This window comes from Oryza sativa, chromosome 7 (assembly GCF_034140825.1).
Source record: "Oryza sativa Japonica Group chromosome 7, ASM3414082v1".
Lineage (NCBI taxonomy): Eukaryota > Viridiplantae > Streptophyta > Magnoliopsida > Poales > Poaceae > Oryza > Oryza sativa.
In genome coordinates this window covers 16,730,423-16,791,370 of record NC_089041.1, presented here as the reverse complement: position 1 = coordinate 16,791,370, position 60,948 = coordinate 16,730,423, and the positions used below count along the sequence as shown (strand labels likewise).

The following is a 60,948-nucleotide window of genomic DNA, read 5'->3' as shown; positions in this document are numbered from 1 at the left end:
TTCTGTCTGGAATGTGGTGATAGAGTTTTGGACGCATGAATCCATACCAAGTTGTACATTTTTGGTTGGTGTAGACTGTAGACAGCAAAATTTACACTACCATTATAAAAGGAATAAGTTCAATTCAAAATCAAGTTACTGGCTACGACTAAACTTTTGCAATAATTTACCCTACTGTTCTTGTTTTGTGACGGGTGCTTTAAACATGGAGTACAAAATCTCAAAACTGAACTTCGGATCAATGAAGCAATCATCAAGCGCCATTGGCCTTGATTTCAAGTGTCATCTCAATGTTTTAAAGGTGAAGGAAGTCAATAGATATGGAGTTCGCAATGACTATAACATCCTTGGCTTCTAAAAAAAAAAAACCTTTGGCCGGATACAATTTCTATGTAGAGCATTGTTTTTTTTAAAAGAAAATGTAGAGGCTTTATTTGATTTCCATTATCAAGAAACAATTGATTATAACACTTAAATACATAGCCATCTTACTCAATCCTGGCCGTTGTTTTTCTTCAAAAATCCAAACAGATTGGACGTCAGTTCCCTGACAAAATTCATCCATTCTAGGCAGCTTATTAGCGTCCTATGTGTGGATCAGTTATTATTATTATTTGAAATCAGGCACCATTAACCTCCAAGAAAACAAGTACCAGGTACAGAAATAAATCTCCCTTGCTTCCATTGATTCTGTAGTACCTCTCCAAACAAAGCAAATTACAGGTTTCACTTTGGCAGCCACAGTGGTAAATGATGCTGCAAAAGCACCAGACTTCCTCTGCCAAATTAACTGACTTGTCTGCAAACAATCTACTATTCAAGAGTGACCTTAGAATCCCATGCAACCAAAAGCATTGAACTCGATTCCAGTACAGAACTAACAAAATAAATGCTCAATGGAGACATTTGTGTTTGTTGTATGAGCAAATGCATCCAAGAGGATCCAATCATGGGGAGTGAAATCCAAATGATTCGACCTTAATTGGTTTGATTTTCAGAATTTCATCCAGTAACCATGATGGATCTCACACACCAATCAATCATATCATATATGGAGATCAAACACTGGAAATATCATACCTGAAACTGTTGAAGCACTACTCATCTAAGAATGAGATCAACATAAAGTGAAATCACACCTCAGAAGCTGGAATCTAAAACCCTTTCACATTGAATCTCAGGTTGCTTTTAAGTTACAATAACCAATAACATGTCGAAGCTCAGACATTCAGGAAGGTAATTGAATCTCCATAGTGCATAAAATTATGGATCTTCCACATGTTATGCAACTGACAAAATCACACAATTGTGCAGGCCATATAAAATGATACACAACAAATAGCTTCGTATCTAGTCTCGCAGATCCTTCCATCGGCTTCTTGAGTCACAATGCGATATTGTCAGTCAGAGAGGATTTATCCAATAATGCCGCTCATCTGCCTGAAGGCAGAGGGCACGGCAAAGCTAAATCAAACTATACACCTAAACTGAAAATTTCAGTGACAGCTAAATGAAAGTTTTTGTGGCTTCTTTCCACAGACACTTTTCTTGCTTGATGAGGTTATAGCTAGACCAGACTACAGTCTTTTCAGGATTACAATAAGAAGCGAACTCTAATTGCCAGCACAGTTATGCTCTTTATGCAGCTCCTAAATGCTGCATCAATCATGTAGACTCCACAGCAGCTGGTGCTGCCACTGCAAGCTTCTTGCTACTTGAGCTCTTGTCATCAGTCTTCTTGCCACCTTCGGTGGCCTTGCCAGATGCTGGTTTCGACCCTGAGGTAGAATCAGGCTCGTCATCCTCGACAACAAGCTGTACAGGACGCTTGCGGCCACGGTGCATATGGCGTTCGCAATATTTCTCATTTGCAATTGCATTTCTCCAGCACCGCCACTTCTTTCCATCAGTTCGCCGGCACCTCCCAGGTTCTGGTTCTGGGTTCTTTCCAAAGTCCAAGCAGAGTGTTGCCAACCCCATCACTGCTCAATTCAGCATTGTAAATCAATTAGAAATGCCTCAAATAACTCTAAACAGCACATGGAAGAATTTGAATCTTATATGCATCTAACATGACGTTGTAAAGGTCTGCTTCAATAAGTTCTTTAATACCTTAATATTACTGCATGTATAAAATTAAATTTCTGCTGTAAAATCACGGGCTTGAAATTACATTAAAAACTCGCCCTAAAAACTGCACATAGCTAGCATATTTACTGAGAAATGCATGGTTGAACATACAAAAAAAAATGTATCTGAGTTTTTGCAAAAGGAACATAGATTATTGTACAAGTTAGAAGAGCCTACATGTCGGGTACTTCTGGGCGCCTTCAGAAGATGCACCAGTAACACTCTTCCATATTGGGAAGACGAGATGAGTAGGCACAGGCACACGGGCAGCCATATACTGGTAGACACGAGATTGCTGCTCAAGCTCCTGTAGTTGCATCGCGGTGAATGCCGCCCCAGCACCAACTGGGACGGATTCAACGAGCGCTTTCATTTCTTCCTGAAGTGCTGCAGTTGCTGCGGCTGTGAACCAAACAAACACAAACTTTTTTCAGCTAAGAACTTTGCACAGTCAATCAAGCATAAGCCCTGAAATAAGTAGATGCAGGCATGAGTACTTAATTCTAATGAATAGTAAAGCAGCTTGACATTGCAAGTACTGACAAAATTAAGATAGAAAAAAAAACAAAGTCCAAATCTACTCCTTTTTGCATGGCAAGTATTAATAAAAATTAGCAAAACAACAAAAGGTAAAGGCAGAAAAAAGAGAGAGGAGACATTTGGTTTCAATTTGGTGTCTTCCAGGATTACAAGTCAACCACAGTTAACAAAGGAGAAAAAGTTCAAAAAAGACTTGCTCCAAAACTGATATGTGGACTGACAGGATCCCCAAATCTTTTATTTTGGATAGACAGTATCCACAATCTTTGAATGACTCGTTAGCATTTAGCAGCAGGGAAAAAAAAGCTAGTATTAACGAACAAAAAAAGAATCACTAAATGCCTAAATCCCCCCATACTAGTGGACTCCGAAGTACACTTATAAATCTGTAGCTAACAAAACAGCACTCGCACTGCAGAACAGACAGTTTTTTCTTCAGCCTCGCGAGAGGGAAAAAAAAACGCATTCGCACAATTAATTCGCAAGAACAAAAGCTAGCACCAACCCTAGCATCAACCAAACCAAACCCTCCCCCCTCCTCCTGCTTCTGCTGCTATTCTGCTTGTACTGCAACTATTTCCTGCTCCACGACGTCACACAAGATGAAAGACCAATACTAGTTCACTCGATTTTCCGCGAGATTTTCCCGACCGCGACCAAGAAATCCCGCAAAGAGGAGAGCAGAAGCGCAAGGCGCGGGTACCTTCCTCCGGATCCTCGACGGGGACGGCGTCCTCGACGAGCACCAGATCCTTACACACGCCGCCCTCCTCCACATCCTCCTTCCCCTCCTCCTCCTCTCGATCCGCCTTCTCCCCTCCTCCTCCTCCTCCACCAGCCTCGCCCACCCCGACCGCCGCCTCCCCGACAGCCAGGCTGCTATCCTCCTCCTCCTCCCCTCCACCTCCGCCGCCTCCTCCCCCGGGAGGGTTGCTGGCGCTGTCCTTCTTGGCCTCCCCCTCCGCCGCCATGCTCAGCGAGCGCCGCGAGGAGGAGAAGGGGGGATTGGATCGGAGGGGAAGGGAAGGGAAAGAGGCCGGTGATACGGAGCTCTCGCTTTGACGGGGGTGGGGGAGGGAGGGAGGAGGCGAAGAGCGTGGTGGTTTTTTTTGGGGGCGAAAAGAGGAAGAAAAAAAAAAAGATGGGGGGAGTGGTGGTGTGGTATCAGGTGTGGGTGCAGGCGAAATTGGTATGTGCACAACCCCCCCCCCCCTGGGGTGGGGGGTGTGTGTATATAGGAGGTGCTGGATTTGGGGGTTGATGGGGGGTTGTGCTTTGGTTGACACTTGACACCAGGGTTTAGAAGTTGCTACTTTTGGGAGAGGGGATGGAGGAATATTTTTGTGGGATTATATTGAATGTCCTCTTTTAATGGTTGGTGTGAGCCGGTCTAATTGGTAGTATGTGTGTTTTGAATATGGTAGGTTTTAGGCATGGTTTATATGTAATAATGTGTTTCAGGATAAAATAGATCGGCGCGGTATCGTGTTTAGTAGTACTTAAAACACTTTTTTTATTATTATATCCGGAGTGTGAGAGTAAAAATAAGATAGTATTGATGACACATATATGGCGTGAAGCTCCATAAAATCAATCATGTGTTTTGCTTAAGGACCCGTGTAAATTTTAATATTCTTTTCATGTGATTTAGAAAATTGTTTTGATATTGTGTTGTATAATTATGTAAGATTTTTTTATAGTAAGTTTTGTTTAATTTTTTATATTTCACTCACAAGTGATATAAGAGTATTACTTAGCTAAAATTGTATTATATATGGTGAAGGATTCTCATTTCTATTTAGTACTCAATATTTTTGCTTCAGATCAGATAGTGCTAATAAAACTAACAAACATCATCAATTTTAATTGTTACATTTTCTTAGTTCTTTCAAGATTTACGTATGTAGATAAATTTTTTTGCAAAACTAGCTCTATTTGACACCTTAGAGAAGACAAAACGTAGCATTGCACCACGCGTACACTCATGCAAGTGGTTGCGTTACATATCAAAACATGCAACGTCTGCCACCTACCATGACATCAATATGGGAGACTACCGCTTAACTGATTATGTTGCTTTATAGTAGTCTCAAGCTTTTTAGAATGCTTTTCGAATATTTGTCTGATTATCAGAACGATGCGTTGCTATTATATCTAATGTTTGCATACTGAGAATCTGGTGATTAAAAAACATATATAAATCATTTGTTCAATATGGTATGTTGATGTAAGCTAGAACTGGATTACTTTATTGGGGGAGGGGTGGGGGTGTTAAATTATACCCCCTTCATTTCATATTATAGTTCATTTTGACTTTTTCTTAAGTAAAACTTCTATAAGTTTTGACTAAGTTTATAAATAAACGTAGCAATATTTCGACACTACAAATATACTATTATACTATTAAAAGTATAGCCAATATTAGATTTACTGAAACTAATTTGGTATTGTAATTGTTGCTATATTTTTCTATAGACTTAGTCAAACTTGAAAAAGTTTGACTTAAAGAAAAATTAAAACAACTTATAATATAAAACGAAGGAAGTATCATATACTCCCTCCGTCCTAAAAAAACTCAAATCCTAGCTATATGAACCTAGACAAGTATTTATCCAGGTTCATAGCCAGAATTTGATTCTTTTTAGGACAGAGGGAGTAATATGTAATTTCTCAAACGAACCCTATAGGGGGTCATATATAAAAAAATAAAGATAATAAGAAAAATCATACCTACAACATAATGATAAAGAACAAAGTAATACAGTAGCTCACGTCGAATTCTAGGGAGATGTTAATTATGTTATAATTTTTAAAAGAATTAGTATTGTCGATAAATATCATGAAAATATTACACCTTAGGGCAGACAAGTAGACAATCTTAATACTGGCATCGTGTACGTCATGCATGCGATGGTTTGTATTACATATATCATCTCGCACCTACTGTGACGTTAATAATGGAGACTACTGCTTGATTCATTATGCTGCTTTATTGTAAGTTCAAGCCTTTCATAATGCTTTTTGGCTAGATTCAGTGGCGAAGCTACCGGGGGTGCCGGAGGGGGTCAGCACCCCCCCTATCCCGAACACCCCCCCCCCCCCTCGGTGGCTGCTAGTAGTATATTACATGGTTAGGCAATTAGGCAGCATCCACTGTTAGGCCATTAGCACGTTAGATTATAGTCATACTCTTAGTACTTAGTCTTATAATTTTCATCTTTTCAAAGTAAAACAGAAAATGCTTATTTATGAGACTATTTGGTAGTTTACATTGAAAGAATTTAGCAACACGGACTAGTTCTAAACTTTCAATAATATTATTAAAGAACTGAATTCAAGTTTTTTAGGCATAACATATGATGCCTTGTTATATTGAACATTTGAACCTTTTTTTAAAAAAACATAACATATGATGGTTTTGTAATCTAGCTACAACGAAGCTATATTTATATACACATTGATTATTGTCGGTAGTGACTATTTGGCTCATTTAGTATCCATATTGGTTAATCGGTCTTATGGCTTCCTCCACCACACCCCCCTAACCTCAAATCCTAGCTTCGCCACTGGCTAGATTGTCAATGGTTCGGCCGATGCACCGCTATTCTATCTAATGTTTGTGTGTGGGGAATCTGTAGATCAAATCAAACCATGAAAGATACATACATAAACCATCCTTTTGTCAATATGGTATGCTGACATAAGCAATTTCTACTTTGCATCTTTTTGGTAATCTATATAGTACATAAATTATCAAAGAAAACCTTATAGGACTTTTAGAGTGATGATGCCTACACCTACAAGACAGTTGCAGAACAAAACTACAATCCATGTTGAATTTTAGAGTGACTTCAGATTTTTCAAAGAAAGAAAAAAAAAGAAACTACTACAGTTCTAGTTCTATATAGCTAGGATCAGTCAAACCATCTAAAAAGAAGTACTTTTAGTGAATGTTCTGTTATCATAAACTGAAAACATCCGTGATCAGAAGCTACCAAAGTTAGGTCTTTTTTTTAGGACAAGCAAAGTTAGGTTTGATTTCACAAGAGTGACATCCCTTTCCCCTCCTAGCTACTCGGTGTGAGCGTAGTCAAACTCGAACTGTTTTTATAGAGCTTTGGTTGGGTCTCTGCGAATTTTGGCCTCACATGTCAGCCTTAGCAACACACATTCATGGCCAGCCCCGAACCCGATAAAGAAAAGGAGAGAAAGCAACAACCGGTGCCCGGTGCCCCGCCCTACCTTTCAGAGATTGTACTAGTTCCTGTTCTTTTTCTAGTTACACAATTGTTTCTAAATTCTACACTGAGCTCAACAAAATTAATTAGGGCCTGCATTAGCCCTGGTGTATATTTTTTTACTACATGTCATGCAATATTTTAAATATTTTATTACAAACAAATATGACTTCCATCTCAAAATATAAATTAATCCAAATCCTTTGTATTTTAGAAGGGAGGTAGTATTTGGTAAGATGGCAGGTGCATAGCCGGATGGCTACTGGCTAGGTATGCCATTCCAAGAGTAAAGGCTGCACATAGGTATGCCATTTTAGGCCGTATTCATTCTTCTTAGTTAGGACTAACGTGCAGTGCATATAAAACGGGGTGACCTATTAGCACATAATTAATTAAGTATTAACTTTTTTTTAAAAAAAATGGATTAGTATGATTTTTTTAAAAGCAACTTTCATGTACAGAATTTTTAAAAAACACATTGTTTAACAATTTGGAAAGTGTGCGTGCGGGAAACGAGGGAGAGTGAGTTGGGAACATGAAGGAACGAACACAGCCTTAAGAGGCTACACGTGTTCATTTTCTGTTTGACTAGTTAAGCTACGGTTGATAAGCGGTAAAAACATGAATGAATAACAAAAATATTTTATGTTAAAACTTTTGTATACGGTTATGCATTATTTAAAAGCTAATACGGAAAAATAGAATATGATGAAAAAAAGACCCAAAACAACTCTGCCATTAAGCTTTAAAATTTAATTTATTTTTGCGGTTAATAATCAACAAACACGATGAGTTACGAGTGTGTGTACCAACCTCCTTAATATACTTCCTCTGTCCCATAATATAAGGGATTTTGAGTTTTTCTTGCAACGTTTGACCACTCGTCTTACTCGATTTTTTTTGAAATTATTATTTATTTTATTTGTGACTTACTTTATTATCTATAGTACTTTAAGCACAACTTTTCATTTTTTATATTTACAAAAAGAATTTGAATAAGACGAGTGGTCAAACGTTGCAAACAAAAACTCAAAATCTCTTACATTGTGGGACGGAGGGAGTACCTCTCATGGGATAAAGTTGTGTAGTAGGCGTTGTGTCCCAAGTTACTCTCTTATTATAAACATTTAGCATACTGTTATGCTCAAGTTAGCGATCAAATGGTGAGTATTATCTTCCCGCCATTTTTTAAACTATCATCTGATAATATCCATATAGTTGGATAGTTGATGTCTAAACCAGTCACTACTATAGATCCCTTTATCTGTAACGGATCAATAAAACTTGTTACATATTACTTAACTAATCTGCAACGGATGCATATACTGAATGCTGAAGATAATGGTAGGCGCTAATACTCATTAGTGATGACCACACATCTGTGATGGCTCTTAATGTGTGGAGCTGTTACAAATATGGAGCTATTCATCTATAACAGCTCATAACGAAGAGTCACTGTATATAGAAGGTTATTTGCAACAGTTCTTTGTTATGAGTTGTTATAGATATCTGGTTCCATATCTTTTACTTTTAATCGTTATAAATAATATCCACATAGTATTACTACCTCTTCATCTCATTTGATGTCCCCCAACTCCTTTTACCTCTGTCTCTCCCATAGCCCTAGTCTTCTTGATCCTCAGAGACCAGCATTGAGCGTCACCATCCCTTTCTCCTCCCCCTCCCACGCTTGCCACAATGAAGATACACGCAGAGGTGATGAACGGGCGCCGAGGCAGCGGATCGGGTGGCCATGTCCGCCTCTTTCTTCTCTCAATTGTTTCTGCCTTCATCATCATCATCCATGCAGCAAAGCAGCTGAAGCATATGGCATCCCCAAGGCCCAAGCCATCCTGCCACATTGTCTTGCCTCACCTTCCTTCTCCGAAGAACTGTTGGTGCTGAGTTTGGGCCTGTCGGATCCGTCTGCTATGAGCTCGAGCCAGCATGAAGAAGGGGAGGGGCAACAGGAAAAGCTACGTGACAATCACAACATGGAGCGGCCACAAAAGCGATGGCTGCTTAGATATCAAGCTGCCGTGATGAGAGGGAGGTACGACGTGAAAGCGACATGAGGAAAGTGGCATGAGCAGCCACAATGGTGATGGTTGCTCCGAGGTTAAGCTGGCATGAAGAGGGGGAGAGGCAATGGGGCTCCACATCATTGACCAAAAATCTATAAAGGTTGGCTTGCGTTGGTAGATCCGGAGACCTCCAGCTGGTTGATATGTGCAAAAGGGCCTCTAGCTACTCCATTGTGACAACCAGGCACCGCTAGGACAAAGATCATGGATGACAACCACTACTTTGATCTGCACAAGAATTGGGATTAACAAAGATGGTGAGGAACATCGGGATTAACCCGACCATGGGACCAACACGGCTGCTTTTTCAACCCTCCTTCCCCATCGACAACTAGAGACAACGGAAATGAAGGAGAAAGGAGATTCTTCGGCTAATGTCGTATCCCCCTCTTTACACACGTCAATTAGTTGCCATGCCATTTCCCCTCATCAGCTGCCACATCATCCCTCTTCCCTATTTTGACCATCATTGTCACACACTCTCTCTACCATTGTTTCTCGCACCCCATTTATCATCACCACCTTTTTCTCCTTCACTATTGGTTTATGGTGATGTTCATTTTAGCATATTCAGATTGGCAACATTTCTCTTCCCTTGCTAGTATCTTATGTCATTTCACAGAATCTCTCTCACTCTCTGTCCTTCACCTTACCTTGCCATAGATCGGTACATGGGCAAGCCTTTGCCTTTTGTGTGCCTAGACGCTCATACAAGCTTACTTCCTTTTCTCTCATCTCTGTTATTCATATAGGGTTAAGTAATCATCAACCGAGCTAGGCTTATCATATACTATACTCTAAGAATATTTTGCAATGCAGGGTCATGATCTTGGCTGTGTTCAATTAGGGGATTGGGCCGATCTTTCCGATGGCATGCAAAACTAGAAGAAACTTTAAGAGTCATTAACATATATTAATTGAGTAATAACAGTTACAAACTTAAAAAATTATTTAATTTTTAAACTAATTTTATATGTAAAAAGTTTTTGTAAAAGGCGTATCGTTTCATGGTTCGAAAAACATGCTTACGGATAATGAGATAGTAGTCAAATCGAAAAACTGATTCAAACTCAGCCACGTGTGATTACAATATCGATGCGATACTATTTAGACACCCGGTTACATTTAAATGTGCAATTATATGTGTGTTTTGACAAGTAGTTTACCATAAACATTGTGACTGACGTACTAACATCAAAATGTATGATGACTGCAACGAAATATTTGGTTTTGGTTGTGGTAGCATATCCAGGTTAGTTGGGTTGCAGTGAAAAGCCTATAACAGTTGGCCAGTCAGTCGTCTATAATGGTTTAAGACCATATAACGGTTCAGAAATTATGAATTGTTAGACATTTTTTTAGATAATGTAATATAATATCCCGGCCTTTACTTAAAAAGAGCTACAACCAATTATTATAAAGTAACACTCCAGAAAAAAGCGTAGTTCAGATAAAATAGAACACACCAAACAAAAAGCAGAGGAAACCAAGCCAAAATAAGGAGAACACATTTATTCAAGTCTATTTGTGAACCTCCATCCATAATTGACAAAAAGTTACATGACCATCGTCTCTAACTTGCGACATACAACTTTTAGAATCTCCCCATCATCATCACACCTTTGTAGTTGTGCCTAAAACCAAAGCCAGTGTGTTGCCCTGAAAATTACCTGCATATAGGAAATAGATGGTGATTTGTCAAAAACCATATCATTTCTACTCAACCATAGAGCCCAATAAATGGCAGAAGCTCCAACAAGTATCAGTTTACTCTTTTTCTTGTCAACCCGCAAAAGTCACCCATAAAAAAATATGAGATATACTAGTTGGAAGGTTAAAACCAAAAGAAAACTGAACTGCTCTCCATATGAACTTTGCATAATGACAATCCATAAAGAGATGTTGGATAGACTCATTTTTCAAACAAAAATAACACCTCAAGCTACCATTCCAATTCCGTCTCGCCAAATTATTCTTAATTAACACAACCCCTTAAGCAAGTACCACATAAAGATTTTAATCTTAAGCGGCACCTTAAGCTTCCAAATACACTTATTCTTCTCAACATAACCATTATTAATTAAAGCTAGATACATTGACACTTTACTGAGAACCTACCATTCTAATGATAATTCCATCTAAAACAATCAGAAGAAAGATTCAATTGAATATGTACAATAGAAGTACACAATTCATGCCAGTATACAAGATTCTGACCAACTAAACCTCTTCTAAAAGAAACATTAAGCGGAACAGATCCCATGATAGTGGCAATAGAGGATGATTTCCTTCGGAATATAGCATATAAAGATGGATATTTATCCTTGAAAGCCAAGTTATCTAGCCATTTATCTTCCAAAAATCTTATTTGTCCCCCATCATTCACAATCCAAGAACCCATATTTAAGAAAGTACTTTTGACTTTGATGAGCCCCGATAAAAAATGGAAATCACCTTGTTTCTTATCAACTTGGGTTATAGACTTATTATAAAGATACTTCCTCTTCAATAAGTCCTGCCAAACCCCTTCCTCATTTATTAACTTATACAACCACTTACTCAAAAGACATTTATTTTGTATTTCCAAATTATGAATCCCAAGGCCCCCCTGATTCTTGGGTTGTTAGACATGGATTGTAATAGCCCGCAATTCAGTACCACACAGTCCAACCCATCTAACATTTAGATCCACTGACACATAACAACATACTTATACTTTTGTTTTCGCTTTGTGTAAGAAGGTTAACAAAAAAAATGATATGATTGGAGGGATAAGACATTATATAAGTTGGTTTACTCTTACTCAACTAGTAATGTGGTACTAATAAAATGCACACATCACTTATAGGTCACACCCTAATTAGGTCATGATGTCACATAATCCTATCAAAGAACCTAACGTCTCTGCCGGTCAAACTTACCTGCATAGGCATATAGACATATAAGCAAATGTTCAGGAACATGCCTCCTCTTAGCGCACGTTCATATTTCCAATACCGGCGCTATATGCCATGCCATGCTTCACACATACATAACCCATATATGGTATACGCCATATGCTCACATACTGAATTGTACGTGGGTTTGATATCATTTTGCCATAAAAAAAACAAAATAGGTTAGATTTTGTAGTTGTCGGTTCGAACCATCAAATTATGACATTCGTCATGAAGGATGCTACCCGAGCCGTTACAGATGATCAATTACAAATATAGGATTATGCAGTAGTAATTGTGCTCGGTAGAAGATGACGCTATAATCGTAGGATTTGGTCCAATCTGTACTCTGTGCTTGTTTCTTAACGCATTCATCAATCATCATTGGAAAAAAAAGATCTGAATTACACCCAAACTATTAAGTGAATATGAATTACCTTCCTAAACCCAAAAACCAGATATCTTTCACCCTCAACTATTAATACTGAACGAATTACCCCCCCTAACTCAATCCGGAGTGGTTTTGGTACTACGTAGCAGTCCAGTCATCAATTCTTTTTTAATCAGCGGGCCCCACCTATCCGTCTCTCACCCTCCCTCTTTCCCCTCACCTCTCTATCTCTTTCTTCCAAAATCCTCTCTCTCTCTCTCTCTCCTCTCCCTCCTTCACCTCCATCTCTCTGTCAAGGACGGTGGCCGGCAGAGGGGATGGGCGGCAGGCGGAGCTCGAGACAAGCAGCGGCACATCCATCTCTCTGTCACCGAGAAGCAGCGGCGGAGGGGGAGTCGAGGATGGCGGTGGGCGGAGCTCGGGGCGGCGAAGGGGATGGGCGGAAGGCGGAGCTCGGGACAAGCAGCGGCACCTCCATCTCATGGCAAGCAACGGAGGCGGAGGCGCCCCCTCTCTTTTCCGTCCCCTTCTGTCAATCGGTTCGGACGGCGAGCGACGGAGGTGGTGCCGCATAGTGGGGACGGCGAGCGGCGGAGACAGCTCCTCCTCGGCCTCTGCCGGTGCACGCCCCTCCTCCACAGCCGCTCGACGACGCTTGTAGCTGTCGATGCACGGCTTGTCCTTGGCTTCCACCGACGCACGGCTTGTCCTCGGCTTTCGCCGGTGCGTGGCGCACGACTCATCCTCGGCATCTGACGCATGAGGGGGGAGGGTGAGAGAGGAAAGAGATAGAGAGAAGAGAGATCTGACATGTGAACCCCCATCGTTTTTTAATAAAAGAATTGCTGATTGGACTGCCATATAGGACCAAAACCGCTTGCAAAGCTATGTGGTGGCTGTGGGGGGCATCCGGTGTTGACAGTTAATGGTGAAAAGGGTGAAACATGTTTGGTTTTCGGATTTAGGGGTAACTCGTACTCACCCAATAATTTAGGGGTTTAATTTAAACTTTTCCCATCATCATTCATCAAGAAAGTAGGAATAAACTCCTAACGAATTCGTGTACGTGTCCGTCTAGTCAGGGTAAGTACTATAATGATAGATATGTTGCCCCTAAATATGCCACATAGGATTTGATGGTGAGGTGGAAGAAATAAGTGAGGAAAGAGAATGTGAGCCACCCCTCATGTAAGGGGCAACCTCTACACAAATCCCAAAAAAAAAGAGATGAAGGGAAGAGTTGATTGGACAAACAAATAAAAAAATCATTTGGGTTAGTATGCTAGAGGTAGTGTGGATGTGATGTATTATATATATTACCTCGTATCTCACATAGATGTTTATTAGATGTGATAGCCACCCAACTAAAAAACTTGCCCTGAAGGAGGAAGAGGTCCGGTCAACAGAGCCGACCTGCCAGTGACACACGTGTGGCGACGCATTTCTAGGGCGCGGGAAACGCCACCTGCTGCGACGCGACCGAGGCAAGCTGCCAGGCAGCCAGGCTGTCTCGCTGCGCAACGGGGTCCGCGCCGTCAGCCAAGCCACGCGCACGCTGCAGCGCCCCGTTGCCAGTCAGTCCACCACCACAGTACCACCACCACGTCCGCCCAGGCCGCGCGTCTGGTTAATTGGTTGCCGGTTGCCCTGCGCGCGGGGGCGTCGCCCGTGCCTGGCGATCCACTGGTGGAGGCCCGGTGCGCCTTCCTGTTGATGGTGTGGGGCGCCCACGCTGAGCGGCACGGGCACGGGCAGAGAGGCTCTCCGTTAGCGTCCGTGACGCCTGTGATTCGCATCAACAGCTAGGCGAGCCCGAGGAGGAGTTGTACGTGTCGACTTTGCTCGCTCGATCGGTGCCTCTGCTGAGCGGTTTGGAGAGTGGCGCAAACGGCCTGAGAGAGCGGTGCACCAAAGCCACCAACGCTGTAATGTAGTACTACTGCTTTTGGTTTTCTTTTTCTCGACACGCACGTCTACCAACGCTGTAAGTATACACATGGACGGGCAGCGCTGGAAACACCTACAAATACAGATCAAACAACAATAGTAAAATTCAGCAAAAGCTAGTCCGGCTCAAGCCCTCTCGTTCTCCTTTTTAGCGATGACGCGCTCACTGTTGTGGCTTAGGCCCACTTTGTTCCAACTTAAGACTATTATAATCTAAATTATTAAGTCAGCTTACTATAAACTAGATTGTAATAAGCTACAGTAGAATAAGTTACGAGTTATTCGTTTCTCTAAATTGTTGGAGGCATAGATTATTTGGTTTAAAAGTCTAATATTTATAAGGGCATCCACAATATAGCACACAAGTAGTCCATAGGAAATAAACTATTTCATTCAGTTACCTAATAACATTGTTTAACTAGTCCATATAAAGAAAATAACTAAAGGTACCCATATGCATATGGACTACCCATATGAAATAAATAATATTATCTATCTATATTTCTCTCTTCTTCTAATATTACTTTGTATCCATATACATTGTGAGGATTGACATAGTTAAAGTTCATTTATGTGGGTCCAATCTATATAGACCACTTTTGCTATATATATTGGTGATGTCCTAATGCTCTTAGCTATTTTGGATGCCCGCGGCTATTGCGGAGTGGGAGGAGGATGAGACGACGCGACGACGACGGTGGCACACGGCTTGGGGAAGAAGCCGGGGCGCAATGTGGGGCTTGGGGAAGGATTCACGCACAGGGTGGGGGCTTGGGGAAGGATTAACGCACGACTAGAGAGAGAGGGGAAGCGGATGCACGCACGGCCAAGGGAGAGAGGAAGTAGATACGCTTCATCTGTTGGGTTCATAGCGGTGGTTGGTAATTTACATAAAATTTTTAAGGGTGGTGGGTACTTAGCCACCCAATAATCTGAAAAAACACACGTTTAGAATATATTACCAGATTATACTAATCCAGCTTATATATTATAATAATCTATCATAATAATTTACCTATTTATTTCATATTATTTTTAATGATTTAGATTATAATAATTTGAAACAGACGTGGCCTTAACCTTTCATGAGGGGATAACTTTTGCTCTATCGAATTCGGCGTCGACGAAGTGGACAGAACAAGTATAGCACGTTATACAATGCCACACCATAAGCAATATCGTATAAACCATAGGTCAGATAAAATCTCAATACCGCAAATAGCTAATTAAACATGAGGATAATAATGGATATTGAAATTTACATCTAATTAACCCTACAAATCAGTATACACTATTGGATGCTTTGAATATAGTCGCGGACTAAACAACTAAGGACAGGAGATAATATGGACATCATTTCGCTAATTTTTTGATAAATAAAACCCAATTGGCATAAAGGGTGTATATACCTACTTCATCCGTCTCTAAAAAAACCAATCTAGTATTGTATGTGGCATATTCTAGTACTACGAATCTAGACATACGTTATACTACAACGTGTCGCATTTAGCCCTAGATTCTTTTTTTATGGAAGGAATATTCATAAAAAAAAGGGTGGAATGGCATGCTCTAGTTCTGGAGTTACAAAGTAGCAGACCCAAGACGCTTCTAATCCATTACTACCTTACTCTGATAATAATTATATTTCTAGAATTTAAATTTATTCCAAAACAGTTGTCACACTAGACTACTAATTACCCCAACAACCACTTCTCCTTCAAATTTATTTTGATTTTACCCTCAATTACCCTTCTATTCTTACCTATACACCATTTTATGAGTGGCACCATAGTCTTTTCTTTTCTTTCAAACCTCAATATATGCTAAATAACCTAGAATTATAATTATTTTGGGATATATGTAGTATAAAAACTAGTGCCATGTAGGGATGAAAATGGTTCGGAAAGTTTTCGAACTGTAGTGAGTATTGAGGTGGTTAGTTGAATGGAAATATTTTTTTCTAATCCGGTGCTTTAATATGTTTTTCTTTTACGCATTGACTTTTTTTTAATTAGCCAGGCCATACTTATGAATATAATTCTTGCTTATTGTAGTTCTTATGTAAAGTGAAATGTACAACTAGTTGTATCATGAATTGATAAAAAAAATAGAAATGTTGATATATTATTTTTTAAAAAAAAGAGCTACATCTCATCGTTGATTTGAGAAGGCCAGTTAGAGTTATGTTCCAATAAATAATCTTTATTGCATTCGCTTCGTATCTGTATTCGATAATAGTTGATTCCAACCTTTATCCGGGGTTCTTGATAACTATTCTGATTAAAAAAATGAAACGAAAATGGTAGAGAGCTGTTTTTCCATCTGTTTTTCATCCCTAGTGCCATGCATGTGTGTAACAACGGAGTCGGAGGAAAGACGAACAAGTGATCTTAAGGGTGTTCAATTTTTCGTGTGTAACAATGGGGTCGGGGGAAAGATGAATAAATGATCTTAAGGGTGTTCATTTTTTCTATCCAAATTTTTCGGTGGATCGATTTTTACTAGGATCACCAGTTTTCTTGGTAGATTGGTTATTGAAAGTGCACCTAGGTTCCTAATCATTTTGGTGGTTAATGACAATGCGATTAGTAATGACTAACTTTTTATTTAAGTATATGTGAAGCAATTACAGAGGAGTCCTCTATGAGTCGATGTTCAAGGCCATAACTGTTTGTGTTGCAAGGATATGAAAAAAGGCAAAGATTCAAATGGTAAAATATAATTTTTTTTCATACAATCAATAGCAAAGTCGTATTATTAAGAGGGATGTTGCCTTGATGTCTATGAATGAGTTTGGTGCTCAAAACCTTTGTTGAAGTATTTCTCATTCTTGAAATTTTGCTTCTGGTAATTTTTGAAAATTCCAAAAGTGATTTTCAAAAGCTCCGAATTCGCTCTTTGGTGATTTTTGGAAGTTTGTTTTGGAATTTCTGAAAGTGTCGTGGCCAACAACTTGCTCTCCGGTGATTTTTCAAATGGAAAATTCATTTCGTAATTTTCGAAAGTGCAGTTTTGCTTCTGGTGATTTTCAAATCTTCCGAAAATATTTTTGGAACTTTCGCAATGTTGATTTGTCTAGGTTTTGTGACTTTATATTGTTCGGAATTTCTAAAAAGGGAATCACTCCCCCCTTCAAAATAGGCAGATACGAGGGTACGGTTTATAAATAGCCCCCTCCACCTCCAAGCTAGGGTTATTGCTCCCGTTGAAAACTTTTTTCCCTTGGCTTGCTTTGCTTTGAGATTCATTTTGAGCCTTGTTTTCTCATTTTGGTTTTGTGTGTGTGTGTGAGAGAGAGAGAGAGAGAGAGTGATTGATTTGAGATTGATGAGGACATCACTTCGTCGGATACACTCATAACTTCACACGTTCCAATGATAATTCCAAGTCCAAGTCCAGTTCGGCCTCCGGAGACAGCACTAACTTTAAATGGACCTAGCGCTTTCATGCAAACTCCGATTTGGGTGATCTTGGACTTCATGGAAAGCTTGTCTCGCTACCTTTCAAACGCATCTGGTCTCATGTCCAAATTCATCTCGAGTCAACGGGAATCTCCAAAACAAGACAGTGCTGTTGTTGAAACCGATCTTGGGCCTTGGGCCTTGTAATAGACTAGGCCCATCTCGGAAGTGTCTCCCACCTCCACGAATTAGCACTAAACCCTAGCTTTATTTTCCTCTATAAATAGCTTTGTACATCATCAAAAACAATTGGGTTTTGTTTAGTTGAATTTTGCCAAGTGCCATTCACTTTGTCTCTAGTCCTCGCTTGATTAGTCAGCGACTATTGATTCAGAGTCCCCAATAGTTGGTGTGTTGATTTGCTGGGTCGATTAGATCTATCACTTCAATCGCAACTATTTCTTTGTACTTAATCACCTATTCACAATATTTAGATTGCATCTTATCTTGTTCTTGCAGTGTTCTCTCGTTTGCATTGCAGGGATCATCAACCGCGCGTCACGGTTGGTACGACATCATTTGTGGTGTAGCGATTGCACGACGTCCTGGACTTGTTCTGGTTGGTAGCCATGTCGCAAACGTCGCACTCAATCAAAGCAAGAGTTATCCCCCTCACCAGAAGATCGGGCCACGAGAGAGAGCATCATCAGAGATTGTGTGAGTGCTTGGTATTGACTTCATGAAGATTTGTTAAGCACTTGATTCATCTCGACGAGATCTTTGCTTCATCTTTTACTCTTGGAGGTTGAGGACTCCTAGATGGCTAGGTGTTGCCTTTGAGCCACCGATCTACTTGTGGTTGGTCACAGAAGTTTGTAAAGGCCGGATCTCATCTCCGAAAGGAAAAGGGATACGAGTAGTGGAAGAGGAATGCATTTGTGCAACCTCTAGGAAAAGGTTGGAGAAGGCCCTACTCTTTGTGAGATCCTCAATGAATAGTAGAATCCCCTCAAGGATTCGAAATTCGGGAACACATGGTCTTGCAACAATCTCGGTGAAATCCTTCTCTTACTCCTCTAGCTTTTCTCCCTTCTACCGCTTGTAGACTCTGTTTGTGCATTCCTACTTTACTAGTGCCTAGCTATATCTAGTTGACTTTATGTTTTTTCTTTATCTCTGATTTTCGGAATTAATCACCAATTCACCCTACTCCAGGCCTAATTGACCCTTCCAGTTATTTATGTTTGTAGTGTGGGGAAAGTGTGATGGTTAGGGAGGAGAGGAGGATGACGGCTCTGTTTTTTACTTTAGTATAGATAAAACTCAAAAATACAAGTTTAACTTGGTTTCTGTAACAAATTTGGACAAAGATATGTCCATATTCTTAGTACTAGAATGTGTCACGTTTGATAATAGATTGATTTTTTAGGGGCGGAGGGAGTACAAAGTAGACGTTCATAACATGCACACAGTCACTGCTATGAACACATAGACTGGACCGACATATCTCGAGACTAACAAAGTCACAACAGATGCCTCACTATCTACCACTGAAAGAATAATAATCGTAAATACGAGTATATGTATAAAATCTAGAGCTTAAACCTGGATGAACCGATTCCACAATAAGAAACCTAACCAGTTGAGCTACGTCCACTTCCAAGCAGTATACTACCACTTGTGAAACCATGTTTTTTATAGATTCGAGTTTTTTTTCTTTTTTCTTTACTATCCTACAAACATTTTTAGTATGGGACAATTGCTTATTTGACTCCGTTTCGATGCCTATACCAATCTGACCCTTCTTTCAATCTGACCCTTCTTTTTGTACTTTGCGTTTTTGACCCTGCTTTTCTAAAACGAACCTACCGTCTGACCCTGTTTCCATTTCATCGTTATGGTTTGAATTAAAAATAATAAAGAAATACAATTATTATTCGTAAAGACCAAAATACCCTCGAGAAAACCCTATCCCTGTCTAACCCTATCAGAATAGTTCCGTACTCCCGTTTCTCTCTCCCTCTCTCTCTCGTACCAGCGGCGGCGGCGCATGGAGGAGAACAAGGTGCACCGGCATGTGGAAGGAGGGGCCGTCGCGGGGGGCGCGAAGGGAGTGGATCCGGCGCCAGTGGCGGCTCGTGGAGGGAGCGGCGACGGTGGTAGGGCCCGGATTGAGGGGATCTGCGCCAGCGCTGGCTCGTGGAGGTAGGGTGGCGGCGGTAGGGCTTGGAGGGAGGGAGAGTGGGGCCGAGGCTCGGGTTCGTGAGGCGGCGGGGGAGGGAGGGTCGACGACGTCTTAGTGACGAGGAGGAGGAGCGGCAGTGGCAGGCCCGGGCGGAGCTCGGGCTGCGACCGGTGGATCCGGTGAAGGAGGGGCGACGGCGGTTCAGCGACGACAAGGAGCGGTGGCGATGGGCCCGTCGGTGGAGATCGAGCTAGGACGGCTGGATCCGGCGGGGAAGGGGCGATGACAGCTCAGCGACGATGAGGAGGAACTGCGGCGGTGGGCTCGGCGGTAGAGCTCGAGCTAGGACCACTGGATCTGATGGGGAAGGGGCGACAATGTAACGCCCCGATTTTCGTTCGGGTTTAAAAATCATTAAATAATGCATTTCCTAGAATATAAATAAAAAAAGTTAAGCAATTTAATCAAGTGAATTATTGGGAGAATTAAAATTTTCCCTTAAAAATCATTGGCCGGGAATATTTTGTAATATTCTTTGTGCCCTAATGTACTCTCCGGAATTTTCCGTGAATTTTCGGAGCTCGAGAAATAGTTTTAATAGCACAAAGATCATTGCATCAATTAAAATAAAAAGAAAACAAATAAAATTTCCCCTCTTTGTCTTTGGGCCGCTTTCGGCTCAAGATCTTCTCCCTCTCCATCCTCTCGGGCCCGGCCGCCCTCCTTTTCCCCTCCTCCCTTCTCTTTGGGCCGTCGGCCCGGCTTGCCCCCTCCTTCGCGCAAGTCCGCTTCGCCTCCCTCATCCTCCCTCCTCTCCCCGAGCCGCCGACAGGTGGGCCCCACCTGTCGGGGTCACCCCCAACCTCCGGCCCGGGCCAGCAACCGCCATGGCCGCCCGAGCCGTCCAACGTCGCCGCCGTTTCCGCCCACCTCCTCCACCCCGCGCGCGCGCGTTTGTCCGTGGGACCTCGCCGCCCACGTCCGCGCCGTTTCCCCCCACTCTCCCCGCAAAATCCGGCCACGTCGCCGCCTCCCGCGTCTCTCTCCCCCACGACGCCGCCCCACTTCCCCTCGAAATCCGCCGCTCCCCGGCCCTCTCCTCGCCCCCTTGAGCTATAAAATCAATCCCCGTGGACTCCTCTTCCTTTTTCCCCGTTTTCCCGAGTCCCCCACGCTCTCTACCGAGCTCTCCACGCCGATCCCCTTCGCCGCCGCTCGCCGGCGATCTCCAGCCGCCCGCCACCGCCGCTCCCGTCGCTGCCGCGCTGCGCCGCCGCCACCAATAGCATCACAGCGCCTCGCCGCACCCCGGCATCCACTCCATCTCCCTCCTCCACCGCCGGAACCACCTTCCCATCACGAGGCCGAGCCACTACCGCCACACACCGCCTTCAGCCGGCCGCTGCCGCCGCGTTAGTCGTCGCCGCACCTCGCCGCTTGCGCCGTCGGCAACGCCGTGCCAAGATCTACCCCGGCCTCCGCTCCGTTTCCCCATTCCACCACCGCAACCACCCTTCCACCGTGCATCCCGAGCCACCTCCACCATACGCCGCCTCCAGCCGTGTGCCACCGTCGCCTTAGCCGCCGCCGCGTCGCTCCGTCTTCACCTCTCGCCTTGCAGCGCCGTGCAGCACCTCGGTCACCATTGTTCATCGCCGGAAACCCACCGGAACGTGGTATCTCTCGGTCGCCGGTGAGCCCCACCATTCCTCTCCTCTCCGGCGAGGTATTCTCGCCGCTCCGGTCGCCTATTTCCCTCCCTAACTGCTCTAATAATTTCCCCAGGTCTTGCTGGCCCTCGGCCGCGGCTCCGCCATGGTCGGGCGTCGTCGGAACGCCGTTCCCGTCGCCTCCCGTGCCGGCCGCCGCCATCCTTTCCGCCGCCGGTCGCCTCCCCATGGTCGTCCCGTCGCCGGCGCTCCTCGGTGAGGACCCCCTCCGTCTCCTCTCCCTTTTCCCTCTTTTCGCCGCCTCCCGCGCGTGCCTTCGCGCCGGTGGTCGTCGCCGGCGACCATCGGGCCGTGCGCCGTCGCTCCCGGCCGGCCGACCGGTGAGCCGGCTCCAGCTCGCCCGTGGCCGCCCGATCCTCCTTCGGGGCGATCTGGGCCGTCCACGTGGCCTTCCCGTGCCGCCCGCGTCGGTGCCTCTGTGGCGCCACGTCGGCGCCACCTCCGCTAGCCGTCCGTCGTGGCCGCCACGTGTCTGCCACGTGGTGCGCCCGCGGACCAGCGCGTGCGTGGACTCGGTCCACGGTGCGCCCGCCACCCGTGAGTCACCGACAGGTGGGGCCCACTTGCCGGCGCCACCTCTCCCCCGTCGGATGACGTCATAATTGATTTAAATTGCGCAATAAATCGGTAATAATTCTAGAAATTCATTAAAATGGCTCAAAACCTTCTAAAATTCATATCTAATTCATTCGAACTCCAAATTGAGCCATTCAACTTGCAAAATTCATCTAAAATTAAGCTCTACATGTTTGTTTACTTTTTATGTACTGTTTTCTTGGTTTTTATTAGAGTTTTTCCTCGTTTTGCGTGCCAGCGTGTAGTTTCCGTCGTTTCGGAAGTCCGCGGTCGCGAGGAAAAGAGTTTAGAAGATCAAAGTGAAGAAGCAAGGCAAGTCACACATTCTCCTTGAGCATGTTGATCCCAATTTATAAATGTTTTACCGTTTACAAATAAATATGCATGTTTTGCTAATTACACGGGGTCAGGGTTTACCTATCTGCTCGCTTGTGCCATGTTTACTTGATATCTGTTCTTTGTCAACCTTGGGTAATAAATTGACTAGCTCGTGTTACTTATGTGACCTAGCTAGAACTATATGCTTAGCCATGCTTAATTACCACTAGCTCAGTCGATGGGATAATTGCAGTATTAGACATTCTAGTATCTTGTTGAGCCGCGTGCTCGAGACATCTGGCCATGTTTTATGGTCGTAATTATCCAACTAAAATGCGACTGAATGGTGGGCTGTGGGTGCATGGTTTTGTGAGTCGCACCCATGGCAATTAAGGACCGGTTCACGGGAAACCCTGGAAGACTTACAGCGCTTGCCACAAGCGGGAGTGGGTAACTGCTTGATCTGAAGTATAGCTCGACCCTTTCCTAGGCACCGGTGGCGAGGGTGGGCGTGATGGAGTTGGGTCGGCCGGGGTGTCCGGTTGTCCAGCTGCCGGATTCACCGCGGCGCAAGAGGGGACCGCCCACTGCCTTTTGAGGGGTGGGGGTGAAACCTTAGCGTGGTGTGGATGGTTAGGGGAGGGTTATGCGAAGGGTCTCATCACAATCACTCGACACGGTGACGTGTGCATCATGGGCACATGATGACGCGGTGACATGTTGGTGGGTTGTGTCTTATGGGTACAGTTGTGCACCTCTGGCCAGAGTAAAACTATTCGAATAGCCGTGCCCGTGGTTATGGGCGATCGACCAGATTCACCGTGATTAGTCTCACACTTAATAAATCGACCCAATGCACTGTAGTACAGGTGGGTTGGTTGGGCCTGTTCAACGTGGTGTAGCGTTGATCAGTGGAGATTTTAATGTTACTTTAATTATTCAACAGTTTTACTGTTTGCTAAATAAAATGTTTTACAACCGCCTTTATGCAAATAGCCACAAACCATCCTTGTATCCCTTTGCACGTCTGCATCATTGGTGTGGCTTGCTGAGTACGGTGGTTGTACTCAGCCTTGCTATTATTCCCCCTTTTCAGAAGTGTAGTGCTTCTGAGCTGAAGATGGAGTTAGAGGACCAAGGCTCAGACCCCAGTTGAGTTTTGCCTGTGGAGTGGAGCTGAAGGCCCGCTAGGATCGTTTTTTTTCCGCTGCTGCTGCTTTTGTTTCGGTGTGAGGACTAAGTGCCTCTTCTGTAAGTATTTTACGCTTTATTTACGTTTGGAACTGTGTATTACTTGTCGTTTTGTGTACCCTGGCTGGTCCTGGACAGAGATTTAATACACAAAATAGTCTGGAAATTTGGGCTAAATTTCTGGGCGTGACAGACGATGGCTTCCTCATCGGCAACGGTGCTCGGGCTGTGGCAGGTGACAACGATGAGTGGTGGCGGTGCTCGGGCTGTGGCAGGCGGCGACGAGGAGTGGCGGCGGTGCTCGGGCGAGTGGAGTGGAGTGGAGAAGAGAAGAGAAGAGAAGAGAAGAGAGAAGAGAGAAGTGACGGGTGGGTCCCACGTATAATAGGGTTAAAAAAGCAAGGGCATAAAGAGACATTTTGTGTTTGTGCTTCAGTTAACACCGTTACATGTTCTTAACAGAATAGGGTTAGACCGAAACTTCAATTTTGAGAAAAAAAGGGTCCAATGATATGGTCAAATTGGTAGTTAGCTTTCAAACGAGAGTCAAATGCACAATTGCCTTTTTTTTTTTTTTTTTTTTTTTTTTTTTTTACCACTGGAAGCAAACGATAGCAGCAGGTACACAACACACGTGGTGATCGGAGACGAAGCCGACGCCAATCCATCCCATCTGGCTCTGTGCCTCTCCCGCGGCCCGTGCTCGCCACACACCCCAAATCCTCCGCGCGGCCACGCCTACTCACAAAACCCATCCACGTCTCGTCTCCCCCCACCGATCACTCCATCCATCCACCAACCCCAAGAAACCCCCCTGCGCGAGCCAAACCCAACAACCATGGCGACCCCGTTCTGCGCCGCCGCGTGCCGCCTCTCCATCTCCCCGCCCAACGCGGCGCCGTCGGCGCCCGGCCGCGCCCGCGCCCTCGCCCGGCGTGGCCTGGTGGTGGCGGTGCGCGCGGAGGCGGGGGTCGGCGGGATAAACCCGTCCATCCGGAAGGAGGAGGAGAAGGTGGTCGACACTGTCCTCGCCGGCGAGCTCTCCAAGCCGCTCACCCCGTACTGCCGGTACGGCCCTCCCCACCCCACCCTCCTCGCTCTCTTTGGTGCACCAATCGGGAAGGGTTCGGTGAATTTCAGTTCGTCGATCGGAGTGATTTCGCTCTCGTTAAAATCACCAACCATTCAACATGAGCCAGTTGTATAATCTAATCTCTAAGCTCTGCTTTTTACCTCTTTAAAATGACTAAATCAGCGCGCTTGGTAAATTAATCGAGAATTCAAAGATAGAGGGTACTCGTAGCAAATTGCTGGCTCGTAAGATAATCAGAGTTTGTAGGCGTTTGTTTTCAGTGCGACTTGAACCGAGTGCGATCCCAGTACTCGAACATAGATAGCTTTATTTTTAGGATAAAACAGAAGCAATTTTTTTGTTTCAGTTTACTTTGAGATTGACCCTTAAAAATAAACAGATTAGTGAAAGAGCATGTAGCCTAGTGGTTGTAGTAATCTGAGTAGCATCTAAGGTCCTGAGTTTAAATCTCCATAGGAGCGAATTTTAGATTGGGTTATTTGATGGCTAAGTTGCTAATTTAAAATGGCTGCATATATCTCGATTGGATGTAGAGGCCGGGTAAAAAAAAACCTTTTTCTAAAAAAACAGATTCAGAAGATAGTCATGTACTCATGTATGATACTCTTATTTGTTATATTAGAGATATTTCTAGTTTTACTTTCACTCACAAGTCCCAACACTTTTTCTCTGCAAGAAATACATTGGCCATCTTCTATGTATATACGTTTATATCTTATAGAAGTTATAATAATCAAAGTAAAGTAAAGTAGACCATCTTTTTTTGTCACTTCATCTACTGTGAATCTGTGACTGTATGAGGTGTTATTTTTTTCCGCCAGTATAGTACAAGACATTTCTATGCTCTGGTATGTTAGGGGTGCAGCCACAGCACAGCCAGCCGAGAAGGCCTTAGATCTCTAAAGGAATTATTGCATTCATATGAATGATCCTTTCGATCTTAGGATGGTAAGAACCTCAGATCATGATGTTTCCCTTGGAGTTTGTAACTGCCAGCAACCATAATCACGCGTACCAATAGTTTTACTGAATCGTACTATTATGAATGTATGAGTTTTGCCCTGTTTATGGTTTCACATACACAGAGTGATAGAGAGAACACTTTGCAATGCTCTTTCTGTGGATGCATGCTTTATGCATTTGTGAAAATTCTGCATGGCGATAGTGATTCAGAATACAAACCTTATATTTCTCTTGAGTCTGAGGAACTTCATTTGCATTTCAGTTCCAAGTTCCAACTGGTATTATACTGAATTACTGATATAGATTGATTTTGTTGTCACGTTACAGGTGCTGGAGATCAGGCACATTTCCCCTTTGTGATGGAAGCCATGTGAAGCACAACAAAGCAACGGGTGATAATGTGGGGCCCTTACTTGTTAAGAAGTAGAATGAGTTTCTTCCTTGTTAAAAAATAAGAAGATGAAATGAATTTCTTCATCCTGGCCTCATGTTGAGTCAAACAATATTTGCATGTCATAGTTTGTATGATCATTTTTGTCACATGTAAAGATAATGCTGTGTCAAAGTAACTTTTATTGATCCCTCAACCGAGATGAAACGAGAAATGGTTGTATTACAAAATCAGTTTTTTTTCTTTTTTATATCAGTAGATGCCAAATGGATTTGCATATATAACAATCAGAGAGATGGACAATCATAGTTGGTCCTTTTGGGGGTTCATCAAAATAAACTGTGTTCAACGATGTCAATGATGTATTAATAACGAAATTAAGGGCTTATTCGGATTAGAGGATCTTCATAGGATTTTTGGAGGAATACTGTGCATAGGAATTTTTTCATTTCCTGTCATTCGGATCATGAAAACTGGTTATAGGAAATCCAAAGGAAAGTTTCCTTTGATACTGATTTCACAGGAAAAGTACAGGAAAAATCCATCCACCTCAAGCTCTTTTTTTCACTTTCTGCATGCAAATCTTTGGCAATCAATTTCCCGTGATCCGAATGCTCTCAATTTTTGTATTTCTTTGTTTAGTTTTCATAGGAAATCCATCTCAATTTTTGTATTCCTTTGTTTAGTTTTCATAGGAAATCCAAAGGAAAGTTTCCTTTGATACTGATTTCACAGGAAAAATCCATCCACCTCAAGCTCTTTTTTTCACTTCCTGTATGTAAATCCTTGGCAATCAATTTTCTGTGATCCAAATGCTCTCAATTTTTGTATTCCTTTGTTTTTCATTCCTCTATTTTACATCTAGATTCCTTTCCTATTCCTATATTTTTCATATCGTATGTTTTTCCTATCTTATAATCCGAACAAGTCCTAAGTGATTAGTCTTGCACTGTAACAGCCTGATAACTCCTTTGATTTGATTTTGTCAATACAATTTTCAGTTAATCAAATAGGTAATTTTGCCATCCTTTAGAAAATACAGATATACCAAGAGTATAGTGTAAAACTTGGTACCTTCGGATACCTGAGGTAAAATTTTTATTGTAAAATCTAAATACTTAGAGGACTGTACGATACACATTGATCATAAAGCAGCTGATGGTTGCATAGCAATTTTGTCGAGCGACAGACACGATTCAATTCAGTGATTCTAGCATGTCGGATCTCGTTTAACTTACGGAGGACCTTGTACCGTTGTACTTAGCACATGGCCTTTAATTTGGAGTAATTACAGTTGCACTATTGGTGCCTGCTAATAGTGCTGTGGGAAAAGTACACATGACATTCCCTTAGCTATGGTTAACTAGCATACTATATGATGGCGATTGTCCAACAATATGAATTCTCTTTAAGCAATCCTACAGTGAAAGAATTCACCAGATGTTCAGCTCACATCTTGTATATAGTATCACAACATGCCACCAGAGTAATTAAATCACACTATTTCCAATCTGTTTTTGAGTGTGTGTTGTAGGTGCATTTGCGGGTGCGCGAGTGTGAGTGGGTGTGTAGTCGTGTGCATGCGTGTGCCTATTTTGTGATAGCATAAAAAAACACCTCTTATATCTTTATTTAGCGAAAGAATACCAAACTTAATAAAAAAGAAGATCAAAAGCGACCTACAAAAAATAAGATCCAAAGTGAAACGGTTTAGGAAAATCTTCTTAATAACTTCCTGGCGTTATTTGGAAGCAGGGCTCTTAATTTCATATTAGTATATTCATCAGCCACATGGTGATCCTTGGAGGTGTAATTTCAGGGAGAATTTGCTACTCCCTCCGTTTTACAATGTAAGTCATTCTAGCATTTTCCACATTTATATTGATGTTAATGAATCTACATATATATCTATCTAGATTCATTAATATCAATATGAATATACGAAATACTAGAATGACTTACATTATGAAACGGAGGAAGTTTTATACTTGTCAAGGATGAAATATATATCCCCTTATTAATTTCAGCTTCTGTCCAAGTGGTTCTTCGAACTCCTCTAATTCCTCTTTATCTTTTCCTCTTTTATTCTCTTGGTCTTTTTAATATGTACTCTTGTATAACCGCTTAATTAGACGGCTTCCTTTTTCCCCAAAACTAAAGGAAAAAAAATAAAAGAGGGATACACCAATGCTTACAGATCTTGAACAAGAAGCAAGTATAGTTTTTCTTGCTCACTGATGCAATCGCTAGATTTTCTTGTTAACAAGAAGCATCAGTTGTATCAGCTTTTAGGTCGTGGGCAGGTATACATAATTTGGCATTAAAATTGTACGAGGTACGGTAAAATGGACAGCGATAAAGATGCTTAATTGCACCTGTACGGCTGTCCTAATTCTGTCCTGCGCAGTCGGCAAAATATGCCGTGCAAATTGCTCGTGGTGGCCCCTCCGAAGGTTAATTTTCATTGCCCGCATGATTTGCATGCTCTTTTCTTTTCTTTTTCTTTCTCGTTTGTAAAAATTGCAAAAAATCATCCCATAAGTCACTTAAAGTTTGGTATTTCACCCATAAGTAATTTTATTACAAATGCCCACCCACCTATTTCATTTTGTGCAAAAACCATCAACATGTTTTCATAAGTTATGAGCAGTCAATATGTTCTTTGTAAAAATTTAATACTTCTGCAACATAGTCTTGCCACTTTTTAAGAGATTACTCACATATAAATGCTGACGAGAGCTTAAATGCTGTCAAACTGAGTTTCGCTATATCCAAAAAAAAAGTTCAACGAAACATGAAGAATAAATCTAATACAAGTACTTCGATAAGATTGACTTGGTTAGCTTAGCCTATTCTATCTCAGTGACACCGAGCTTATTCAGTTAAGCACGCGCGCACTAGGATGTTTTTTTTAACAACAAAACAGAGTAGGGACTAGCGAGTATTTGCAACAAAATGACTTATGGGATAGAATATCAAATTACAAGTGAGTATTTTGCAATTTCTCCTTCTCCTTTTTTGCTTTTACTTAGATTGGTAATTAATTCATTAGTGAAGTGACAGGTTGTATGTGCACTAATTAGTGTTAACCAACTACTATCCTAACAATTGATATATAATAAAGTTAACATGTATCTCGTTCTTACATTCCTAAGTGAGAGTATACATTCATATAATAAGGAAAAGATTCTTAACACCTAGGATTTCAAGCAAAATGTCCATGAATTACTTATCAAATGAACAATCCAATTACATCATCATATTCAGTATAAATAAGTCTTTATAAAAAGATATAACATGATTATATTCTAATAAAAGAAACAAAATATTACTTTTTTATTTGATTAAATTACTTTTTCGACATTGATAATGTTGTGAATAGTTTACTTTATTGGTAAGTAATACAATTTGTTAATTAAATTTAAGTTTTAGATACATGTTTTTAGCCCCCACAATAGATTTACTTTAAATACCGTAAGAATGTACTCTCATTTTGTTTTAAGTTATTTTTATTATATATCTAAATTACTTTTAGACTTTATTGAATTTACTTTTATATGTCAAAAAAAGTAATTTAAATATATTATAAAAGTAATCTCTAATCTTTGATTAAAATATAATCATCTAAATTTTGTTATTAAAAATTACCTGTAGCTAACACAATGATGTAATCGGATCGTAGATTAGATAAGTAGGTTAAGAGAAATTTTTTTTTGAAGCTTAGGTGGTAGAAATATATATTTTGCTTGCTTGATGGACTGTGCACTAATTAAGTTAGATTTCCGGAAGCAACATATATGTGTGCATCGGACGACTGGTAATTGATCGCTGGTTAGGAGAAAACGTGCGCGCATAAATTGGATTACACGTTAGTGAAAGTTGCTGGATTACAACAATCCGCTGTGATGAGTGGTGGCCCAAGTAACCGGTCCATATGAAGTTACCATGTCTAGCCCAGCAGTCCAGGATAGGTAATCATCTGCACAAGGAATAAGTCCACTTGAGGTCCCTCTCGTCTAAGTCTCGAGATTGGATCTCATCCCTCAACCACAAAACTGGGTATAATGCATCCCTCATTTATTAAAACCAGTGCAAATATAGTCCCAAGATGGTTTTGGATGACGGTTTAAGCTAAAGGCACCCACGTGGCACATTGACTTGAGGCTCGGTGGAAACTACCTGGCGGGGACCGGGCTCGGTGGAGAACGAGGTGGCAGGGGCTAGCTCGAGGGAGAACATGGTAGCGGCGGTCGGGCTCAGTGGAGGACGAGGCCACGTCGCCGAACTCGGTGGAGAACGAAGCGGGGGTGGCGAGGGCGTCGGCTGGAGGACGATGGTGTGTTCGCAAGTGCAAGATGGCCCATCCCTCCTGCACGCAAAACGGAGCAGCCTTTTAACACATGATTAATTAAATATTGGCTATTTTTTTTAAAAATGGATTAATTTGATTTTTTAAAGCAACTTTCATATAGAAAATTTTTGCAAAAAATACACCGTTTAGTAGTTTGAAAAGTGTGCGCGTGAAAAATGAGCGAGAGGGGTTGGGAACGTGGGGTTGCAAACACAGCCAATGGCTATATCTGAATAGTGAATGATGCAATCCTGTTTGGGGGAGCTTGTCCCAGCTGCAGCTTTTCCCAAAAGATGCTTCCGCTAGAAGCTGCCTCAAACAGTCCACAGCTTCTGAGAATATGTAGTTATAGATTCTGAAAAATAAACTAAGAAGTTAGAAGCTGGGTTTTAGAGCTTTTCCAGATTCTCAGAAGCTGGCTACCAAACAGCTACTTCTCAGAATCTAAAGCTCCCCAAACAGGCCATTAGTTTGGGCAAAACACCTCCGTAACGGGCTAGTACTTCATGCCGTCACTGACAATAGCCATCAGTGTCGGGCTTCAAACACAAATCGTCAACGGAGAGCCATTTGTGGTGTTGATTAATCTTGCTTTTCGTTTTTATTGATCGAGATGTTGAGGGATTGAATTTGCTAGGTTTTATTTCTAGTTTTGACGTACTCTCAAGATGGGTAGTAACTTCGAAGTGATCAAAATACCACATTAGGACATATGCATGAGGGTGCTTGGTTCGTTTTTCATTCATCTATCTTTTATGTCCCCGGTAGGTCTTATCGGAGAATCTGACCGGTCTAATCGTAGTGTCTGGGCCAGTCTGATTGAGCCCGACTCGGTCTAATTGGGCGCCTAGCGAGTCAGTTGGGCGGCCATAAATGACTTGGCAATCTAGAGCCACCAGAGCCGATACCGGTCTGAGCAAGCCAAGGTTGGTCTGAGTGACTGGATGATGTGACCATGGCTACCACGGATGCAACCATTGCTCACATCATGGATGAACAAGAAGATATCGAGATCAAGTACTCCAAGTGCTGGAATCCGATTCGGCCACTTACTACACTGCTGACTTCAAACGGCCACCGAATCTGCATACGACCTCCGTTTTCGGCCCGTGAGTACTTGATGGAAAGCTCTCGGAGCCCTCTTTCTAACGGATCCAGCCTCTTCTCTGAATTCTATCTCGTGTGGCCAGAATCACAGGAACAAGGTGTTGCATCACCTATAATGGGCCTATGGGCTTGTAACTTCATTTGGGACCCCGGCCCAGGTGGGGCCCATGTGGGGTGCGCCCCAAGCTGGTGGAGCACGACCCTAGGCACCCCTAGGTCGTCCTCCCACCCCTATATATAGCTAGTTACCCCTTCAGGGTTTCTCGGGTTTTGTTAGATTAAAGTTTAGCCATTGCTACTTGCTTGCAGCGCGCGTGTCGGCTAGACCGTCCGTCTGCTTGTTCTTCGGAACCCCAACTTATCATTCGTATTAAATTCCTATTTGCAATATCAGATTGCTTTTATCTTGTTCTTGCTTGTTTCTTCGATTTGCTTGCAGGAATAGGGTTGATCTGCACCGACAAGATCAACAACTCACGGAGAGGTGTATCGATCGCTAAGGCGCAACACAACGTCTCGTACGGTTGTAGTCGGATCGTCAACGTTTCTCCCAAATCGTAGTTATCACAACTCACCGAAAGATCAGGCCAACAACAACCTTGAGTGTTGAGAGGAACTCAGGGTTCATCAGGTGGTATCAGAGCTTTCGTTGCTCGGTGAGTTTTTATCTTCCTATAACCAGAAAATAGCCATACAAAAAAAATTCGTATCATTTACCTAGCCATATTGTGCCATTGCATTGTTCTTTTCAGTTTTTGCTTTGTTGAATTTTGTGTTGCATCGTCACGTCGTGTTGCTGGTCTTAGCGTCTAGTTCGTTTAGAGTTTCGAGTTCTGGTCACGTTTTGTACCACAGTCGTCGCTGCCACCGTGTCTCTGTTGTTGTCGGGACCTACGAAAACGGAATCGGCTCGCTGCCACGGTTCTATTTTTGTAGTTTTCAGAAGTTTCTGTCGGTTAGTTTTGGAGTTCTTGAGTTGCATCTAGAGTTTGCCGATCCTTGTGTGTGTTTGTTTTGGCCGTGCCTGTGTCGTGCACGAGAGGAGGAAGGTGAATTACCATATCTGATTTTGGAAGTAGTCAAGATTGTTTTGGAAAGATATAGTAGATTGGATTGGTTAAAAATCAGTTTCCTTTTTATCCCATACACCAAATTCGGCTGCCAGCCACTCCACCTCCTGGCCGAGTCCCACTCGCCCCTTTGGCCGAGTCCGACTCCCTCCCTCTCTTCCACGGTTCCGAGTTGTGTCAAACACCTTGGCGAATTTTTGTTTGGTGTCGGTTTCGAGATCTGTTTGGAAAAACGGAATCGGCATAAATTCAGCATTCCATTTTTTGTATAATTTTAATTTTGGGTTTAGACTTTTACATTTGAGTCCCTATAAATTTTATATTTATGTTTGAGTCCCTGTAATCTTACATTAAGGTCCTTGAGTCAGTTTTTGTTAAAAAAAAATCAAGAAAAAAAGTGAAAAAAAGGCAGAAAGGTGCAAAAAAAAAAAAAGAAAAAAAAAGCCGCACAAAAAAAAAACAGAAAAGAAAAGGAAAGAAAAAAAAAGAAAAGAAGAAAGAAGAAAGAAAGAAAAGAGAAAATACTGTTATGTTTGAGCTGAACTTCATATATCAGAGTTGTGCATGAGTTGTTCCTAGTGCTATCTTGTGGTATCGTTTGTGTCTAGGCTCGCGTCTCTAGTACGTTCTAGCCTAGGACCAGCACGGTACTTGACTTTGAACAATTATTCAACTTTGCATTATCTGATTTGAGCATTTGCTATTCCTTTGCTACATATTTAAGCCTACCCAGAGCTCCACATATTTGATTACAGCTCTACCGCAAGTGTTTGCCAAGGCATCGATACATCCAACCTTCATTGGGGTGCTTGGTTGAGTCGGTGTATGTCACCATTCCACTTGCATTGGTAAGATCTTGTAAGAGCTTGGTTAAAAGCTTGAGTGTGTGCGATTTTTGAGCTGCCACTACCTAGTAGTTAATAGGAACGCGCATATTTTTGTGTATGTTTCTTGTTTTCTACTAACAATGGCAGGGATACGCAAGATAATTGGGGATAGCTGCGCTCAACATCGACATCTTCGTCGAGACATGAGGAGGGATCAACATGACCATTATGAGGTAAGTGATGATGTTCTAGGTAAGATCAAATCTGCACTGCCTTATTTCGAGGGAGACTATGATCCTCGTGCTTACATTAATTGGGAGCTAGCGGTTGATAGTGAATTTCAAAAGCATGTCTTGTCGGAGAAACAAAAGGTTATGTGTGCCTCTAGTGTTTTAATTAAACATGCTTCTAATGATTGGAAACATCTTTGTAGGCATAACAAAATACCACAATCTTGGAAAGACCTGAAACGATATTTCAGAGATGTTTATGTTCCCATGTATTATGCTGACATTTTGTTCAACAAACTGCAATGTTTAAAACAAGATACCAGAACTGTTACTTCATACTATCATGATATGCAAGCTTGTTTATTACGTTGTGGTTTAGATGAATGCGAAGAAGCTAAAGAATTGAGGTTTTTATGTGGGCTTAACAAAGAAATTCAGGACATGCTTGATTGTCAAAGATATACATCTCTTTCTCATTTGTTACAACTTGCTTGCAATGCTGAAAGTAAAATAGAGGAGGACATGAAGAAGCAACATGCTATGTTTTTGTCTTCTATTACTAACCATTTGCAGGAAGTGCATAATCATGAAAAGGAGGAGAGAGACATGAAAGAGCCGCCAGTCCCATTGATCACACTCAAAGTCGAGGCACCTCCATTATCTGAAGAGGGCATCAAAGGTAAACTTAATGGTGCTGAAATTAATAAAGGTGAGTGTGTTGTTAATGAATTGAATTTGTCCACTTTTCATGCTATAGCAGAGCAACCATTAGTGGAACCAACTGCTGAGATTCCTTTGTCACAAATTGATTTGTTTGCTGTTCCTTGTGATAAAGAAGAGTTATGCGATAATGCTTCACTTATATCCATGCCACAACTTGTGAATGAACATGCTATTCCTACTGTTAATTCATACTGCACTGATTTTAAGCATGTTGTTCACATTGCTAATGAAGTAGAGGAGCGTGAATTGAGATCTTCTTTAAATACTTTGGGCTATGTTCAGTTTGATGATTTTTGTGAGCTCGATAATTTCAAGGAGAAATTATTTGCTAAGTCTGATTTGCCATATCCAACCAATGTTATATTTCACATCTTTGGTGAATATAATGATCTTGGAATATATTTTGTGCATAGAGTTTACATCTGCTCGGATTTAGAACCTCCTGTACATGTGGATAAAATATGCAAGCTAGAGAAAAATGTTATTGCTAACCAAATTGTCTCGAGTTTGCCTTGTTTTGATTGGAAGAAACAGATTGTTGTAAATGGACTACGCAAAGAGCACCATATGGAAAAACCAAGGACGGTTTTCCGTGAAGAAGGGGAGGATGATGTGACCATGGCTACCACGGATGCAACCATTGCTCACATCATGGATGAACAAGAAGATATCGAGATCAAGTACTCCAAGTGCTGGAATCCGATTCGGCCACCTACTATACTGCTGACTTCAAACGGCCACCGAATCTGCATACGACCTCCGTTTTCGGCCCGTGAGTACTTAATGGAAAGCTCTCGGAGCCCTCTTTCTAACGGATCCAGCCTCTTCTCTGAATTCTATCTCGTGTGGCCAGAATCACAGGAACAAGGTGTTGCATCACCTATAATGGGCCTATGGGCTTGTAACTTCATTTGGGACCCCGGTCCAGGTGGGGCCCATGTGGGGTGCGCCCCAAGCTGGTGGAGCACGACCCTAGGCACCCCTAGGTCGTCCTCCCACCCCTATATATAGCTAGTTACCCCTTCAGGGTTTCTCGGGTTTTGTTAGATTAAAGTTTAGCCATTGCTACTTGCTTGCAGCGCGCGTGTCGGCTAGACCGTCCGTCTGCTTGTTCTTCGGAACCCCAACTTATCATTCGTATTAAATTCCTATTTGCAATATCAGATTGCTTTTATCTTGTTCTTGCTTGTTTCTTCGATTTGCTTGCAGGAATAGGGTTGATCTGCACCGACAAGATCAATAACTCACGGAGAGGTGTATCGATCGCTAAGGCGCAACACAACGTCTCGTACGGTTGTAGTCGGATCGTCAACGTTTCTCCCAAATCGTAGTTATCATAACTCACCAAAAGATCGGGCCAACAACAGCCTTGAGTGTCGAGAGGACCTCAGGGTTCATCACTGGAGGCTGGTATGTATAGTCATATGAGTTGGTGTTTTAGCCCCAACGGTTTGTTTTGGTGGTTAGGGGTATAAATACTCCCCCACAAGCAGCAAGCGAGTTCTCTTGTCACTCTATTCATTTTGCATAAACCCCTTGTATCCACTTCCACACCACTTGAGCACTTGTCCATTCATTGCGGGTGTTTGACGGTAGATTGAGCCAAGACAAGTGCATTGCATCATTGATTGAGCTAGTATGCCACATGATCATCTCCGAGCCAGGTTGCTACTTTGCTACCTCGTAGACGGCTTGGAGGAGTTGCTCGGTGACCTCTCTAAGAAGGTATGTGGAGGAGTCCCGGTGTTGGTTGTGATTGGTTTGTAGTTAACCACCTTCAGAGTGAAGAAATGACTACAATACTGATCGAGGCTTGGGTAGTTTACTTCAAGACTGGCTCCCACCTTGCCCACCCCTTGATGAAGGGGTTCGGTGGCATCGTGGTTTGAGTGGTGAAGTTGAGCTCGTCTCAATGGAGATTAGGAAATTGTCAATTTTGTGAATCTCGGGTGAAAATTTCCATGTCTCATATCTCATTTACTTATCGCACTTACATTTATGCAATTTGTTTTATAGGGACTATTTGAGCCCTTATCATTCTAGGATTGCAAAACTTAATATAGTTGCTTAGTTAGTATTTTCTCTCATCAAGCCTAGCAATTTAGGTTAGTTTTGATTAGGTGTCATTTATTTTTTTATATCGTCTATTCACCCCCTTTGGTCAACATCTTGATCCTATAGGCAGCCCCTCCCCTCCCGTGTGGATCCCGTCACCCCTACGCACCCCATGCACGCGGATCCACCGGCGGGTGTGATGGGAGGGGCGGATTCGACGTCTCCTCCCCCTCGCCCGTCGTCTCTCCGCCCCTCTCACGCGGATCCACCAACGGGAGGGGTGGATCTTGTGACTTTGAGCGATAACGGTGCGATGGGAGGGACGGATCCGGTGACTTCGAGCGATGACGATGACGGTGGCTTCAAGCGATGATGATGGTGGATCCCAATGCGACGATGGTGGCGGCTTTGGCACGACGATGATGGCAGCGGATCCGAGGGTGATGGCGGCGGTAGATTCCGGGGTTTCTAGATTTTTTATTTTTGGATTTTTTTTGCCAAAATTATTTTTGCAGACAGACGGTTTTGCTTGCAAAAATTGTATTTTCGAAAACGGTTGAACTACCCACATGCAAAAATTTATTTTCGCAGACACATGGGTGCAAGCGAGTCACCTAGCTGTCTACGAAAATCAATTTTGACCGCATGTAAAAATCGATTATTGAGTAGCTAATACAATGTAATAGCTAACTCCTACAAATTTTGGATAACACCGATATAATTTATACTCCATGTCTAATAGTTGGCTCTACTATTTAACTTGTTATATAAGGCTATTTAAATATGGGTGTTAGAGCTAGCAAATACTATTAGAGTTACCCGTGCACAAATAAGGAATTAAAGTTTATACATCTAAGTGAGTACTATTTGTCTAGCTATGTGTATATAAAGCTTGAATATTCTTATAATTGTGAACGGTAGTATAATACTCCCTCCGTTTCAAAATGTTTGACACCGTTGACTTTTTAGCACATGTTTGACCGTTCGTCTTATTAAAAAAATTATGAAATATGTAAAACTATATATGTACATGAAAGTATATTTAACAATGAATCAAATGATATGAAAAGAATAAATAATTACTTAAAGTTTTTGAATAAAATAAATGGTCAAACACGTATTAAAAAGTCAACGGTGTCAAACATTTTAAAACGGAGGGAGTAGTTTAGTATAAAAGGTGTGTCTCAAGTTTTATCTGCTCTCTATATAATTATTTCATCTCTTGAACCACGTGTGTAAATTTGGCTTTTGTATGAGAGTCAATAATTTTTCACCTGTGTCTGTCGTGCTCTAACTGATTATATAACCAGCTATAAATCCCTTATTTTTCTTGCTGACACAATTCTATATCTGCCACACATTTGTGCGATTACGGCGCTTCGACTTCGATGGCAAAAATCACTGTGACCGTGGCTGTATCATTAATTCGATGTGGAAAACAGCTTCTTAATTTGGATCCGCTTGGTTACGTCAGGAAAAGTATACTAGTTAGCTATTACATACTCTGCAGACCGAGAAGGTATGGAGCATGCGACTAAGTCTCCCGTCTTGCTGTACTCGAGAATTTGGATTGAAGTCAATAAATTTCGTCTCGGCGGGTACACTATCGCTTCATTCCATATTCCTTGATTGTTCCGATATATGATTTTTCTGAAATCAATACTCAGAACAAATTGTTAGATAGAAATAGCCCCCGAGCGAACGCGCAAGGGTAACATGCTATACTATGTATGGAAAAATTGAAAATAAATTGTATTTGCATGTGACAATAAAAGAGTACGCTCGCTAGAGTTGCCCTCAACAAACGAAGTTTGGTATTCTTCCTAGCCCCCAGCTGTTTTTATGGAAAAGCCATTTTCCACAAAGGCAGCTTAAATCTTATAACAAACCATGCTGAAACTGATAGATCCTAGCCCCCAGCCGTGAAGTTGGAAAAATCAATTTTCGATTACACAGCTTGGTTAATACGCATCTATTGAGCACTCTTACATAACCATGTTTTACATGGTCGTTTGGCTCTTAGAATCTGACAAGACCTTATCTGCTCTAGGCGTCCCCCGCTGAAATTCCCTTAGCTTACTCGGAGCCTTGTCAGAATAGCGTAAAGGGACAATAGGACTGCCTTCAAGATGAGGTGATATAAGAAGAGGAGATCAACAGATAAATATTGTACAGATAAACACTTACAGAAATTGATGTAGATGATGAGATGACCACCACACCGGGCAAAGACTAGGTGTATAGTTGTACTCAACAAATCGCAGAAGTAGTGGGAGAATCACTACACTGCTGATCGAAGACCAGTTGTAGCTATAACTTGACCACTTGAAGTGGAGGTACGAGAGATCGCTATGACTTACTGGTTTGAGAACAAGGAGGAGTCTCTCGACTGTTTTGAGGTTGAGGTACGAGGATCGCTACGTTGCTGGCTGAAGACCAGTCATAGTTGTACCTCGACCATTAGAAGTTGTGGTGCGAGGATCGCTATGTTGCTGGTTGAAGACCAGTCGTAGTCGTACCTCGACCATTAGAAGTCCTGGTGCGAGGATCACTACGTTGCTGGTCGAAAACCAGTTGTAGTCGTAGCTCGACCGTTAAAAGTCGTGGTGCGAGGATCGCTACATTGCTGGTAGAAGACCAGTCGTAGTCGTACCTCGACCGTTAGAAGTCGTGGTACGAGGATCGCTACGTTGCTGGTAGAAGACCAGTCGTAGTCGTACCTCGACTGTTAAAAGTCGTGGTGCGAGGATCGCTACTTTGCTAGTAGAAGACCAGTCGTAGTCGTATCTCGACCACTTAAAGGGAATCCAGAGTAATAGATGGACGGCATTCATGTGACCTGCGAGAACTGCCTCCTAATGACGACGAAGACAATGAGGAATTATCGTAGTCAGAGGTTCGGCTCCTGGACCTACGGCCTCGTCCTTGGGCCCTCTAGGAGTCTAGGGATCTCGAGTTTCGTCGTCGTCGTCGTGTGATGTCGTGAAGTCGTTAACCTTGTCCGTTGTCGTCCTGATGTCGTTAGTCCTGGACGTTGTCGTCCTGGTGACAACAGCGATCTAGTCGGTCTTGGTTGTCGCTATCACGATCATGTTGATTATCGTGTTAGATGTCGAGAGATTGTTGTAACCGACTGGTCGAGGACCATGAGTAGGCGTATCTCGATCACCTGAAGATGAATTTTTAGGTGGTGAGAGATCGCTACAATCTACTGGTCGAGGACCAGGTGTAGGCGTATCTTGATCACCTATAGGGAACTGATTGGCATACGGAAACAAAACGTATTCGCGAAAGCATCTCTTGTTATCCGCGACTCCCCTTATCAATATTTGCCATACTCACTTGGTCGATCCTGGTGTAAGACCGTAGAGACATGGAGTTTTCGACAATGATAGATGGAGTCCAACGGTCCACAAGTGGATTTAAATTGATAGGCGGCGAGAAGTCGCTATAACTATCTGGTCGATAACCAGCAGCGGCATCTCTCAATCACCTATAAGGGTGCTAGAGTTGGTTATTATACGTGCATCTCATGTGCCCAACATGACTCACATATCCAACTTATAGTATGTCCGGATACTTGTTCATAATCATGTCGGGTGATCAAGCTGACAACGCTCGTGAGGAATTATCCGTTAACAATTTTCTCTCAAATAGTCTAGCCGTAGCTGGCGCTATACATAAGATAAGTCGTCAGTTTTTGTTGATAGGTTGGGTGCGACAACTCAGCATTTTTCGAGAACGTTTTCGATAATGGGGTGTACTCGACCACATCCTACTCGAGTGCTCAATTGTTCCTGAAAAATATTTTCTAGAAGACAAGATATATAGCAGAGAATATAGAGCATGTACTCAAAAAACTGCATGAATCTTCTAGTATTATCAGGATATAATGAGCAAATTAAATATCAGTCATTATGAAAATCGTAAACAAATATGATTTATATTGAAGAAAATAGAGCAAGCCCCTAGTATTAAACCGTAGTTGGCTTAACATTGAAAACTCTCGCACAATAGATATTGTATAAAAACACGCTCTAAATAAACATAATAAATTATTGACCTGACAATATTTTATATATCTGAAAAATAGGTACGATAAATTGTATATATAAAATATTGCGTACCTTTGTAGATACATGCCGCTACGAAATTAATAAATTAATTTAATAAATCAATCCACTAATTACCTTTTAGCCAAACTAAATTATCCTTAGCGATTAGCACGTGTGGATGGCCTGCCTATATACCTATGTGTGCATACCTATGGCTAACATAGCCTTCGGTACACACCATGCAATACCGTACATGGGTCCCACCGCATGCATGCTAACATATGTGTCAACGCGTGAAGTAGTCGGCCATCTTCTTGCTTGGCTGTCCTGCTGCTGTACTTGAGATCGATCCAATCTGACCACGGCAAGACAATACAGGCGACATGTAATAGCATTCTGTTTGTCAGTAGCACTTTGTGTCTGAGACGGAACACTCCAGCACTTGGCCTCAAAGCAATCGAACTCAGCTGGCGGTAATACGGCAGAAAAGTTTGGTGAGGATGTCGTGGCAAAAAACATTGAATTAATGTCCTCCGCGACGGCGATGTCCCGTAACTTGCGCGATCTTGACAGATTGAATTATTGGTGATGATGGTTCCGATCTCATTGGATCCGGTCAGGTTAGATCTTCTCACAGCCGAAGTCGTCGAGTAACTTGTTGTTGAAGAATTCATCTCTTGAATCCATCTCGTCGAAACCTTGAAGCACCAAAAATCTTTCTACCTGGCGTGCCACTCAGGGGCGGTACCACCCATTAGGCGGGGTTGGGCGGCCGGCCCAGCTACGGAAATGAGGACACACCTAGCTCGGATATTACCATGACTACCTTATGTATGAATCAACCAAAGGTGCATATGTTCTACATTAGATTTACTTGTTATATATTTGAACAAACGTTGCTACACAATGAGTTTCGTGTGTTTTTGTTTGCAGAGGTACTTGCTTGGGCGAAAGAAAAGAGACCGAGCGTAAAGAATGCATGGATGATTGAAGAAGTTGATTAGGGACCAAACCAAGACTTTTTCCAAGTCTTCTTTCATCTCACCACATCACTTTTGGTCCATAGAAGACAAGAGATAAAGTTCTACACGTTTTGGATTCGGATTCGGGCCTCCTAACAGGATCAACTTCAAACGGACCTAGCTGTTAATCTAGAAGGAGTTTTGGGGCCCATGAGTACTTGTTGGAAAGCTTATGGAGTCTACTTTCGGATGGTTTTGGTCCCATGTCAAAATTCCTACCGAGCTGCCGGGAATCTGCAAAACAAGCCACATAGCTCATCCAGTCCGAATCTGATTTTGAGTTTTGGGCCCTGTAATTGTGTCGTGGGTTAGCCCAATGGGGTATGCGCCCTAGGGCAACCCTAGGACGTTCTTAATCATATTAATTCTGTAGCCGTCATCGTTTAGAGTGGGGTTTTGCTTAGATTATTCTGTCAAGAACAGTTTCACTGCTAGAGCGGTTTGTGGAACCCCAAATCCGAGTGCTTAATCATTCATATGCAATTTGGTTGCAATCTATCTTCTTCTTGCTTGTGTTCTTCGATTCGCATGTAGGGATTAGCCTTCTCGGCGAGGTCAACCGAGTTTCGGCACGGTTGATAACCAGAGTAGACGTGGTGCTGCGATTGCGGGGCTCAGTAGCGTGTTCGTTCAGAAGCCGGATCGAGTTGTGTCGCGACTCCACCCAAATCGACTGTTTATTAATACCTATCGGAAGATCGGGACCTAGCATCCCTCGTCAGTTGGTATCAGAGCACGATTGCCCGTTAGGTAATTTATCTTTCTATAACCAGAAAATTACCACACAAAAAAATCATCCCTAACCAAGCCTCTTGTTTCAACCTGTTCTCTCGTGAGTCTTGTTATTTTTTGATCCATTAGAACTTTGTTTCAGTTGCTTGTCTGTATTCCTTTGCATAGCCTGTAAACCATCGCATCCATAGATTGATTTCTATTTTTATTAAGTGCACGTCCGGACTCCTGATCTGATGTTATAGCCAAGATTCAGTACTAGTGCAGCTGTTTTGACTGTGTTGCAAGTAATTGATTTATTTCACTTGGCTGTCACGCCACTATCAATTTTGCTAGCTACACACGTCTGCTACAGTGAGTGAAGTTTGATTTCCTACTTAAAAAAAATAGAGTTTCAATACTTATTTCTTAGTGAACCAATAACCTCCTTTTGCGAGTACGTTATGTTGGAGTGTATAAAGTGAATTGCCCGCCTTTCCCTACAAAGTGAATGCGCTGATGAAGTCTAGAGGGGGGGGGGGGTGAACAGGCTGTCCCTGAAAACTTAAAAACAAATCGCAGCGGTAAAATTCAAACAGACCAGGATCTTTCTGGTAAGGAACACTGGAACTTCCGGTCTGCCAGGCTCGGAACTTCCGGTGTTCTAGGACAGGAACTTCTGAGTAACAGAACAAAGGATGAAATTCAAATTGCAAAACAGGAGGCTAAGACAATCTTCACAAGATGGTGCACATGTATTCTAAGCAGAGGATAGATCACAGAAACATCCACAAAAACATCACAGAAAGAGACAAGAGCAATTTTTTCCCAAAGTTCGGATCTTGCGATCCTACTGTCCGTTGAGGAGCTCCAAAGAGCTGGGTCTCGATTAACCCCTTGCCTCACTTGTGCAAAAACCCCAGAGAAAATCCACAGCCTTCAACCCTAAACACCCCTAGGTGAATTTCTAGAATTGAGTGACCACCAAGATCCAACTCAACCTACTTCTAGAAATCCGCCACAAGTGTGGGTTGCTCTACTTGGAAAGCCTCTAGAATCTCAGCACAAGAACTTCATTAACTTATCTCGTTCCCTTTCGGAGGAGAGGAGATCCTTCACAAACTTACCCGGGACATCCACAATATGCAACGGATCCTCGCGGACAACACCTAACCGTCTAGGAGATCATCTCCAAGAGTAATAAGCACCGAGATGACAGCCCACGAGATATTCCAAGTGCTCACCCAAGATCCTAGTCTTCACACATCTTCAAATCTTCTTCTCTCCCTCTCAATCTCCCTTTCTCACAAGAATTAGACTCTAGATTGAGTGGAGAAGGCAAGAAACACTTGGGAGAGGCTAGCAACAGCTCTATGTTCGAAAACTGAAAGTGGAATGGCCAAAAGAACGAGCTGGTTATGTATAACGGCTAGGTGACATCATCTTGCCGTTACTCACAATTTTGAACTGGAAACTAGACAGGAAGTTCTGGACTTGGAAGACAGGAACTTCCAGACTACATTTAGAAAAATCTTTTTCACAAGACCGGAACTTCCGGACCTGGAAGACAGGAAGTTCCGGACTTGCAATTTTGGACAGATGGAGTATTGGCAAGAATGACTCCTAGGGAAACTTGACACTTGGTTCATACTAAGAGCACATGACATATCTCAGAGCATCACCTGGAACCCCTCTTAATAGTACGATTTTTTCTAAAAACTCGATTGCGATAAATAAACTATCCTATGCACTTCCCGAGTTCCGGTCCGCTTTGATTTTATACTTTTGGGGGGTCTCAAGGCATCCATCTTCCACACCTTGGACTAATACACGTTAAAGTAACTCAATGAACTCATTATTCCATTAACCACATTTGTCATTAATCACCAAAACCCACTATGGGATTAATGCACTTTCAATCTCCCCCTTTTTGGTGATTGATGACAACATGGTTAAAGCTTACAAAATATTGATATAAATTTTGTTTTGAATGGTTAGAGGTGAATGAAACTCCCCCTTAGTGTATGCATATGGAAGATATGAGTGAAACTCATATGCATATATATAAGGGAGCAACCGAGGAGAGTTTCCTTCATCCCTGCTCATTCGTGGGATGCAAATAAGCAGTAAGAAAAATAGATATGATATGCAAATGATATGACATGGTGAGCACTCAAAAGGATAAAATCAACATCACATCACAAAAAACAAACAAATAAGACACTCATAGCATAAATGAAGTGCAATATATATAAAGAGCAGCTAAGAGCATCTAACAGTCATTACAAAGGACCAAACACAAATCGAGAATTATTACATGTCCACAAGTCCATATGAGTAGAGGCCAAAGGACTGCTAGGTCTGGAACTTCCAGATAAAATACCCGAAACTTCCGGACAAGCTGACAGGAATATATAGCGAGGGAGTTGCCAGGTCCGGAACTTCCGGATGAACAGACAGATCAGGCAGCAAGCAGCAAGAACAAAATTTTGACCCCCTTCGATTGCAATTTTCTCCCCCTTTGGCATCAAGGCACCAAAAAGAGATAAAATCACAAGGGAAGAAGAGGATCAAGCCTCATCATCATCTCCATCAGAAGAAATGATCTCGGTGTCGCCGGAGTCAGGAGAGTCAATGTCTTGCCCAGCGGCGTCCACTGCCTCATCTAGATCTGTAGGCACATTCTCAGTAGGTGCATCGGACTCCTCATCATCGCTGTTCTCCTCGGAGTAGGAGGACTCCTCATTGAAGAAATGAGTAGTGCCAGAGGGACCCTCACCATTAGCAATGTCTCGAGCAGCCTCATAAGCAGCAAAAGGATCAACGAACTCCTCATCATCAGAAATATCAGAGACCTCCTTGCCTGCTGCAATCCAATCTTTCCTTCTGACGTCTCTCTATCTTCTTCACCTTCTTTGCTGTCTTAGAACACATGCAAAAGATAGCCCGGAGAGCCTTCTTTATGGGGGAGGAAGACTCAGAGCGCTGTGGAGCAGCAGAGGACGAAGGAGCAGCTGAGGTAGAAGCACGAGTCGCCCTGGCAGAAGAAGTAGCTGAAGTAGTGGGAGCATGAGGACGAAAAGACCTGTGCTGGTTGTCCTTGAAATAACAAATCCCAGTCTTTGCCTCAATCATCTTCATGATATAAGGAGCATAGATGCAGCCCCTCTTTGGCTCACACTGTCTCATAGATCTCACTCCAGATAAGCTTCATGATGCTGAAATCTGGCTTGTTGTAGCGCATGCGACTGAGAAGGAGCGCATGCCGACTTGGAAGAGCTGTAGCATCATTCACTTTGGGGAGCAAAGACCACCTGAAGATAGAATAAAGCACTCTATAGTATGGATGCAACCCACGAGTAGTCCCCAAACAATCCTTGGGAGCATCCTTCTCATACAAGAAAGTAGTGCTCGTCACTGACAAAGCATTCTCTACAAAGATATGTGGACGACTAAGGTCATCATCATCTAACCCCAAAGCTGCAGCAAACTGTGCCATAGAGACCCTATACTATTGCCCCTGAATGGTCCACTTCACAAAATCAATTCCCTTCTTGGTGGTGCCGAAGAAAGCGGTGGAGTAGAACTGACCAATAACTTCCTCATTCTAGGAATACTGCAAGGCCAACAGATCTGCCACATGCTTGCGCTCACACACCTTGCGCACCTCATTGAAAACCAAGTTGTTCTTTGAGGACATGTACTGCCAGTCTAGCCACTTCATCTCTACCACTGGATAAGATCTTCGCATGATCATAGAGTTGTACCAATCAATCTGCACCAAGGTCCTGAATCTGTCATCCTGAGAGTCAGCAGTCATTGTATCAGGACTCACCATTCTATCCTTTGCACACCTTAGCAAATTCTTCAGATAGTTCACCCTTGGATGTCTAGGATCAGGATCAACAGCCCTCGTCTTGTAAAGCCTTAAAGGATTGCTCTCAGAACCAGGCTCATCCTCATTTCCACCATTGTCTGACTCAGATGCAACTGGAGAGGGAGAGCGGGGAGCATCACGAATGACAATGCTACCAGCCCTCCTGGAATGAATCAGAATCTGACTCCCACTGTAAAAATCTCCCACTTTTTCTTTGCCCAATCTCCCCCTAGGACCACGAACCAGGGGACTCGAGTCAGAGGGAACATCCTGTGACAGCTTCTGTCTCTTCTCACGAGGCATACTGACCACTGCAACAAGAATCAACAAAATTGGAGTGCAATGGTTAAATGAAAAATTTGAAGAATCAAGGATTGCGGGCTGGCTGGACAGAGACCGGAAGTTCCGGGCCAAGAACACCGGAACTTCCGGCCTACAAGCAGGAAGAACAGAGGTCCAAGAGAATGTCAGTGCATGTGATAAAATCCTATAGATCGGCAATCTACAAGGTAGCAGGAACAATTCTATCCAAAAGGTTTTCTCCCTGGGTTCACATATTTAGAGATCGGGGCAAAAACATGATGAACCAAAAGGGAAGATCAAAAGTGCTACTTTGAGAGAGGAAATCATAAATCGATCGCGGGATGAACCTCCTAGCCACCAATGTGGTTGATTCCACGGAGAGGAATCAAATTTCCACGGTTGGAAGTGGAAATCGCCGAGAGGAGCACTGTAGCGGCGGCTAGGATTTGGGAATCGGGGAGGAGAAGAAGTGAGGAGAGAGATGACAGGCTTGGGCTCCCCCTGGGTATTTATACCCCCGTCCCTCGGAAGTTCCAGACTAGGGTGGCTGGAACTTCCGGCCTGACAGAACAGAGGGCAGTCAGGCCCAAGTTCAAAGGAATAGACGAGAAAACAACGAATGGAATTGGAGAACTAAGGACAAGCAAAGACTTATGATGCATACGACTAGCCAACAATCAACATTTCATAACAATGGTCAAAATACATCACAAGAAAGTGATAAAAACCAAATTTTCGCAATAAAAACACACACAAAAATTTTCGCAAATTTTCACAAAAGGGTTTTTGGATAAGAGGGGAAATGTTTGAGCTTTATTCCTGGTATCAAGACTATCTTCTACACAAGAAGTGATCTCAAGACACAAAAGCTCATTTTTTTTAATTTACATTTTAGTGATACATGTTTGGCTATGAATTAGCCAACCACCCATCACCTAATGTTACGACAGTCTAAGATATTGAGCTCACTCCTAAGCTCGCAAAATCTTTTCTCATCTAAAGGCTTGGTGAAAATGTCGGCTAATTGGCTCTCGGTTCTCACATGGGTAAGGCATATGTCTCTTTTAGTTTCATGATCTCTCAAGAAGTGGTGGTGAATATCTATGTGCTTGGTTCTTGAGTGTTGAACGGGATTGTTGGCTATTTTGATGGCACTCTCATTGTCACATAGGAGTGGAATCTTGGAGAAGTTGTAGCCAAAATCTTTTAGGGTTTGTTTCATCCAATGGAATTGGGCACAACAAGAACCGGCGGCAACATATTCGGCTTCGGCGGTGGATAATGCAATAGAATTTTGCTTCTTGGAGGACCAAGAAACAAGGGACCACCCAAGGAATTGACAAGTCCCGGTTGTGCTTTTTCTATCAACCTTACATCCGGCATAATCCGAATCGGAATAGCCCAAAAGCTTAAAGTCACAACCCTTAGGATACCACAAGCCAAGATTAGGAGTATGAACTAAATATCTTAGAATTCTCTTGACGGCAATCAAATGGCACTCTTTAGGCTCCGCTTGAAAACGGGCACACATGGAAACACTAAGCATGATGTCAGGACGAGATGCACATAAGTGAAGCAAAGATCCAATCATGGAGCGATATACCTTTTGGTCCACACATTTACCATTATCGTCGAGGTCTAGGTGTCCATTAGTAGGCATGGGTGTCTTGATAGGTTTGGCATCCGCCATCCCAAACTTCTTGAGTATGTCTTTCATGTACTTGGTTTAAGAGATGAAGGTGCCCTCTTGTGCTTGCTTCACTTGTAGCCCGAGGAAGAAGGTCAACTCGCCCATCATAGACATCTCGAACCTTTTAGTCATGATACTACTAAATTCTTCACAAAAAGAGGCATTAGTAGAACCAAATATTATGTCATCGATATAAATTTGGCATATGAATAAATCACTCTTAAATTTTTTTGTGAAGAGAGTAGTATCCGCCTTTCCAATTTCAAAACCATTTGTTAAAAGAAAATCTCGGAGACATTCATACCAAGCTCTAGGGGCTTGTTTGAGCCCGTAGAGCGCCTTGTGGAGCTTGTACACATGGTTTGGCAACTTTAGATCCTCGAACCCCGGTGGTTGCTCCACATAGACCAACTCCGAGATAGGTCCATTGAGAAAGGCACTATTGACATCCATTTGAAATAACCTGAAATCATGGTGAGCGGCATAGGCTAAAAGAATTCTAATTGACTCAAGGCGAGCGACAGGTTTGAAGGTTTCACCAAAATCGAGACCCTCGACTTGGGTGAACCCTTGCACAACTAACCGGGCTTTGTTCCTTACAATCACCCCATGTTCATCTTGCTTGTTGCGAAAGATCCACTTGGTGCCGATGACATTTTTCTTGGGTCTCTCCATCAAAGTCCATACTTGGTTGCGAGTGAAGTTATTGAACTCCTCTTGCATAGCCATCACCCAATCCGGATCACCAAGCGCATCTTCCACCCTGGTTGGTTCCAAAGAAGAGACAAACGAGTAGTGTTGACAAAAACTTGCGACACGAGAGCGAGTAGTTACCCTTTTCTTATGTCACCAAGTATGTTGTCGACGGGATGATCTCTTTGGACATAATCATGGACCTGAGCCTAATCAGTATGCTCTAAAGTGCCCGCAGCATCGATCCTATTCACTTGCGCCGTTGGCACGTCTTCACTGCCACTGGTCCGGAGGTTCTGGACTAGAGAACCCGGAACTTCCGGGCCTGGAGATGTCCGGATGTTCCAGTCAATAGGACCCGGAACTTCCGGCTCAGCAGACACAACACTTGTAGGGCTATTGGATGTTGATGACGGAGGTTGATCCCTATCTTCTTGGTCATCCTGCGTCTCGACTGGTCGTATGTCTCCAATAGCCTTAATACTTATAGCTTGACTTGGATCCACATCACTTACAACATGTACAACAACTTGCTCTCCTTGGGAGCCATTAGATTCATCAAATGTCACATCCCTAGTGACTTCAACAATACCGGAGGTTTTGTTGAAGACACGATAGGCATGTGCATTTGATTCATAGCCAAGTAAGAATCCCTCATCCACCTTAGATGAGAACTTAGATGAGCGAGGCCTCTTACTCAAAATAAAGCATTTGCTCCCAAAGACACGAAAATATGAAACATTAGGCTTCTTACAACTCAAGAGCTCATATGAAGTTTTCTTTAGGATCTTGTGGAGATACAAGCGGTTGATGGCATGACATGCGGTACTCACGGCCTTCGCCCAAAAGACATCCGAAGTCTTGTACTCATCAAGCATTGCCCTTGCGGCTTCAATGAGGGTTCGGTTCTTCCTTTCAACAATGCCTTTTTGGAGAGGATCATAGGGGGTGGAGAACTCGTACTTGATTCCTTCTTCATCAAGAAATTCCTCCACTTGAGTGTTCTTGAATTCTCCTCCACTGTCGCTTTGCACCCTCTTGATAGTGAGATCATAGAGGTTTTGGGCTTGCTTTGCGAAACGCTTGAAGACATCTTGAGCTTTGCTTTTGTCATGGAGAAAGTACACCCAAGTGAAGCGAGAAAAATCATTAACAATGACAAAACCATACTTGTTACCTCCAATGATTATGTAGGCCACGGGCCCAAATAAGTCCATATGAAGAAGCTCGAGTGGTCTTGTTGTAGTCATGATGTTTTTGATAGGATGCGGACTCCCAACTTGCTTCCCGACTTGGCAAGCACTACACACACGATCCTTCTCAAAAGAAACATTAGATAAACCAAGAATGTGTTCTCCTTTTAGAAGAGATGCCAAATTCCTCATTCCAACATGGGCTAGCCTACGGTGACATAGCCAACCCATAGAGGATTTAGCAATCAAGCATGCCTCCGGATTCACTCTATCCACGTTGAAATCAACGAGATAGAGATCACCCTTTAACACACCCTTGAATGCTATGGATGAGTCATCTCGCCTAGAAACGGTCACATCCACATCGGTAAACAAGCAATTAAATTCTAACTTACACAATTGAGATACGGATAATAAATTGTAGCTGAATGAATTGACAAGGAGGACATTAGATAGAGATTGATTCTTGGAAATGGCAATCTTACCGAGACCCATTACCTTTCCCTTACCATCATCTCCAAAGACAATATTTTCACGACTTCCACCCTCCTCATCAAGACTGGTAAACATACTCCTCTCTCCCGTCATATGATTGGTGCAGCCGCTGTCCACAACCCAATTTGAGCCATCGGAGGAGTATGCCTACAAAAGAAATCAAGCTTGGGATTTAGGAACCCAAACTTATCTAAGTTTGGGTCCCTTGATGTTAGTTACCAAAGCCTTAGGCACCCACACACAAGTGTGGTACTCATCATTGTAATTCCCGTTAAAGTAAGCAACCACCTTGCCCTCTGAATTATTGGAAATTACATATGAATCATAGTAAAGACCCTCTGGCCGGAACTTCCTGGTATTATACCCGGAACTTCTGGTCAGCCCCTTCGGCCTATCAGAAGCCCGGAACTTCCTGTCAAAATGTCCGGAACTTCCTGTCTTACAGGGCAGGAACTTCCGATCATTTTGTCCGGAACTTCCGGGTGTTGACCACTGAAGGGACGAGTCTCCTCACTTGCTTGTGGAGTTTTACCTTCTCTCACAAACATCAAGCATTCTTTCCCATTTACCATCACACGCTTAGACACAGGACTTCCACCTGAAAACCCGAGTCCGTGTCCATCCTTGTTAGGATGAGCGGTGATGGTCTTGTAAAGGGCATCTTTTGAATGGTACGTCTTTATGCATCCATATTTCACCAATGTGCCCAACCTCTCATTCTCTTTCTTAAGAGCTTGCATAGCATCAACATTAGTAGTACAAGAGTTCAAATCAATGTTGTAGCACCTAGCACAACCATTGCTAGTAGATGGGTTGGAAGAATTAGAAACCACATTTGGTTGAGAAGTGCTATTCCAAAGAGTGTCAAATTGAACGTCAAGATCTTTATGACTTTTGTCTAAATTAGCAAATTTCTCTTGAAGAGTTTCATTGACATCCCTAAGGCTAGCTAGAGAACCATTAGCCAAATTAAGCTCATTAGCTAGTTGTTCATTTTTAGCACATTCTTTAGCTAAGCTCTCCTCTAAGGCAAGGTTTCTTTTCTTCTCAAGAATAAGCAATTCTTCTTGCCTTTCGAGTGATTGTTCTTTACTATCCAAAGCTCTCATTAACTTAGCCAAATGTTGCATAGCGGGTTTGCTAAAGCTCTTAAGCACATCATCTAATTCATTATCACTTTCCTCATCACTAGAATCAACATCAAGAGAAGTGTGAGAGGGCTTTTGAGTCATCTCCTTGCGGCCTTGGGCCATGAAACATGAGTAGTGGTAGGAGTCGTCTCGTCATCGCTCAAGTTGTTGAAGAGACGCTGCTTGCTTGAAGAGGATGACTTGAAGGCGACGGTAGCATCACCACCTTCTCCTTCAACCTTGTCTTTTAGCTTGGGCTTGGGCTTGACCTCGGGATCTTCTTCATCTCTGGAGTACCACACCTCCGCCATGTTTACCTCTGTCACATGAGCACGCTCCGGCTTCTTCTTGCCTCCCTTAGCCTTAGCTTCATTTGACTTAGGACAATCGGCAATGAAGTGGCCATATTCGCCACAATTGAAGCAAGCTCTCTTTGATTGCCTCTTTCCCTTGTCATCATCCTTCCTCCCTTTGCCATAGCCACTCTTGCGAAGAAAGTGCTTGAATCTCTTGACAATAAAAGCCATCTCTTCATCTTCACTTTCTTCACAACTTGACTCTTCTTCTTGTTTTGCCTTCAAAGCCACTTCTTGATTTTTGATCATGGCGGCATTCTTCACCATTTGCCTTACTTCACGAGCTTCCTCTTCTTGCATCTCATGAGACACAATTCTTCCAAGAATATCACTTGGGGTGAGCCTCTTAAAGTTTTTCTTTTCCCGTATCATTGATACAAGAGTGGGATTTCTTGGATCAAAAGCACGGAGAAGTCTCTTGACCACAAAGTGATTTGTCATGTCCTTACTCCCAAGTCCTTTGATCTTGTTGACAAGGATCATCATTCTATCATACATCTCTTGAGGTGTCTTCTTGTCATCCATCACAAATCTTCCAAGCCTTCCTTCCAACAATTCAATCTTGGCCTCACGAACGGCGGGTGATCCCTCATGAGCCAATTGCAAAATATCCCATATCTCCTTGGCCTCCTCAAGTCCATCAACCTTGTTGAACTCCTCCAGACTCAAGGCAGAGAGAATTGCATTGGAAGCTTGAGCATTGCAGTGGATGAGTTGCTCTTGCTCCGAGGTGAGCTCCATGTCATCATGGGGTACATCAATACCTGTACAAACAACTTTCCAAATACTTGGATGCAACGAGATTAAATGCAACTTCATCTTGTGCTTCCAAGCGGCGTAATGTGTCCCATCAAATTGAGGAGCACGCCCGGAAGGCACGGAGACAAAGTTGTGAGGAGGAACATTAAGTTTGTTGTAATCAAAGTGAATAGTAGCTCCCTTGGGTCCAGTATCCTTGGTGCTAGAAGCGTCTCCCTTGTCATCCAACCCTTCGGTTCCCTCTAGATGCGACATTGTGGATCACTCCAAGCGGTGAAGCTTGAATCAAGAGTACCTTGCTCTAATACTAATTGAACGTGCTGACGAAGCCTAGAGGAGGGGTGAATAGGCTGTCCCTGAAAACTTGAAAACAAATCGCAGCGGTAAAATTCAAATAGACCCGGAACTTCCTGGTAAGGAACACCGGAACTTCCGGTCTGCCAGGCCCGGAACTTCCGGTGTTTTAGGACAGGAACTTCTGGGTAACGTAACAAAGGATGAAATTCAAATTTCGAAACAGGAGACTAAGCCAATCTTCACAAGATGATGCACAGGTATTCTAAGCAGATGATAGATCACAGAAACATCCACAGAAACATCACAGAAAGAGACAAGAGCAATTTTTTCCCGAAGTTCGGATCTTGCGATCCTACTTTCCGTTGAGGAGCTCCAAAGGGCTGGGTCTCGATTAACCCCTTGCCTCACTTGTGCAAAAACCCCAGAGGAAATCCACAGCCTTCAACCCCAAACACCCCTAGGCAAATTTCTATAATTGAGTGGCCACCAAGATCCAACTCAACCTACTTCTAGAAATCCGCCACAAGTGTGGGTTGCTCTACTTGGAAAGCCTCTAGAATCTTAGCACAAGAACTTCATTAACTTACCTCGTTCCCTTTCGGAGGAGAGGAGATCCTTCACAAACTTACCCAGGACATCCACAATATGCAACGGATCCTCGCGGGCGACACCTAACCGTCTAGGAGATCATTTACAAGAGTAATAAGCACCAAGATGATAGCCCACGAGATATTCCAAGTGCTCACCCAAGATCCTAGTCTTCACACATCTCCAAATCTTCTTCTCTCTCTCTCAATCTCTCTTTCTCACAAGAATTAGGCTCTAGATTGAGTGGAGAAGGCAAGAAACACTTGGGAAAGGCTAGCAACAGCTCTACTTTTGAAAAGTGAAAGTGAAATGGCCAAAAGAACGAGCTGGTTATGTATAACGGCTAGGTGACGTCATCTAGCCGTTACTCACAATTTTGAACTGGAAACTAGACAGGAAGTTCCGGACCTAGAAGACAGGAATTTCCAGACTACACTTAGGAAAATCTTTTTCACAAGACCGGAACTTCCGGACCTGGAAGACAGGAAGTTCCAGACTTGCAATTTTGGACAGATGGAGTATTGGCAAGAATGACTCATAGGGAAACTTGATACTTGGTTCACACTAAGAGCACATGACATATCTCAGAGCATCACCTGGAACCCCTCTTAATAGTACGATTTTTCCTGAAAACTCGATTGCGATAAATAAACAATTCTATGCACTTCCCGAGTTCCGTTCCGCTTTTATTTTGTACTTTTGGGGGGTCTCAAGGCATCCATCTTCCACACCTTGGACTAATACACCTGAAAGTAACTCAATGAACTCATTAGTCCCTTAACCACATTTGTAGTTAATCACCAAAACCCACTAGGGGGATTAATGCACTTTCACAACTGGCTAGTTCATGCAACTTAATATGGTATCAGGGTCAGAGGTCTCGAGTTTGAATCCTGGCTGGCGTGCAATTAAATAAAAGTGAATTGCCCACTCCAATATTCCACGCTTGAGACTTGAGGGGTTCTCGCGTGAGGGGGAGTGTTGGAGTGTATAAAGTGAATGGCCCGCCTTTCCCTATCAGCTTAGGCTTTTATGTACAACTGGCTAGTGCATACAACTTAATACATTGATCCTATTTGAGACTAGCTATAGGTTTGCTCTTGGGCTTTGCACTTGTTACTAAATATTTTGAGCAGTATATAAACACCTTATTTTTGGCTAACCGTGGTTAAAAAGAAAATTGAAAAAAAAAGAAAGAAAGAAAGGAAGAAAGAAAGAAAGAAAGAAAAAAAAGAAAAAAAGGTGCTACGGTTGGTTAAAAAAAATCAAAATTTTTTACTTGCTGCTCCTTTGGTTATTTCGGTGCAAATATTGTAGCCCAATTTACATTTGAGCATAGCTAGCGTCTCTCTATCACTTGTGCAACACGAGCTTGCTTACTTCGTGGCTTATACTCCTTTGGTTGCATTAAGTGCCATCATCGTTGCGTGTGAGTTGCTTGGTTCTTCACTTAGATTTTAAGATCAGCAACTAGGCAATTGTTTCTATTTTGGATTATTATTTAACTTGATAATAACTAGAGTTCAGATTGATTTTTCCTTGATTGTTATTGATGTGCACTAGGGTTCCCGATCTTCCAAAAGGTTCTGATAAACAACGATTTGGGCGGAGTTGCGACACAAATCGATCCGGCTTCTTGAACGCGCACGCTCTTGAGCCCCGCAATCGCAGCACCACATCTCCTCTGGTTATCACCCATGTCGAAACGTGGATGACCTCGCCGGGAAGGCTAATCCCTGTTTGCCAATTGAAGAACACAAACAAGAATGAGATAGAAAACAACCAAAATTGCATATGAATGATTAAGCTCACGTGTTGGGGTCTACAAACCGATCTAGTGGCGAAACTGTTTTCGACAGAATAATCTAAGCAAAACCCGACTCTAAATGATGACGGCTTCTGAATAAATATGATTAAGGACGTCCTAGGGTTGCCCTAGGGCGCACACCCCCTTGGGCTAAGCCCACGACACAATTACAAGGCCCAAAACGCAAATCTGATTCGGACTGGATGAGATACATGGCTTGTTTTGCAGTTTCCCGGCAGCTCGGTAGGAATTTTGACATGGGACCAAATCCATCTGAAAGTAGACTCCATAATCTTTCCAACAAGTACTCATGGGCCCCGAAATTCCTTCTAGAACAGCGGCTAGATCCATTTGAATTTGATACTGTCAAGAGGCCCGAATCCAAATCCAAAACGTGTAGAACTTTATCTCTTGTCTTCTATGGACCAAAAGTGAAGTGGTGAGATAAAAGAAGACTTGGAGAAGGTCTTGGTTTGGTCCCCAATCAACTTCTTCAATCATCCATGTATTCCTTATGCTCGGTCTCTTTTCTTTCGCCGAAGCAACTACCTCTGCAAATAAAAACACACGAAACTCATTGTGTAGCAACGTTTGTTCAAATATATAACAAGTAAACCTAACATAAACCTAACATAGAACATATGCACCTTTAGTTGATTAATACATAAGGTAGTCATGGTTATATCCGACCTAGTTGTGTCCTCATCATCCTCCCCTTCTTAATTGGAAACCGTCCTCAGTTTCACCTTGTCATGGAGCGTATTGTACTTATCTTTGTCTATCACAACATCCTATGCTGAACATTTCTTGTTGACCATATGATTGGATCCTAGAATCTTTGTAGTCGAAAAACCATAACGCTCCTCTTCTTACAAACCAACCTATATCTCATTTAAACAACTAGAGGAAATAGATTGATAATTACTTATATGAATGCGGTCCTCTAGACAATACATTTCATCATGAAAAGGAGGTATAGTCAAATTCGAACAAATATATACTCGATGCACATTATATTCTCCTTTACTATCATAATTGCCAATAATATGAAAAATCACATCAGAAGGGCATGGCAATTCCAATCTAGCAAATAGTTTCTTCTCTAAACAGTTGAGTGGACAAAGATCATCAAATTGAATATAACCCCAAGTATTCAAAGAAGATAGCAATTTAAGCTCTTCATTCTCGCTAGCAATGTGAATAACATGTTTAAACTCAACACATGGTGGCTCTACTGTAGAACTAACATGTTCATTCACTAGTTGTGGCATGGATAAAAGTGAAACATTGCACAACACTTCTTTATCACAAGAAACATCAAAAAAATTGTTTTGTAAAAAAGGTATTTCAACAATTGTTTCCTCTATGGGTTGCTCTAATATAGCACAAGTAGTGGACATAGTTGGCACATTATAACTATGCATACCTTGAGCAGTTGTAGCACCATTATCTTTATCTTTTTTCTTAGCTTAAGAAATTGTAGGCGCTTGGTCAATTGAACATTCCTCAAGAATGCATGGAGCTATAGATAGGTTTTTTTCCTCTTCGTCTTTCTTCTCTTCCTCATTACCTTGGTTATTCTCAGATGCCTGAAAAATATTAGTATCCAAAGCAATAGGCACAACATTACGTTCGTTTTGTAATAACAATAGGCATCACAATAGTATCTTTCCTGGTATCTCTGAAAATCTCATCGATTATATTTTTCGTCCTTTCAACACTATTTTTGAAAATTTCCTCGATTCCATTCTTTATCCTTTCAAGATTATCTTCGAAAATTTCAGTAAAACTCATGGGTACCATTTCATTTTCCGACCATTATGTCTAAATGTGTACGTATTAGCAACAAAATTATGCGAACCATTATTATCATATACCCATGGTTGACCAAACAACAAAGAACATGCTTGCATAGGGACAAGATCAAAATTGGCAGTATCATGGTAATTTCCAATCGAAAAGTTCACTCTCACAATTCTATTTACCTTGAACTTACCACAAGAGTTTAACCATTTGATATAATATGGATGAGGATGCGGTTGTGTAGGCAACTCAAGTTTCTCAACGAAATCTGAACTCACAAAGTTATTGCAACTCTCACTATCGATTATAGTACGACAGGCTCTATCCTTAACCACAAACTTTGTTTCAAATAATTCATGGTACTGCCATTGCTCCGCTTTCTCCATTTGAGAACTTAGCACTTGTTTCACCAAAGTATTGTCATCACGTGCACCTTGTTGGTATCATTGATTTTGAGCGCCGCTCATACCGGTCATTGCAAACACAAAAACAACAACAAACAATCAAGGTTATCCCTAATAATCTGCTACGCAGTGTAGTGGTGCCCCTCAACAACTCAGCCAAATGGAGCACTTTACCAAGCTCTTACAAGTGTCTTACCAGCAATGCTAAGGATGATACAACCGGACGATACAACCGGTGGCTGGTTCGTGACACCTTTAAGGACGTGATGTGGCGATTGCAATGATCAAAGTGGTGCTGACCAGAAGTATATATGTGGAGTTTGGGAGGCACAATATATAGTAGCAAATGAACGCAATTGTGCTAATTAGAAAATGCAAAGTTGAATAATAGTTCAACGTACTAGTCAATGTGCTGGCCTAGCCTATACTCAACTCTAGCTCAAGCAAGTACCCGACCACACTAAGGACTAGATACGAATCAATGCACAACTCGGCACTCTCAAAACATACTCAAAGGATGAATGATTTTTCTTTTTTTCTCTTTCTTTTTTCTTTGTGCGGCTTATTTTTAAGCACCTTTCTGCCTTTTTTTTCTTTTTTTTGGGTGCAGCTTTTTCTTTCTTTTTCTTTGCACCTTTCTGCCTTTTCTTTTTTTATTATGTGTTTTTTCAACAGAAACTAACCACTGACCTCGAACAGGGACTCAAATATAAATATGAATATTACAGGGACTCAAACGTAAAGTGAAAAACTAAAATTAGATCACCTAAAAAATGGAATGCTCATGTCACGTAGATTCCGTTTTTGCAAAAATATTTCAAATCTGCTAAAGGAAATTTTCCTCTTTTTTTGCCAAAATATCCAATGGACTGATTCTGGAGGTGCACACGGCAGGCAGGAGAGGAGTCGGACTAGCTTGGTGGCTGGGCGCTCGGCCTAAACCACCACGGTGGACTCGACCCACAGGCAGACTAGAAGAGGGAGTCCAAGTATGATGGAAAAAAACTACCAAACTCCTGACTCCTAGCCGAAACCAAGCTATTTACACAACTTCCAACAGAGACCCACCATGTATCTTCTTCCTCTGCGCACAGAAACACGACTCTGATGGTAGCTCCCAAACCCTAGTCAAAGCACTCCCAAAATTGGTGGACAGAACTTCTCAAAAGTATAAAAACGAAAACCCGACTACGTGACGATTCAATTTTTTAAAGGTCCCGGCAACAACCGACGAGATGCAAAACAGGACCCAAACTGACGGACAACTCACACGGACTTAGACCTAAGTGATGAACAGATGCCAAACTCAAAACTAAAAATTAAATCTAAAACTAAACCAGCACTCGACACGACGATGCAATCTAAAATTCAACAAAGCAAAATCAAATAGAACAATGCAATGGCTCAAATTGGCTAGGTAAATGATGCAATATTTTTGTATGGCAATTTTCTGGTTATGGAAAGATAAATTACCTAACGGGCAACCGCGCTCTGATACCAACTGATGAGGGATGTTAGGTCCCGATCTTCCGATAGGAACTGATAAACAGTTGATTTGGACGGAGTCGCGACACAACTCGATCCGGCTACTGAACGAACACACTACTGAGCCCCGCAATCGCAGCACCACGTCTCCTTTGGTTATCAACCGTGCCGAAACCCGGTTGACCTCGCCGAGAAGGCTAATCCCTACATGCGAATTGAAGAACACAAGCAAGAACAAGATAGATTGCAACCAAATTGCATAGGTATGATTAAGCACTCGAATTTGGGGTTCCACAAACCGATCTAGCGGTGAAACTGTTCTCAACAGAATAATCTAAGCAAAACCCAACTCTAAACGATGACGACTACTGAATAAATGTGATTAGGGACATCCTAGGGTTGTCGTAGGGCGCACACCCCCTTGGGCTAAGCCCACGACACAATTACAAGGCCCAAAACTCAAAATCAGATTCGGACTGGATGAGGTGCGTGTCACGACCGGAATTGACCCAACGGGCGTTCCTTACGTGCGTGTATTATTCCTTGTCCCAGGAGGCAAGGTACACCATTTTAACTTTGTTTATTTCTTAATAATTATTATTTGTGCTCTGAAAATTCCACTAAAATTTATTTACGCATTTTAGACTTTTAGGAAATATACAAAAATCCTCCAAGCCTTATTTGACTTTTAACTTTGCACATTTTAATTGTTGGAGGCTTTCACACGGATTTTAATTATTCTAGGCATAATTTAGAGGATATATTTTAGGGTCGTTTTGGGACGTGACAGTGCGTGGCTTGTTTTGCAGATTCCCGGTAGCTCGGTAGGAGTAAGGTTTCCAACAAGTACTCATAGGCCTCGAAATTCCTTCTAGATCAACGGCTAGGTCCGTTTGAAATTGATGCTGTCAGGAGGCCCGAATCCGAATCCAAAACATGTAGAACATTATCTCTTATCTTCTATGGATCAAAAGTGACGTGGTGAGATGGAAGTAGACTTGGAGAAGGTCTTTGTTTGGTCCCCAATCAACCCCTTTAATCATACATACATTCCTTACGTTCGGTTTCTTTTCTTTTGCCCAAGCAAGTAATTGTGCAAATGAAAACACACAAAACTCATTGTGTAGTAACGTTTATTCAAATATATAACAAGTAAATCTAATATAGAACATATGCACATTTGGTTGACTAATACATAAGGTAGTCATGGTTATATCCGAGCTAATTGTGTCCTCATCATCCTCCCCTTCTTGATTAGAAACCGTCCTCTGTTTCACCTTGTCATGGAGCGTATCGAACTTATCTTTATCTATCACAACATCCGATCAGGAACATTTCTTGATGGCTTTATGGTTGGATCCTGAAATCTTTGTAGTCGCAAAATCACAACACTCCCCTTCTTGCAAGCCAACATGTAACTCATTTAAACAACTAGAGGAACTAGATAGAGAATGACTTATACGCATGTGGTCCTCTAGACAATACATTTCATCATGAAAAGGAGGTATGGTCAAATTTGAACAAATATATACTCGATGCACATTATATTCTCCTTTACTATCATAATTGCCAATAACATGAAAAATCACATTAGAAGGGCATGGCAATTCAAATCTAGCAAATAATTTTTCTCTAAACAGTTGAGTGAACAAAGATCATCAAATTGAATATAGCCCCAAGTATTTAAAGAAGATAGAAAATTAAACTCTTCATCCTCATCTTCCTCTTCATCTTTCTTCTCTTCCACATTACCTTGGTTGTTCTCAGATGCGTGCAAAATATTAGTATCCAAAGCAATAGGCA

General features: G+C 42.4%; 2 protein-coding genes, 1 long non-coding RNA gene and 1 other non-coding gene across 4 annotated transcripts; 2 read left to right on the top strand and 2 right to left on the bottom strand.

The window, feature by feature from the left end:
• Positions 1-1,128: 1,128 nt before the first annotated feature.
• Positions 1,129-3,874, bottom strand: LOC4343178 (growth-regulating factor 11-like). Its single transcript, NM_001422146.1, has 3 exons — positions 3,374-3,874; positions 2,308-2,532; positions 1,129-1,982 (listed from the first exon to the last, which is right to left on the bottom strand). Exons 1-3 carry the CDS (start codon positions 3,639-3,641, stop codon positions 1,666-1,668), a joined length of 810 nt encoding a protein of 269 aa, NP_001409075.1. The 5' UTR covers positions 3,642-3,874; the 3' UTR covers positions 1,129-1,665.
• Positions 3,875-20,688: 16,814 nt separating this feature from the next.
• On the top strand, positions 20,689-22,517 carry LOC107281504 (uncharacterized). Its single transcript, XR_001547323.3, has 3 exons — positions 20,689-21,545; positions 21,638-21,777; positions 22,397-22,517. It is a non-coding gene; the product is annotated as an uncharacterized lncRNA (long non-coding RNA).
• Positions 22,518-24,647: 2,130 nt separating this feature from the next.
• Positions 24,648-26,310, top strand: LOC4343177 (uncharacterized). The gene is made up of 2 exons (XR_010742470.1): positions 24,648-24,735; positions 26,051-26,310. It is a non-coding gene; the product is annotated as an uncharacterized protein (transcript).
• Positions 26,311-51,744: 25,434 nt separating this feature from the next.
• Positions 51,745-52,743, bottom strand: LOC136357426 (uncharacterized). Its single transcript, XM_066312681.1, has one exon. The coding sequence runs from the start codon at positions 52,741-52,743 to the stop codon at positions 51,745-51,747; it is 999 nt and encodes a 332-aa protein (XP_066168778.1).
• Between the last annotated feature and the right edge of the window lie 8,205 nt (positions 52,744-60,948).

Excerpts from the sequence above, each read along its gene's own strand:
- LOC4343178 (NM_001422146.1), bottom strand. The coding sequence starts at position 3,641 with ATGGCGGCGGAGGGGGAGGCCAAGAAGGACAGCGCCAGCAACCCTCCC. Across the intron at positions 2,533-3,373 it reads CGTCGAGGATCCGGAGGAAG|CCGCAGCAACTGCAGCACTT; the intron begins GTACCCGCGCCT and ends TTTGGTTCACAG. Across the intron at positions 1,983-2,307 it reads CGCCCAGAAGTACCCGACAT|TGATGGGGTTGGCAACACTC; the intron begins GTAGGCTCTTCT and ends TGAATTGAGCAG.
- LOC136357426 (XM_066312681.1), bottom strand. The coding sequence starts at position 52,743 with ATGGAGCTCACCTCGGAGCAAGAGCAACTCATCCACTGCAATGCTCAA.